Here is a 70,610-nt window from a genome sequence, read left to right on the forward strand (position 1 = left end):
GGAGTCCAGGCTCATCTCTTTCCCCTCCCCTTTCTGCACTCCCCTGTCAGCAGCATGATTGTCGGGAATGTTCATCCCTGTCTTCTCCACCTGCTGGAATCCTGTAACATCTCCTTTGTCTTCCCACCCTCTCCCTTTTCTTTACAAGATGCGCTCGCTTCCCTCATTGAAGATGCTTGTTCTGCTTCACCTACTAGCCTATAGATTTTTGAAGGCCAGAGGTCATACTGCCTTTGCCTTTGCATCTCCAGCACTTAGCATGTTCTCATGCACCGAATAACTGCCTAATAAGTCTGTGTGTAATGCATGTGCGAATCCACGATGATCAGTTCTGGGACTTAATGGACAATGTTGACACTTTCACTGATGTTAAGGTCCATAGAAGCAGAAAATGCTATTGACCGAAAAAAATCTGATTAATAATCCATTCTAAGTATAGCTAACAATATGAAGGTGGATAAGATGCCTTATGAAAATAGTTTCAAATCCTGATAGTGCTTGATGATTTAAGGACTTTCATATTTTCTAGGCCCTTCACAACCTGTTCAGACTAAAGATGGCAGAAGAGTCGAAGGAAAGCAGGCCAGAGCAAGCGCGACTGAGCGTGAACCTCTCTTCCACCCACAAGGGCCTTTTCACATACTTTTGTCAGGTGGTGACATGAAATCTCCCCTCTTTCCACAGCTACATCAAAGGACATCTGCCCCTCCGTTCTGAGTGTTTCCAACTGATCCAAGAGCGGCCACCGAGGAAAGGACAGGCTAGAGACGCAGCCCTCCAGAGTGCCTGACTCCACGCCACACCCCACCCAGGGCCACAAAAACCTGAGCCAGAATAAAGGATGTCAGTTTTCACTCTCCAGAGGTTTCTCAGGCTCTCCTTCCAGTGAAGGAAGAGAAAGAGGTTGCTCCCCAGAGAACTCCTGAAATCATCCCAATTTAACAGATTCATGGACATCCAGTTCATGGACTAGCTCATCTTGTTCGAGAGCTCTCCATACCCAGTTCCGCCACTGACTCACCCACGCCATCCACAGTAAGAGGCCCTGCTGTCATTCCGTCAACGTTTCTCCATGAGTCAGGCTATCTTGAAGTCCCAGCGCCATTCCTTAGTAACTACGTGATCGTCAGCAACTTAGCAACCTCATCAGATCCCGGCGTCCAGAGAATGAAGTGGTGGTAGTCCTGACTACTCACAGGGGCACCTGGGGACTAGCATGAGATAAGGCAGGCCAAGTGCACACAGGTGGGACACAAGGTCCATGGTGGGGTTGTTTGCTGCCTCTCTTCCCAGCTTGTTCTTAAACTTCCCCGAACTGAAGGAAGTGAGCGATAAAGGGCTTCAAAATATAAGTGGAAAATGGGTTGGAAGATAATGACATTTTCCCAAGAAATTTTCGAAGTCTCCTTGTATTGCTAGTTGAAGAATTAATTCCTGGGGAAGTTCTGAATGCATTTTCTCTAAAAAGCCACGTGATTGGGGGTGGGGAGGGGGGGAGTGTTGTGCAAATTCAGGGTGTTATCAGGACAATATTAATCCAAAGAGGGAGATCCATTTTTTCTCTTCCAGATTCCAGTAGCCCTAATTCTTCCTTGACTTAAAAAAAATCAGCATAACACTAATGTCACATGACTGCCTTCCCTCTCTGTAGCTCTGGGCATCCTTCATCTTGTATAAAGATACCACTCATGCTGAACTATTGCTCTATTCTGATCTGATCTCAGTTATCTAATAATCCCTGGAGCCTGTGAGCAAGATCTTGTTTGAAAATAGAATCTCAAGAATCAGGCCATTAGGATGGGGGGCACAGTGTCTACATATGGTCCAAATATTTCAACTTCATATCAAATTGCATGTAGCTCCCTCCCTGAGGAGCTTATCCATTGTTTGCTGCTCCACCTCCTTCTAATCCAACATGTTTTGCCTTCTTAGCTGGGTCTAGTTCAGTGGTTCTCAACCTTCCTAATGCCGCAACCCTTTAATACAGCTCCTCATGTTGTGGTGCTCTCCCCAACCATAAAATTATTTTCATGGCTACTTCATCACTATAATGTTGCTACTCTTATGAATTGGGTGACCCCTGTGAAAAGGTCGTTTGACCCCCAAAGGGGTCACGACCCACGGGTTGAGACCGCTGATCTAGTTGGACCGGGTTATTTTATCATCTATAAACTTTGCCTCTCCTCTCCATAGAGCCTGAGGTATGTTTTCCAACACAATCACCTCCAAAACTCTGAATTAGAGATTATCATGTACCTGCCCAAATGAATGAGAACAAAGCATTGCTTCCGATTTAAGCTTTGTATGACTTTTCCTTGATCGGGACCCCAGAGGAAAGAAGGAATGTGTGGTACTCCACATCTTAAAACAATGGACATTTAGAATGCACAGATCTGTAAAGGTCACTTCCGACTTCCAATGCACTATAATACCTCCTTTGCAAGGAACCTGAAAGAATCATCTTCCAGCATTTGCCCAAATGAAGCCAGCAAATTCGATGCTTCATTGGCTAACCCATTCCATAGTGGGCACCGCTGCTGCTTAGCCAGTGGGTAGAGTGGAAACCAAACGAGAGTCTGAATTATGATCGTCAGTTTTTAGATTTACATGACTTCCCAGCTCCCCTTGCAATGCAGACTCAAGTTCTCAATGATGCCTACATGATATGGCCCCTGCTGACTACACTCTCTTGGTTTCCATTTTCCACTGTAGCCACACCAGGCTTCTCTCAGTTCCCAATATGCTCTGCTGTTTTCTGCGCCTGGGCCTTAGCCCATGCTGTACCCTCTATCTGGGAACAAGATTTCCCCAGCCACCATCTTTCTTTATCCTGATCATTTTTATTGGCTTTTTGTGTCTCAGCTTAAACATCATTTCCTTAGACTATTTTATAGACTTTCTAGTATCCTATGTTTCTCCTTCACACCAGCTCTGTGATCTTGGGTGAGATGCTACCCTCTCTGAGCCTTTTTCCTCTGTTACACCAGAGAGGAAGAACCATACAATTGTGAAGTGTGAACTACACAGCACACACAAAGTGCTTTGCACCAAGCCTGGTACAAAGTAAGTGCCCAACAAATGCTATCGTTAGTATCTCATCGAATCCTCTTAACAATTGCTGTGTGGCAATAATTAACTCCAAGTCCTTACAAAACTAAGTATGAACTATACCACCTGAAGGCTTTGTCCAGGGTCTGACAAACAGATCAGGGCAAACTCCCAAGGGCTGGCTCTCAGAGGTCAGGCAAAGGCTATGATCTCCCATTCACCCTGCCCACTTCCCTACGAGGACTTGAACTTAATGAAGGGAAGCAGCACACTGGGTTGGGGGATTTGGGAAGGAGGGAAAGCCAAGTGGATGCCATGCCATGGGAAAGCTAGACGCTAAGAGAGCTACGTCCATCACTGTGGGTTATGCTCACACAAAGCCCAGGTCCAAGAGGTGGTCTGGGAAGATATTTCCTTGTAGCTGGGGAGGTGCCCCCTTGAATGGCTAAGCCCAGATAACTTGGGAAGTTGGATGGAGAAGTAATTTGGTTAGACAGACCTATATATGACTATAAAGCAACCATATATGCCTTGATCTTTTCTTTGAAATTCTCCCTAATATTCCAGACAAATGGACTGAGAGCAAAGATGGCATTCTTATCGTGCCAACGTCAATTCATCCTCTCAAAATCCCGAGTGTCAATCTGCAAACCAACACAGAAAGAATGGTCTGGGATTCAAGAATATCTCCTGATTCAAAATTGCCAATCAATGCCAGTCTCACTAGCCCCTAGAACATTGATCTTTATGCATTTCATTTGTAATGACTCCCCTGGATCATGCCATCTAAGCAACTGTCTCCCAAAGTGGACAGACAGACAAAACCTCCCCTAGAGGGAACACCGAAACGATCGAGGGGGTCTGCAAAAGCAGATGCCTACACTTTGTCTTGGATAATGGGCTGTCATACAAACGTTTCCCATTGCCAGAGGGCACTGCGTAATTTGTCGCTGTTGTTTCAGGAAAGGGCCAGGTCAAATAAGTTTGGGAAGCTGTGCCTAACAGGAATCTCTTTTGGCGTGTCCAAAGCTAAATTTCTGCTTTTTCCTCTAAAGTTGCTTTATCTCTCATGTCCCACCTCATCTGTCAGCAAATTCTTTTGTCTCTACGCCCTGAATCTACCCACAGTTCAGTAACAGGGAGTAGATGAGGAGCACTGCATTTTAGAAGCCCTTGACTACAGTAAAACAAAGTCCATTAAAACATCAAAACCAAAAAACAGCCTTTTGTGAATTAGATTAAGATATACAGACCAGATCATCAGTCTTAGATTCAATAATTCACACACATTTTGTTGCAACTTGTCTATTGCAATCCCCACATTGTGTTATCACGTATTCTGCTTTCTCCCTGGGTTTCCTATTTCTGTCCCTACTTTTTTTAAAACTTTTGAGCTTTGTCATTGGGTAAATGTTGCCCTTCAGATCTTCCATGGTTGCCTCTTTCACCGTATGGGTGAGTTCGATTCCAGACCTGATGGGTGACTAACGACCATAGTCTCAGGCATTCACCATCTCTCTCCAACCCCCATGTTTCCCGTAAAACCCAGAGGCAGTTCTCCTCGGCCCTACAGGGTGGCCCTGAGTCCGCACGGACTCGACGGCAGGGAGGTGAGCTCCAGGAGCTGGGCCTGCGGTCAGTCCACCATGATGGCAAGCATTGTCTCTGGGGTGACACCACTGGTTCTCAATGTGCCCTCAGTACAAGATACCCTCAGTATGTGTCTGACTTCAACACGCAATCCTCACGACGAGTAATCGGGAGACCTCTGCGTAGTCATCCTGTGATGACTTGCCCACCCCAGGGGGCTACGTTTCCATGTGGATGAAGGTGGCGCAGACTGAGAAAGAGGAAGAGGGAACCAAAGGAGACGGGTAGTCTCGAGACAAAGAGGTGGATAGTGAGAGGAAGCTAAACATCCAAGCCTGGACAGTGTCGGCCTGTGTATGGTGATGGTTGTCATGGGATTCAGCTGCAGGTAAAGGGGAAAAAAGAGGATTGCTTGAGGCTTAAGTCTGGGGACCCAAGGTGAAGTGGCTGAACACAAAACAAGCCACTCAAGGACCCTGAAAAGGAGCAACCAAGGAGGGAAAGCCGGTGAGGGTGCTGTTGAGGAAATCCAATAAGATAGGACTTCAAGTGCTCTTCAGAGACTAGTCAGCTGAACCAAATGTGGCCGGGGAGTTGATTACGACAGAAATGACCATTGGATCAGACACTGGGAGAATCACCTGCAGCCTTGACCTCCAATGTTGCCCTGGAGAGGAATGAATGAAGGCCTTGATACACAGTGACCAGTCCAGCCTGCCTGAACTCGCCATCGGTGGCACTCCAGAAAGATCACACCCTTTGGACTCAGCCTTGGACTTGCTTCTTGGCACCCTGGCACCGTGATGTGTGTGAGAGTCGAACCATGCACTACGTCTTCTACGTATTGTCTGTGTGGACTTGAGCATTCCTCCATCGTGTCTAACTTGGGTTACCTCTCATAAAAGTTTCATGGATATTGGTAGGTGTGTAAACGCACTAGGCACTGGACACAGTAGAATCCCAATGGCTTTATTATTTATTCACACACACATGCACACACACAAACTGATCTAATGAAGGAATAATGTGTAAGTAAAAGTTAAATCGCTAGTGGTCAGAGGATTATTTGTACTACCATCATCTCACAGGCTGTTTGTTTGGCAGCCTCCCCTCTCCTCTGGGTAACTACAAGCCCAGGAACTAAATCACCAGGCCTGCTACAAAGCTCCATCTCACCCCTCCCAGGAGGAGAAGTGGAGAGAATAGCACAGTCAGCTCCACAAAATTGGTTCACGTCAGGACCGTAGCCCTGTCGAGCTATGTCATCGAGTAAGTCAACCTGTCTTCAACCTTCATCTCCTCATCTGCAAGGTGCAGAGTAGTTTTGTGAACTAACAGGAATAAAATATGCCAATTGAAGTTCTAAAATTTTAATAGAACACCATTAAAATGTAGGCACACTATTATTTATGTACCAAGATGACTCCTTCGTCATTCAGTAAACTTACTGAGCATTATCACGATCAATTACTCAGCAGGATCGAGTCAAGTGGAGTGTGAAACAGAGGAAAGTTCTTGCCAAAATGGATGGCCACCGTGACTGCGACAGTGGGCTCATGAGAACATGAGACCATGAGAACATGAGACCATGAGAACATGAGAACGATGAGAACATGAGAACATGAGAACATGAGAACGATGGTGAGGACAGCACTGCACCGGTGGCAGGGATTTGTTCTGTTGCACATGGGCTCACTATAGAGGTCGGAAGGGACTCGATGACATCTGTCAACAGCAGCATCATGTGGCAAACCCATATGACCAGTAGTGAAGATGTAAAGACCAAACCAAAGATAGGTCCTAAGGCATTTAGACGCCAGTGGAGAAAAAGAAGCTGTAAGGTGCACAGTGTGTATTTGGCCTTGGCTCTGGATGCCAGGGATCCAGAAGGAACTCCCAGACTGGGACCGGCAGGAGAGAATGGCAGACGACTTCCTGGGTCTGCCTCAGTACCGATGCTACAGCCAGTGGAGCGTGCGCTGCTCTGGGGTGGTCCACACGCTCCAGTCTGAGGTCCCAGTCTGTTAGGAAGCTTTCCAGCCCCTTAAGGCAGAATTCCTCACCCTTAGCTCTGTGGGCATGTTGAGCAGAGAATGCTTTGTTCCTGGAAGCTGCTGTGTGCTTTCTAGAACATTTACCGGCATCCCAGTCACTGCTTACTGCATTCCAGGAGCATCCCTACCTACCCCAGTCTGACAACCCAACAGGTCTCCAGGCATCGCTAACCGCTCAGAGGAGGTGGGGGCAAACAGCCCTTCCCTCAGTTGAAACTTCTGCCTTAAGGTCATGGAAAGCCAGTGTGGGCAATTCCAGAAGGAATGGGATCCGTACAGTTAGTATTGAGCTCCTTAGACAAGGTGTTGAATGGACAGGGGTGCTGGGGGATGGATAAACCTCCTGGAGATCGTCTGACTTAGTCCTTTTGAGTCTCATCCAGAAAAGCCCTAGGCCAGTCGTTTAGTCCACAGGCGCCCAGTTGAGAGACAACGATAGTACCACAGCCATTCATTTGTGCTTGAGAAACGTTGTCTGGTCTTGGTCGAGCTGTTCAGACTGAGCCTCCGCTTCCTCAGCTCTTAAGGGGGGATACTAAACCCTCTCTCGCAGGGTGGTTGGAAGAGTTCAAAGGGATCATCTAGCAAACACGGGCAGCACCAAGGACCTAGGCACTCCCCCGATGGGTTCTCCCTACTGAAGTGGCCTAGGGTGCCTGGGTTATAAACTGGTGTTATTATGAGTATGTGTGGATTGTCAGGCGCCACCATGCCAAGAACTGATGCATCGCCTATCCAACTCCTGCCTCTCAGTGATCCGACCACCTGGCTGGATAGTGGAGGCCCAGGGCATCGCAGCCTGCAGAGGACACCCAGTGAGCCAGCGACTTCATCCCAGAACTGGAAAGGCTTAATCAGCACTCAGGGCCCCTCCCCTGCTCGCCGTCGTCCACTCCGTTGTACTTGTGAGGATCCTGGGTCTGGGAAAAGTATGTTTTGTATTCTGTGTTGTGTAGCTTTGTGTAGACATAGATCATCAGGTCGGGAAATGTCTTCTGAAAATACCGGGAAGGCTCTCCAATGATCGACTTCATACTAGAAGGAAACATACATGGTTTGGCATGATTGCCCCAAACTCTTCTCCAACCTCCACACCCCCTTCTTCATAGCAATGGCCTCTGAGCTTCGCTCAACATCTACAGCAGAAAGGAAAAGGACGTGGGCAGCTGACACAGCAAGAGCCGGGTCCTGACACTCAGGCAACAGTGCTGTGGGCCACTCAGTCTTCCTCACCCTCGGTCTATCACGCCTCCATGGCTCGAAGGCAGCCTGGAAAGGAAACGAGCTCTGGAAACAGGAGCTTTTGTTTTGTTTCCTTATACATTGGCTGCCAGCTCTCCCTTTTTTCCTTCCTTCCTTCCTTCCTTCCTTCCTTCCTTCCTTCCTTCCTTCCTTCCTTCCTTCCTTCCTTCCCTCCCTCCCTCCCTCCCTCCCTCCATCCACCTTCCCTTCTCTTTCACGACACATTTATTTTCTCCATTTAGGAAGTGAGAAATCTGAATTCCGGGCCCCAGCACCATGATAGGGGTGGGGACCATGTACCCAAACCCAACCCCACCTCACTGCCACGGAGTCAACTGCGATGCCCATCCACTCTGTGGGTTTCCCACACCGTCACTCCTTACAGGAGTAGCATTGCCGTCTGTCTCCCGAAGAGCTGCTGGTGGTTTTCAGCTGCTGACCTTGCAGTTGTCAGCCCGATGGGTAACCACTACACTGTCAAGGCTCCTTGTAGGCCACTTAAGACCCCGGAAATCATCACGCAGGCTCGTGTCACCTGCCTCAGCAAGGAGAAGCCGCTTCTGCCCTCCCTCACGTTAGGGGTGAGAATGAGGTTATCAGTGGCCCCTCTCAGAATAAAAGGGGAAGGTGCTCTTTCTCTGCTGCCTCTGGAGGAAGGTCCTTGGGTCTTGAGTTTTGGTGCCTCAGAAATCTTCAGGTGACTTGCGTATTCTTAACCTCTCTTAGAACTCAAAAGAGATTGATGCTGCACTGTCTTGTTAACATAACCAGAAAGCCCATTCCCTAATAGGATTAGGACCACTGGTCCAGGGATTAGGATTGATAACTCGTATTTTTAGGAAGCACCCTCAATCCACCACGAATTCCTTTGCTGTTTCAAAAGATTCCTCCATTGATCCTCAGAGAAGAGCATTCCTAGGTGTCTCCTAAGAGAGCTCCAGGCCCCGGGGAGGGGAGACGAATTTGCGCTGGCCTACTCCCCGACAGGCTGGTGGTTCCAATCAACCCGAGGCCCTTTGGGAGAAAGTCCTGGTGATCCGGTTCAATCAAGATGGTCCCCGGAACTCACGAGGGCAATCAGTCCTGCTCGCTCACAGGGGCTCCCCAGAGTGAGAATCCACTCCATAGGACAGGTCTGGTTTGGGTGGAATATGTTTGAGGTGCTATGGGTGGTACCACGAAGGGGTGAGGGTCTGCGTCCACTCTGAGCTGCCTTGGAAGAGAAGCCTGGCCATTTACTCGCACACACTCAGTAGCTAACACTTGGAGCAGCCAGACATTGACTTCACTAACCTGGGGGTTGAGGGGGCGGGGTCGGGGGGGTGTCTATCTTTAGACTTTGGTCCTCTTTACTCAGCTGCCCAGTTTGCTTGTGTTTTTTTCAAACACCTGCTATCCAAGTGGGCTCAGCGAAAGCTGGAAAGGAAGATTATGTAGCCTGTTCTTCATGTCCATCACTAATCGCCAGGCCCTGGTGATAGAGTCCTCTTCAAAACAAAAGGGGGTGATTACTTTTCTCTCATCAAAATTGATTTTTAAAAACCAAAACACTTTCCCTCAAACAGCAGGTATAAATTTGGAATTCTAGATCGAAACTGTTCTCATTCCGTACATGGTTTATAGGGGTGAAAACACTCACTCCCTGTCATCCGACCAGTGCTGGCTCATAGCAACTCCCTGGGGGTTCCGAGCCTAACTGTCGACGGGAGTGGAAAGCTGTCTTTCTCCCAGGGAGCTGCTGGTGGGGGTTGTAACCGGCCGCCCAGGAGGCTCGAAGCCCAGTGCACAGCCACGACACGGCCCGGGCGCCAGGGCACAAATCCGACTTACTCTCTATTCTTCTTCTCGTCGATGTGCTCCCCGAGATTCCGGATGAACCTCAGCAGGTCGCCCACGGTGTTCTGGTAGACGAGGACCTTTTTTCTCCATCTGCGTTTTACATTGTTCTTTTCTCTTCTTTCATAGAACTCATTCATTTTTCTCATAACATCTGGGTCAATCTAAAAAAATTACACAAAACACGGATGCAACAAAATAAACACTCATGGAATGCAAAAGTGAGCAGACAGAAATGCCGATTTGTATGTGTGACACGATCGCCATGAATTAACAGAGCAAACTGAATGGAACTAAATACTACTTCTCAAAATGCTGACTGTAGTTCTGCTAGGAGTTGGGATTTTAGGTAACTTAAAATCCGTGTCGCTGTTTTCTGAATGAATTGCTTTTAGAAGAGCATGGGGATTGCTCACCCTGCAATTCAATCCAGTTCTCACTAGGCTGATTCCAATTCTCGGCAACCCACTGTGCGCAGAGTGGAATTGTTCATAAGGTTTCTAAGGCTGGGATCATTAGATCTCCAGGCCTTTCTTCTGCAGCATCTCTAGGTGGATTCAAACCACCAGCCTTTCAGTTAGTAGTCAAGTGCCTAGCCAGTTGAACTACAGGCTATTTGTATTGTGCCCACCCTCTCAAATTCACACAGAACTCTATGCCACCCTTAAACAGAGCTGACCACACTGAAGCCAGGCCTGAGTGCCATTGCCAAAGGGAGTGCTTTGAGGGGGTTGCCAGTCTGTTCTGTTTTTAAGAAGTGCCTTGTCTCTCCTCACCTCTAGGGTCTCCCAGGGCCACTTCTTTCAAATTCATAACCAGTTACCATTGTGTCCATTCTGACTCATTGAGACCCAGGTGGGTCAGAGTAGAACGATGCTCCAGTTTCCGTAGCTGATTTTTCAGATCACAGGCCTTTCTTCTAAGGTGACTCCAGGTGGACTCGAACCCTTCACCTTCTGGTCAACAGCCAAATGTGTACGCTCTTTGCAGCACCCAGGGATACACTCCAGTGAATGCTTATCCCTCTGAGCTCCCATATTTACAAGGTGTTTGGAGTAAGAAAACAGGATGCAGGCTCCATGCAGCCACATTCACCCAAGGAATGGTAGTTGGTGGCCAGAGCAGATGGTTCTAGGAATGCCCAGGCATGCCCTGTGTGCACTGCAGGCCTGGGACAGTCGAAGGCAAGAACGCACAAGGAGAACTTGGCCTGGTGCTGCCTAAAGTTCATTATGTGACTGTACAAATGAGTAAGTCACTAAAATCACCAAACAACAACAACAATAAAGTCTAACAAAGAATTAAAAGATAAGTCTGGAAGTAGATCAAAATTCAATAAGAATCATTGGGGTTTAGGGAAAAGAACCACTGGCTTGGGACACAAAAGAATCAGGTTCCATTTCCAGCCACACTCAGGCTGTCCACCTGGGTTGAGTCAGGGCTCTTTTTGCCTAAATCTCCTCAGTATTTAAAGGAGTTGGCGGGCGTGAGGCTAGCTTGGCTTTGTGGCGCGCAGGGCAGTGACTTAAGCACAGGGTCTCTGTAGCCAGACTGCCTCACTTCCCATTCTGCTGCACCCCTGCTGGCTCGGTGCCCTTGGAAAACAGAGTTAACTGTGCCTCCGTTTGCCCATCTGAAAAATGGTGACAATTGCTTCCAAGGCTCGTTTAAGGATTCACTCAGGGGACATGGCAACATGAGTAAGGCCTTAGCACAATGACTGGCACTCAGTAAGCACCGCATACATGTGAGCTCTAGCTATCATGCTCTGGTTTCGGAAAGAAGTGGCCCTGGGAGACCTAGACATGAGGGGAACAAAAATCCAACAGAACAAGGAGGTCCAATACCAATGACCTGCCCTTCCCCTGAGGAAAATTTATTTAAGAGGACAGCACTGAAGCTACAGCTCAGGGAGAGGGACATGTCTGATCAGAGCACACAGGAGCAAATGAAGGGGGAGGAAGAGAGAGTGGAACACATCCTGGCCCACCAAGCCCTGAGGACGATATTCCCCACTCAGAGCAGCCAATGCACAGAGAGGACAATATGGCCAGCCCCACTATGAGACATGACATCCCTCATTGACCCATAGCCCTACAAGGGACAACACTGGAGACTCATTGTGGGAATTGTGCCTGATCAGACCCCGCCACACCAAGGCAAAACACTAAGGGTGTGCAACAGAACAGCAGGGGAACAGAGCAACAAAGTCCCCAGGAAATACCAAAAATAGACTCTGGGGCCAGGGCATGGCACCCCATCAGACTTGACTGGAAAACACTCTAGTCAAACTGTCCTTGAACTATCTACAGGTTTTTCTTTCTTTTTGTCGTTGGTTTTGTTGTTGTTTTCTTTTTTTGCTTTGTTTTACTCTGTCTTGTTTTTGTGCATGTTATTACCTCCGCAGGTCTGTCTAAATAAGATAGGGTGGATGAACAATCTGTAGGAGAAAAAAATGGGACCAACAGTTCCAGGGGACATGGGAGAGGGGAAAGAGGGGGGAAAAGAAGTGATGTTAACAAACCCAGGGACAAGGGAACAAGAAGTTATCCAAAGTCGGTGGTGAGGAGGGTGTAGGAGGCTTGGTAGGGCTTGATCAAGGACAATGTAACTGAGAGGAATTACTGAAACCCAAAAGAAGGCTGAGCATGATAGTGGGACAAGAGGAAAGTCAAAGGAAATAGAAGAAAGAACTAGGAGGCAAAGGGCATTTATAGAGGTCTAAATACAGACATGTACATATGTAAATATATTTATATATGAGGTTGGGGAAATATATCTATGTGCATACATTTATAGGTATAGTATTAAGGTAGCAGATGGACATTGGGCCTCGACTCAAGTACTCCCTCAATGCAAGAATACTTTTTTTCTATTAAACCAGCATTCCATGATGCTCACCTTCCCAACATGAAGGCTGAAGACAACGTGGGTGCATAAGCAAATGTGGTCAAGAAATCTGATGGTGCCCAGCTATATTAGCGTCTGGGGTCTTAAGGCTTGAAGGTAAACAAGCAGCCATCTAGCTCAGAAGCAACAAAGCCCACATGGAAGAAGTACACCAGCCTGTGTGATCATGAGGTATCAATAGGATCAGGTATCAGGCATCAAAGAACAAAAAATCAAATCATTGGGAATGTGGGGGAGTGCGGAGTAGGGACCCAAAACCCATCTGTAGGCAAAGGGACATCCCCTTACAGAAGGGTTGTGGGGAGGAGATGAGCCAGTCAGGGTGCAGTGTAGCAATGATGAAACATACAACTTTCCTCTAGTTCTTAAATGCTTCCTCCCCCCAACTATCATGATCCCAATTCTACCTTACAAATCTGGCTAGACCAGAGGATGTACACTGGTACAGATAGGAACTGGAAACACAGGGAATCCAGGACAGATGATCCCTTCAGGACCAGTGGTAAGAGTGGCGATACTGGGAGGGTGGAGGTAGGGTGGGATGGAAAGGGGGAACTGATTACAAGGATCCACATATAACTTCCTCCTGGGGGATGGACAGCAGAAAAGTGGACGAAGGGAGAATTTGGGCAGTGTAAGATATGATAACATAATAATAATTTATGAATTATCAAGGGTTCATGAGGGAGGGGGAATGGGGAAGGAGGAGAAAAAAATGAGCTGATACCAAGGACTGAAGTGGAAACTGAATGTTTTGAGAATGATGTGCAAATGTACAAATGTGCAACAAATGTTGCAATAAATGTGCTTGACGCAAGGAATGGATGGATGGATTTGGGTGAGTTGCAAGAGCCCCAATAAAATGATTAAAAAACACCCGACAACAACAATCATGAGAATGATGCCAGACCAGCAGTGTTTGTTTCTGTTTAACATTAAGGTTGTTAGAACTCAACAACCCCTAACAACAAATTACCAAAAAAAGAACAAAGGGGGCCTGGAGATGGGAAGGAGGGAAGGAATATCACTAAGTGCCCAGTCTAAGAAGTAGACAAGTTGGGGGGAAAATGAACATAAACACTTAGAGCCACTTGTTGGAAGATGTGATGAGCCTGTTTAAGAGGTTCTCATTTCTGGAATAACCCCCAGACCACAGGAAGTTTTCATACCTCAGCAGTCCAGTTAGCAAAACTTGTCGACTGTTCAGATGGCCCTGGCTCCAGTAGCCGGAGGATGTGGCTTTCCATATTTTGCACTTTGATGTCCGATATATTTCCCACATCACGGAGCGTCCTGTAGCGTCTAAGGATGACAGATTGATCATGGTCACCTCCTCTTCTCCAGAAAGAGAAACTGCCCTGCTTTTATTTTTAATAAAGTCAGTAATAAAACCACTCCTCTGGCCCCTGAAAATAAGGCAAAGGCTTGAGTAGATATTTCTCCAAAGAATATAAACAAATGGCCAATAATTTTAAAAACTCACTGCCCTCTAGTCGATTCCAACTCATAGCTACCTATAAGACAGGGCAGAACTGGCCCTTGGGTATCTGAGACTGAACTTTTTGTTTTTCTTCATTCTTAAGAACATGTATTCTGATTTCACTTGGTGTATTGCTTTCTTATTGCCGCCACAAACATGGTGGCCTAAAACAACACATACAATTCTGTCAGTTTGGGGGCAGGGAGTCGAAGCCAGGGCTGCAGTCCCTCTGGATGGTGTAGCGGAGAATCCTCTCTTGGCTTCTTCCAGCTTTCAGGGGCTGTCGGCACCCTTGGCCTTGGAGAGACTGTGACTTTTTACCGGAGAAGAAAGCCTCATCTTTCTCCCCAGTGGCCAGTAAGCACATGAAAAACGTGCTCAACGGCATTAGTCCTAAGTCAAGTGTGATTAAAACCATGATGAGATACCACTTCACACCCACAAGAATGGCTCTTAGGAGACAAATGGGAAGTCATTTGTTGAGGAGCAGATGGAGAAGTTGGAAGTGCCATCCATTCTGGCAGGCATTGTCAAACGGTACAGCCATTGTGGAAAAGACTGGTTCCTCAAAAGCTACCTCCAGAGCCCAGCAACTGCCCTCCTCGACCACAAGAATCAAAAGTGAGGTCTCAACCCAAGGTCAGAAGGCTGACACCATGTTCATCGATGCCCTGTTCCCAAGAGACCAACGGTGGAAACCGCCCAAGTGGCCATCAACGGACAGATGAATAAATAAAATGTGATCTATGCAATATCATTCAGTTTTAAAGATCAATGAAATTCTGATGCATACCATGGCCTGGGTAAACCTTGAAAACAGAGCTGGGCAGGAGAGTCAGGCACAAGAGGGTGCACATTTCAGGCTTCCCCCTTCCATCACAGGGCCAGGCTACACAAACACCTGGAGACAGCGCGTGCCGCCGAGGGTGGGGTTCCCCTGGGCTGGGAGGAAGGGGACATGAGGCGGGAGAGAGTATGGCTGCCGAGTTTCAGTCTGGGGTGAGGAGAACGTCTTGGAAACTGGGGTGACCACTGTACAACATGGGCAATAACTCATGCCGCTGAATCTTAAGTTTGAAAGTGTTCATGGAAAATTTTATCTTCTATATTTTTTTTACCGCAGTCATGAAAGACAAAACCTAGAAGCCCTGTGTTTTCAAAATCTCTGGATCGTTTCCCTGTTTTTTCAGAAGAGAACACCCAAAGGTAGTAATGTGAAGGCAGCGCTCCGGAGGCACACAGCTAGAAAGCTCCACTGTAGAGGAAAGCTGAGCTGTACCAAGTCCCCGCCACAACACCACCCCTGCCCCCACCGCCTTGTCCTTGAAGCCCACTTACCTCTTCCAACTCCAGAAGAAGGGGTGGTCCAGCAGGCCCCTCAGTTGCCCCTGCTGGTTTTCCCCAGGGCAAAGCAGGTGGCGAATGAGATCCCTACTCTCCTCATCCGGACAGCATTGAAGCACCTCTTCATCGCTTTGGGTCTCCAGCTCCTCAAAACGAACGCCTCCCTTCTTGACCACATACAGGACCAGCCGGCCCAGGGCCTGCATGGGAGACAGGTCACACCACGGGTGCTTGAGGGAGTCCTCTGGGCAAGGGAGCTAGGAGGGTGTGGTGCAGGCTACAAATCAAAGATGATGAGAAGAATCTCAAGGAGTCTGAAGACTAGGAGGAAGAGAAGACAGCAAGAGCCTTGGGGAGAACCCTCCCTTCTAGGTGGCATAGGATCCACACAATTTATGTCTGGGGAGCAAAAGTTAGTCCTGGGCTACAGTTACAGGAAAGAAGTGGGATGTGAGGCGGGCCTTGACGTATGGATGGAATTTAAATAAGCAGGGAAAGTGTGGAATGCAAGGCTGTACCAGGCAGCAGGTGACCAGGCTGTGCCAGGCAGCAGGTGACTAGGCTGTGCCAGGCAGCCAGTCCACATCACTGTCCGAGGGAAGATAAAGGGATGGCCCAGGAGTCAGGCCAGGGTGGGATGGAAAGGCAGAGACCAGCCTAGGAACTCCACACTAGTCAAGACCCAGCCAGCAAAGGAGCTGACATCTGCAGCCACTGAGCCACAAGGGCCAAGAATTAAAGGCGGTAGCGGAAGGAGTACAAAGCCAGGAAGGGAGACCACTTGGCAATGGGGAACTTTTAGCCAAGCTGGGCACTGACTCCCTCCCTCCCACATGTTTTCAATGGACCTTAGTGTTTGGCCCCGTCAGAGCTCAGCTACAAATCTGATGGGAGTAGCAAGAGCAATCCTCCCGTCTGCTGGATCCTGAGGCAAAACGTAACTCATCTTGGAGAAGGGTCTAGTGTGGCGTGCTCAGCTAGCTAGTGGAGGAAGCAGGAGATCCCAAGAAATACAGAAGGGGAAACGACAGCCAACTCCACACAGATTCAGGCACAGCCAACTCCTCTCCACAGTGAAAGTTTTACTTTCAGGAAAATATCCAGTGACGTGCTATCTTCTTCAAGGGACTGAGGGCAGTGACCAAGACTGGAGAAAGCTTTGAAACCCCAACCAAATCCCTAGTAAAAGCTTTCTGAGACTGTACTCTTTACAGGAGCAGACAGCCTCAGCTCTCTCCCACAGAGCTGCTGGTGGGTTTGAACTGATGACCTTGTGGTTAGCAGTCCAACCTCCCAAGCCATCGACAATCAATGTGACGGTTGTTGCTGTTCTTCTTTGACTCTCTGGGGACCCCGTGCACAACGGAGCAGGACCGCTGTGATCCATGGGATTTTTATGGGTTGGTTTTTCAAAAGATCATCAGGACGTTCTTCCTCCTCTATCTAAGTCTGAAAACCTTTCCAGCCTCATAGCAGCAGGGAATGCTTCCACCCACAGACACGTGGTGGCGGCACAGAAAGTACAACATTCGGAAGTTAAACTTGGTCCTCCCTTAAGGAGGGTAAGAATTCTCCCACTGAACTCTCACCGTCCTCATCACTTTTATAATTAGGAAGCTGTTTTAAACGTCCATCTCTATGCTTACAAATGAATGAAAAAAGCAACATAAGCCTGTATTGGTCCTGGGATAAATTTTGAAGTATCCCTGATTGGACACACTTGAACTGCCTGCTTTGGGACTAGATCTGGATCCCAAAACCTAAATTCATGGTTGAAACAAGAAAGAGATTTCCTGATGAACATAGGAATACTTTCTCGTAGGCTGTAGAAAATAAGGTAGCAAACAAATGAGGGAGGAAGCAGAAACATGAAAAAGTAAACCAGATTTTACGAATTACCTGTAAATCTTTTTCAATTTCCTGTGGATCTCCAGTCCGCTTGATGCTTTTGTCAAAGTCTGCCAACCGAACGTCATTCTTAGAATCTAAGGGACAGTTTACAGAGGTGTATGAAAAATCCTGATTCTCCATGCTATGGGTCAATTACTTTAAATAAATCTATAAAACAAGGTACCACCTGTCATCTCTAGAGCTTATCTCTCTATTACTCATTACTCCTCAAAACACTGCTAAATACACGAAGTCATCAGGGTTCTGCTAAGAGCCCTATTTCTTATTTCTTTCGTGCCAGAGGGTTGGGGATGAGTGAAAGGGATAGGAGAGATTAAATCAGATCACTCATGAAGTCCCTATGGTGCACAGCACAGATTTATAACGGAGCTGGAAAGAATAGGGGTATACAGATGCTATGGCAAATGTACAACAACCCAAGACCATCGTAGCAGAGCAGCCCATCCAATGGAGCTCACCCCCACAGACGACCATTGTACTTTAAAAAGACAATGGGATCCACTCTGCGATTGTCCTAAGTCGCTGCTTCCTTGTCCACTTCGCGCCTACTTTGAATCTTCCCTTCCTTGAAGGAAGCCAGTGCATCCTCAGAGAGAAGGCTGCGTAGATGAGAGGATGAGAGAGCTTCCGGGGCCAGGGGTCAGGAACAAGGACAAGGTAAAGGAAGGGCAAGTGGGTGCTTGGTCCTACAAGTGCTTCTGGCTTGAGCAACTCCGAGTTGCTTTGAGTTCTGCTTTCCTCGTTGTTGCTTTGAGACCCCTTTCTGATGTGGCTCAATGTGTTTTTCCTTAATTGACCTTCTTGGCTCCTGGCAAGTTCCTTCCATTGGTATCTGACTTCACTTCTTAAAAATTCTGTTTTTACAATTTTTTTATATCATTTTATTTCAACGTGCTCTCTCTTTTTCCTCTGGGATGCCTAATAGATGACTGTTGGAATGTCTGGATCTAGCTTCCATGAACCAACATTTTATTTTTTATACTTTCCATCTCCTTATGTTTTTTCTGCTGTCCTCAGAGGATGTTTCAAGATAATCTTCTAGCTCAGGAACTTAATTTTTAAGCAACTATTGAAGTTTGTTTTAAAATGTATTTAAACAAGCATATTTTTCCATACTAAGCTCACTATTCCTTACACGGTGCTCTTTGTTTGGGGTTTGTGGGTATAATAGCCTGTCTTTATTCTCTGGTGTTGTTAATTATATTTACTGTAAGTGTGTGCTGTGGTAGCTTGGTTAGCTCTGTTTCTTTGGGTGCAAAGTCCTTTGTTTTATGCATCTTTTTCACGCAGTCTTCACCCCACCCACGCACCCCCTGCCCCAATAACTGTAAGGCCATCTTTGCAGCTGAGAATCCCTGGTGCCCTTTGAGTCGCATTTGATAATCCAGCCCAACATAGAGAGGAGATGGAAGCAATTTCCAGAATTTCTGCCCTTTTTCAGGGCGGGTATTTGGGGAATAAGCAGTACTTGTCACTTAGCAAGGTGCCCTGCCAAGCAGCCTTCTGGTTTAGACATTTGACTTTATCTTTCTTGGGACCCCCCCTCCCCCAAACCACTCGATGTCCCAAGCAGTGGCCCTGCATGGAGCGACACCCCATCCTATGTTCCTGGCCCCTGGGAGAGAAGGGTTGCCCAGGGTGTGATCTGCCACCTTTCCACCGATGGAGCAATCCTTAGAAGATCTTGGGTGGTGCCAGAGAGAAAGCTCTTGGCTACTCACTGAAACGTTAGCAATCTGAAAGAAAGATCGAATTCTGACAGATCACGGCCATTGAAACCTTTATAGAGACTAGATCTATTCTTCACCACAGGAGGTCACCATGGGCCGGAACTGATGCTATGGTAACTAATTAAGAATAAAAGAGATGGCACTAGAAATTCGGAACAAGAGGGAATGCACACGTCAATTCTCTTTTTAGACGATGTTATAGGACACCTCACATCAGGGTCAGCAGTTCAGACCTGAGAAGAATCTGGTGTGTGGCTGAGTCTCGCTTGAGAGAGCGGCACACATCTTCATGTTTTGGTCAATCCCCCAGCAAAGCAGCTACAAACCAGGACAGAGCTTCGCAAAAGGATCTCCAAACTATCCACCAGATCCTAATTGTCTTCTAAAGGAGTGCTGGTGGCACACTGGTTAAGCACTCGACAGCTAACCCCAAATCAGCAGTTCAAACCCACCAGCAGTTCCACAAGAGGAAAGACATGGTATTCTGCTCCCATAGCGATTTCAGCCTAGGAGACCCTACGGGGCTACTCCACTCTGTTACACACGGTTGCTATGAGTGGGAGTCAAGTCGACAGCATACAAGAGCAGTTGAATTCTTATATCCACTTCTCTCTTCCAGGCCTTCAAAGACTGTTCTCTTTGCTCTCAGTAGCTGGATCCTCCTGTTCCCCTGTTCTCTTCCACCAAACCAAAACCTCAATGTATGACTAATGCCAGGTATCTGTTGCTGCTTAGACCTCAGACCTTGGCTGGGCACCTATGGTGTACCAGATGATCTGTCTGCATTTGGATCTCAAAATAACCTTTGAAAGCTTTTTATTGCTGCTATTGAGTCAATTCTGACTCATAACAACTCCATGTGACAGAGTAGACCTGCCCCAGAGGGTTAACTCAAACTCCAAACTCACTTCCATCAAGTCAGCACTGACTCAAAACCACCCCCTTTGTGTTTCTGAGATGGTAACTCAGTGGTTCTCCACCTTCCTCCTGCCATGACCCTTTCATACAGTTCCTCATGTTGTGGTGACACCCCGACCATAAAGTTATTTTCATTGCTACCTCATAGGTGTAATTTTGCTAGTGTTATGAATCACCATGTAAATATCTGATATGCAGGATGTGTTTCCATTGTTACAAATTGAACATGATTAACGCATGGTGATTAACCACAAACACAATATGTAATTATATATTGTGAAATATTTATTTCTAGTTTCAAATAAATGAAATTTGTCTTGAAGCATGGTGTAGCACAGGTAATAGTCTTAATATAACTACAATAAACTACATTGCTACATTTTGCCACAGTATGCATAAAATGCCAACATCAGTGTGAAGGTTGAGATAGCTTCTTTCTCACCAGATCAGCATATCTGCATGTGGGCAGACCCGCCTGGAGATGGATAAAGGAGTCGTGTCTCTCTTCCTGAGACCATCGGAAATATGTGTTTTCCGTTGGTCTTGGACAGTCCCTGTGAAAGGGTCATTTTGGTCGACCCCCAATGGGGTCGCAGCCCACAGGTTGAGAACCGCTGCTGTAACTACAGTAGAAAGCCCAGTCTTTCTTCTAAGAAACTACTAGTGGGTTGAACTACAGACCACGCCTGGGCTATAATCTTTCCAGGAACAGATCATCAGATCACCAGGTCGGCTACATTTCTTCTCAGGTTCATTTTGTTAGCTCTCTGTTGCCTGCTGCCCTTCTCTGACATGCCCCTAGACAATTGTCAATCCAGTTACTGCCTTTATGCAAATGGATTTTGGACTTCCAGTGTCATCCATAGGGGTCTACAAACCCAGTGTTCGCAATTTAATCTCTGATATCATTCCCTCCCTCAGATTTGGATTTTGTCAGTTACAATCCTTGGGTCACACAGGGTGATGTGCTTCTTCCATGTGGACTTAGTTGACACCTAACTTAGATGGCTGCTTGTTTGAAGACAAGCCTTTAAGAGCTCAGATGTTATTCTGATAGCCGCGCACCGTCTGGTTTCTTCAGCACACTTTGCAGTAGCACCCATATCTTCACTGATCTCTTCATGAAGGCAAGCATTGACTGGGGTCATGCCATAAGAACCAATTGTTCTTATATCGGAGCTAGACTTAAGTGCGAGCCCAAAATCCATTCACATATCTATGGTTTACATGTCTCTGGTTTATTTTAGATACCTCATTATCATTTTAAGATGGAGAACATTATAAATCATCCCCCAACACCCCCAATTCTGACTGCAGGTTTGCCACTGAGCTTCACATAGGAACCCACCTTTAGAAGTCTCTCTCTGGCTTGCAGACTACTCCAGGAATCCAAACTTCTGGAGCTGTCTGCATTCTCCAAACGGGAAACACCTTCCTATTTCTCTTTTGCCCAGGGCAATATAAGGTGAATCTGGCACTCCATCCACCTCCGTATGGACTATGGAAACCCAGTAGACAAGAGACAGCACCCTGGAAAACTTGCTGCTATAGTCTGGAAAAGGAATAAGCTACGTGTGGAAATTTCCTTTAGCCTTTTCCTAACTGCAGTGAAACATTTGTAAACCGAAAGCCCATAACCATCTAAGGAAGGATGGGGTACCGGGGACTCACCTAGTAAGATGTTTTGTGGGTGCAGATCCTGGTGGGCATACACCTGATGTAGTTCTTCAAGAGCTGTAAACACAGACAGCAGGGCATTCCTGGCAAACTCATCTTCCGGGTGGTCGTCATGTTCTGCAGCGGTTTCCTCGATGGCCAGAGCGAAGTGCTCCTGCAGGGTTCGCTCACAGAGGGCCAGGCACACGTACACACACCCCCCTTGGCGCTCGCTCCCATAGAATGTCACCAAGCGGCTGTTCCGCCGGTTGTCTTTCAGGCACAGGAGCTCCTGCTCAGCCTGTGGGCTCTCCTCTCGGAACCGCTTCACAGCGGCCTCCTGCTCCTGGTACAAACCCAGGTAGACGCCCCCTTCAGAGGTGTCAGCAATTTTATACTCGTCCACGATAAAGATCTTGAGTTTGCCGATCATCGGGCGGTGTATCCTGTGGAGTTTTTCCAGGGCGGCCCTCCAGCGTGGACTCTGAGGTTGCCAGTCCTCCTCCGGGACCGGGACATCCTCGGTGGCGCCCTGATGGCGCAGAAACTCTGCCAGAGAGCTGTGGTGATTGCGCAGGGCCTCCATCACCAGAGGCCCACAGTGCACGCTGGCCCCGCGCTCACACAGCAAGCGGGCCATGTCCCCCAGACGGAGGCGCACGGCCATCAGCAGAGCCGTCTGCCCTTCGCTGTCCGTCTCGTTCATTTCGATTCGCTCTTGATCCAGCAGCAGCCGCACCAAGCCCAAGTCCTTGGCTTCCACCGCCAGGATCAGGGGTGTTTTCCTTCCTTCGCCCCTCACCCTGACGTCCGCCCCGCGGTCCAGCAGCACGCGGGCGATGGCCTCACCGGTGGTGGCACTCAGCTTCCCGTCGCGAGAGCGCAGGAGCGCGTGGACCAAGGCGTTTCTGCCCATGTTGTCGCGGATGTTGACATCTGCGTCCATCTCGTCCAGGAGGATGGTCAAGGCATCCACCTGGCCTTTTTCCGCAGCATCCATGAGAGCCGTGGCCCCTCCTTTCCCCAGCTTCTTTTGTTCCTCCTTTGGGTTTCGACGCAAGTTCACGTCCGCTCCTTTCTCGTGCAGGAATCGTAACGCTTCGATTTTACCATAGGCAGCAGCTTCCATGAAAGCAGTGAAGCCGTTGAAATCACACTCATTGACGTCTGATCCTTTAACAGAGAGGAAACGCCTGAGCAGATTCACGTTGCCCGCAATCCCAGCGAGGATGAAGGGCGTGGCCCCGTTGTTCTTCCTGAGCAGAGGGTCGGCGCCATGGTGCAGCAGAAGGTCCACAAGGTCCTCCTTGCTGTTCTGCACTGCGTTGTGTAAGGGCGCCCAGCCCCATTCGTCCTGGAAGTTGACATCAGCCCCCCTTTCTAGCAATTGTCGGGCCTTCTCCACGTCTCCTGTTCGAGCAGCCACGATCAATTGGTGATTGTCCTTCACTGTGGTTTTCCCACTCTGGGATGACAGGAGGCTCCCTTGGGGGCCCTTATGGCTCTCCGTCTCCATGATGGTAAATACACTTTTTGCTTTTCTTTGAGAAACTGAACCTCTACCTGCTTTGCCCTTGATGAGAGAGGCATGTAGAAATTAGAAACCTCCGTGAGGATAAAGAAAACTTCAGGGAGGGATTAGCTCAGGGACGACTAGCAGGGTCAGCGGTGTCCAACCCTTCCAACATTTCACCTGGAAGCAGGAGAGACAATTCGCCATTTTAGAATGGAATCATATTGGAATCATAGAAATTAATCTTACTTTCAACGTTGTCAAAGTATGTCTACTAATGCACTATGCCAAAACCAAAAAGAAAAAGATTTTTAAATCCATTGCTGTCAAGTTAATTCTAGCTCATAGTGACAGTGCAGGACCCGTAGAACTGCCCCATAGAGTTTCCAAGTTTGACGGAAGCCAACTGGTGCCTCTTTTTCCAGTGGAGGGGCAGACGGGTTCACACCACTGACCTTGAGGTTAGCGGCACAATGCATACATTACCTTTCTTTTGTTTTAATAGCAATTGTTGTTCCACCACTTGTCTGTCAACTTGTCATGCGGTGGTGGCTTATGTGGTGCTGGATGTTTTGCCACTGACATGTCCCGTGCCAGCAGGGTCACTCACTGTGAACAGGCTTCAGCGGAGCTTCTGGAGGAAGAACAGACTACAGAGAAGGAATAGGATGGTCACTTCTAAGAGATTCGCTATGGGAAACTTAATGGACAGAAACAAAACACTGGCAGGTAGGTGAAGTGCCAAAAACGCCAAACACCCTTGGAAAAGTACAACCAGAAATCACGGGTGAGATTTTTGTCTCAAGTACTTTGGACATATTGTCAAGAGAGACCAATTCTTGGGGAAAGACGGCATGCTTGGTAAAGCCATAGGGCATTATAAAATGGGAAGACCATCATGATGCATTGACACAGTGGCTGCATAGATGGCCTTAAACATAAGAACAATTGTGAGGATGACACAGGACTGAGCCGTGTTTTATTCACTATGAGTCAGAACACGAAGAGCATGGATTTTCAGTGCCATCTAGTCACTTCTGACTCCCTATCCACAACAGAGCATCCCCTGGTCCTGCCCCGTCCTCACAGTCACCGTGGTGTTGGGGCCATGGTTGAAGGCAGGGTGTCAATGAATTCCTTGACAGCCTCTCTCTTTTTTCACAGATCCTCTACTTGACCAAGCATGATATATCCTTTTCCAGGGACTGGTTTCTCCTGATAACATGGATAAAGTACTTGAGACCAAGTTTTACCATCTTCGCTTCTAAGAAGTTTTTAGTTGGACTTTTTCCAAGGCAGGTTCGTTTCTGCTGGCAATTCACCATGCTTCCAATATCCTTCACCAACGTCATAATTCAAAGGCATCAATTTTTCTGCTGTGTTTCTTATTTATTTTCCAACTTTCACATGCACATGAGACCACTGGAACGACCATAGCTTGGATCAGGCACGCTGTGGTCCTCAAAGCGATCTCCTTGCTTTCCATACGTGTGCAGCAGATTTATCCGACACAACATCCTAGTTGATCTCTCTGGCCTGCTGCTTCCATCAGCATTGATTGTGGAGCCAAGCAAGATGGCATCCTTGGCAACTTCAGCCTTTTCTCCATTTATCATGATATTGCCTATCAGACCAGGTGTGAGGATTTTTATTTTCTTTACACCGAGTTGTAATCCATACCATATGTCCTTACCATATTCAGGCCACATAACTGATTCCAAGACCACGCTGCAGGTGAATGGGAAGGCTAGTTGAATGGGAGGGTGGACTGGGAACCAGCCTTGAGGACGGACTCAATGCCAGCCCCAGTCATTCCTTACTCTGTCTATGGCTTAACGAGCTGGGTTCCATGTATGTCAGAGTGGAGCTGTATTCCTTGAGGGTTTCAGTGGGTGAATTTACAGCAGCAAGTTGCCAGACCTTTCTTCCTAGACATCTCTAGGTGGACCCAAACGGCCAGCTTTGGCTAGCAGCTGAGCGCAAAAACTGCTTTGCCACCAAAGGTGTTCTCTTACTAGAAGTAGACAGCTTCTTTAAAAAGATGGGGAAAACACACCCTCACTTAGTAGGTGAAAGATATTTCCTGGTTTGTGTCAATTTGCATTTCTTCTAGGACCAGGAAATTGGCTCACTTCCAATGCCTTCTGCTAACTCTGGCTTAGGTAACACTCCGGCTTCATCCTGTTACTTCCTGATTGTTGCTCTTGGATCGTCACTTTAGAGGTTGATTTTCTGCACCTTTAAATTTGGTCAGAATAAATCAAGTCACATGAGTAAAGTCCCCAATAGTTCCATGTGTGGCAAGTATTTGACCTCAATAAATAATAGAGTTTATTACATTCCTTTATAAAAATCTAAAACGTTTTTTAACCAATTCTGTTCTCACCCATGTGCATATAAACAAACAACAACAACAAGCCTCATTGCCGGCAAGTCAATGCTGACTCACAGGGATCCTTGTGGGTTTCTGAGACTACCTGTTTAAGGAAAGCCCAGTCTTTCTCCCACGGAGCTGCTGGTGGGTTCAAACTGCCAGCCACACAGACCGCAGCCCAATATGTAACCATTACACACCACCAGGGCTCCTTCACAAACAGAGAACCGAGGGCTCAACTTAGTCCAACTACCCGCATTCCAATCTGAGTGCTAGAGATCTTGTAGTCTAAATAATTGCATCTGCTACAAAACCCACAAATTGTGTCCCAGCAAATCTTACCCATCTGACAGTCTCCAAGCTTCAGAGGTCTCATAAATGGCACAAAATCAGCACTCTCTCTGGGCAGACTGTGCGCGGCCGGCTGTGGTAAGGAGGAGGAAAGCCCGCCTCAAATGTCAGAGGAGAAAAATGCCTTAGCAACAGTCAAGGTTTGCTTTCAGTTTCATTTTTCCCAGGAGCCGAGCAACCTCGGGCTCTGAGGACTGCAATAGGAAACGTATGGATTGAGTAGGACTTCTAAGAGAGGATTCTGGACCAGAGTGCCCAATGCCTAGGCCACTGTGCTCTCCTGGGCCCTGCCTCCCCTCCCCACCCCTCCACCTTCTATCCCCAGTCCCTCTGCTCTCAAAGCCCAAGAAATCCATGGAAGAACAACCTCTCCAGCCCTCCCCCTGCTCGCCTTACCTTCCAATCCGCAGGCTTCCCCAACTCTATGCCCGGATCAGCAACAAAACTGACACCACTCAGAGCCCAGAACCACTTCCCCGCAGAGGCACTGCCGCTGCAGGATAGCAGGGTGTGAGTGGCTATAGAAGGAACAGATCAGAGAGAGGGTGGAGCCTGCAGCCTGCAGCTCACCACAGGCAACACTCCCCGGCTGCCAGTGCTTCGTGCACTCCATTGCGATGAGTTTGTTTTGTTTTTTTAATGATTTTATTGGGAGCTCTCACAGCTCTTATCACAATCCATACAGCCATCCACTGTGTCCAGCACTTTTGCATATATGTTGTCATCATCATTTTCAAAATATTTTCTTTCTACTTGAGCCTTTGGTGTCAGCTCCTCATTTTTTCCCTCCTTCCCCCACCCTCCCTCCCTCCCTCGTGAAGCCTTGATACATTATAAATTATTATTATCTTCATATCTTTCATCGTCCACTGTTTCCCTTCACCCATTTTTCTGTTGTTCATCCTGGGGGGGCGGGGTTGTATTTAGATCATTGTGATCAGTTCCCCATTACTCCCCACACCTTCCCCTTCTCCTCCTGGTATCACTGCTCCCATTACTGTTCCTGAGGGGGTTGCCTGTCCTGGATTCCCTGTTTTCCAGTCCAGTCTGATGGAGTGCCACACCCTGGCCCAAAGTCTATCTTTAGTATTCTCTGGGGAATTCATTGCTTTGCTCCCCTTACTCCTCGTTTGCATGCACTTAACATTTTGCCTCCTTGTAGTGGGGTCATAGCAGGCACAATTACCACACTGTGTCTCCAGTATTATCCCCCGTAGGCTCTATGGGTCAGTCAGGGATGTTGTGTCTCCTGGTGGAGCTAGCCCTATGGTCCTCTCTTTGCATTGGCTGCTCTGAGCAGGAATATCGTCCTCCGGGCTTGGTGGGCCAGGATGTGTTCCCCTCACTCTCCTTCCCCCTTCATTTGCTCCCGTGTGCTCTGATCAGACGTGCCCCTCTTCCTGAGCTGTAGCTTCAGTGCTGTCCTCTGAAATGAATTCTTCTTGGGGAAAGGGGGTATCCACATAGTTGGGATTGGGGCCAGCCCTGCAGGCCTCTCTATTGACTCCCTGCTCATGCCAGTATGTTGCATTCACGTCTTGGTGCACCAGATTGAAATTTGGTTCCTGTCTCCCTCTCCTGTGGAGATATAAACAACACCCTCCCCCCCCTTGGGTGGATTAGTGCGCTGTTCCCCTGCTATCCATGTCTTTTTTTTTCCTTTCCCCTCCTTTTTAGTTGGCTATCATATGTATCCTTGAATTTGGTCTGGCCCCTCACATACTACCTAGACCTCACCCCAGGAATGTATGTGTACAGGAGTTTTTCCCTGTGCCTCTTTTGAATTTTTAAGCCTACCTCAACTGATTCAAGTTGTATTTGTCCTTTTGTGCTTGGGTTAGTTCGTTTAGCATAAATTCCCCCAGTTCTTCCCATGTGGTGATGTGCTTCATGCATTCATCACTCGTTTTAGGGATGCATAGTACTCCATTGTATGTAGTACCAGTTTTTTAATCCGTTCATCTGTTGATGGAAATTTGGGTTATTTCCAACTCCTTGAAATTGAGAACTGTGTCACGATGAACATTGGAGCACAGATGTCTGGCCATGGTTTGTTTCTTGCCTCTTCTGGGTATATGCCCAGTAGGAGGATTGCTGAGTCGTATGGTAACTCAATTTCCATCTGTTTTAGAAATCGCCAAATCAGTTTCCCTAGTGTCAGTACATACCTACAGGTCCACCAGCAGTGGATGAAAATTCCGTTCTCACCACAGCCCTTCCAACACTTCTTACTTTCTGATTTTTTGAATTAGGCTATCTTTGAAGGTATTAGGTGAATCTCATAGTTGTTTTAATTTGCATTTCTCTCATGGCTAATGATCAGGAACATGTTCTCATATGTTTATTGGCCATTCAGATTTCTGCCCCTGTGAAACTTCTGTTCAGGTCCTTTGCCCACCTCCTCAGTGGGCAATTTGTTTTGGTTTTGTTTTTTCTCTTTGGAAGCTATCAGAATATTGTAGAGTTTAGTAATAAGACCTTTGTCTGATGTGTCATTGTTAAAGATGTTTTCCCAGTCTGTGGGCTCTCTTATTACTCTCTTGGTAAATTCTTTTGATGTACACAGATGTTTTATCTTCAGTACATCCCGCTTGTCAATTTGTGCCTCCTCTGTGTTTGTGTCCTTCCATATTTCTGATACTCTATGTATTCCCCGACCTGCTAAAGATGTTTTCTCAGTCCGTGGGCTCTCTTATTACTCTCTTGGTAAATGCTTTTGATGTACACAGATGTTTTATCTTCAGTATATCCCACTTGTCAATTTGTGCCTCCTCTGTGTTTGTGTCCTTCCATATTTCTGATAGCCTATGTATTTCCTGACCAAAGTTCTCAAGTTGGTCCCAGTGCCCTTGTTGAAGGCCCTAATAGTTTGGGGTTTTACCTTAAGGTCTGTGATCTACCTTGAGTTTATTCTTGTGCACGGAGTGAAGCAAAGGTCTTGTTTCATTTTTCTGCAGTTAGATATCCATTTGTTTCCAGCATCACTTGTTGAAGAGGGCATCTGCTTCCCATTTGATATTTTTGAGGCCCTTTTCAAAGATCAGTTGTCTGTATGCTGATGATTTTATTTGGGGGTTTTCAGTTCTTTTCCATTGGTCTGAGTATCTGTCATTTTAGTAATACCACGTGGTTTTGACCACCTGGCAGTATAATATGCACTAAAGTCAGGTACAGACAGCCTTCCCACCCTGTCCTTTGTCTGAAGGAGTTTTCTGCTAATTTTGAGCATTTTCCCCTCTCCATATGAAGTTAATAATCAGTTTTTCCAATTCTTTGAAGGGATAGTATTTGTATCGAGATTGCATTAAATAATCGCTTCTCGGCCTTTTGGCTAAGATCAAGTGTAGTATCTGTTATTATCAGTTTAATATCTGATACGTCCTCTATCCGAGGACAATATATTAAATGGATTTTTGGAGCAGGGAGTTGGAATAGGAGCTTGCTTCGTCCACTCCGCGCATTGACCTGGTATTGCAGTACTTCCAGGAACGGTGCACCAAAAAAAAAAAAAAAGAGAGAGAGAGAGATTGCATTAAATTTATGCAGTGCCTTGGGCAAAACTGACATCTTTGCTATATTGAGTCTTCCAATCCACAAGCATGGGATATTCTTCCATTTGTTGAGGTCACTCTTGGTTTCTTGCAATAGTGTTCTGTAGTTTGTCTTGTACAAATCTTTTGTGGTTTTTTTTTAGTCAGGTATATCCCTAGATATTTCAATTTGTTCCTGGTTATTGTGAAGGGTGCTACCTTTTTTATCCCCTCTTCTGTGTTTTTGTCTGATGTGTATGGCAGTCAGATAAACTTCTGCTTGTTGATCTTGTATCCTGCTATTCTGCCATATTCCTCTGTTGCTTCCACTACTCCCCTTGTGGAGCTTTTAAGATTTTCCATATATAAAATCATATCTGTAAATAACAATAGTTTCACCTCTTCCTTCCCCAGGCAAATACCTTTGATGTCTTTTCTTTGCCTTATGCTGTTAGCTAGGACCTCCAGTACAATGTTAAATAAGAGTGGAGACAGGAAGCTTCCTTGTCTGGTCCCCTTCTTCAGTGGAATTGTTTTCATCTTTTTGCCACTGACTACCATGTTAGTTGTTGGTTGTTCATAATAGGTTGTATTATATTGAGGAATTTTCCTTTAATTCCTATCTTATTGAGTGTCTTCAACAGGAATTAGATATTGTCTAATGCTTTCTCCACATCTATCAATATTATAATATGGGTCTTAAAAATTTTCATGTCAACATGGCGAATAATACTAATTTAGGTCTATCATATGTTGAACCATCCATGCATCCCTGGTATGAATCCCACTTGGTCATGGTGAATTATTTGTCTCATATACTTTTGTATTCTATTGGCAAGTAGTTGGTTAAGGATTTTTGCATCAATGTTCATTAGGAATTTTAGTCTGTAGTTCTTGATTCTTGTAGTATCCTTGCCTGGTTTCGGTATCAGAGTTATACTAGCTTCATAGAAAGAGTTTGGGCATTTGCTGTCTTTTCCTATGTTCTGGAAGAGTTTGTGTAAGATTGGTGTTAGTTCTTCCCTGAATGCTTGGTAGAATTCTCCTGTGAAGCCATCTGGTTCAGGGGATTTTTTTTTGTGGTAATCCCTTTGATAATCTTGTCTACTTTTTCTATTACCACTGGTCTGTTGAGATTCTTGATGTCCATCTAAGATATTCTAGGGAGGGTTTGTTTTTTTGTTTGTTTGTTTGTTTGTTTTTGGGGGGGAGGGTTTGTTTTTACAAGTATTTGTCCATATCTTCCAGGTTGTTGAATTCATTGGAATATAGGCCATCGTAGTACTGTGTAATTATCCTTTTGATTTCATTAGTGTTTGTTGTAATGTCCCCTATTTCATCTCTCATCCTTGCTATTGAAATTTGTTCCCTCCTTTCTTTGGTTATGTTTGCCAGAGGTCTGTGGATTCTGTTTATCCTTTCAATGAACCAACTTTTAACAGCATTAATTTTTCACTCTCATGAATCTCAGCCCTGATTTTTATTATTTGTTTTCTTTGGCTATTAGTAGGACTGTCCTGCAGACTCTGCTCTAATAGCTGTAAGTTTTGTGTCAGCATATCAAGAATAAGTCTCTCTTCCTTTTTCCTGTGTGCATGTATTGCTATCAAACTTCCTCTAATAACTGGCTTTATTGTGTCCCAGAGATTTTGGTACACTGTATTCTCATTCTTTTGGGTTTCTAGAAACTTCCTGGTTTCATCTCTGATCTGGGACACTCCTTTTGTAATATAAAGTTATTCGTTCTAGAATTGTTTGTCCTATGTTCTTAATCGTCCTTTTGTTGATTTCCAGCCTTAGGGCATAGTGGTCTGAAAGAGAAGTCTGTATGATCTCTATGTGCTTGAATTTACCCAGATTCAACTTGTGTTCCAGAATGTGGTCTATCTTTGAGTTTGTGCCACGTGGTATTGAAAAGAACATGAATATTTTGCATGTGGGTTGAGGGCTCTGAAATTATCTTTCAGGTCAAGTTGTCTAATCCTAATGTTTAGATCTGTAGCCTCCATGTTAAACTTCTTTCCCTGAGATTTATCTTTCTCAGAGAGTGGTATTTTAAAGTCACTTATTATAGCTGTTGAGCCTGTAATTTCTTTCTTCATCTTTTGGAGTGTTTGATTGGTGGATTCTGTGGGTCTCTCATTGGGCGCCTATATATTTATTACTCTCACTAGTTCTTGGTCTACTATTCCCTTGAGTGTTATATAGTGCCCCCTCCTTACTCTTGCTATTGCTTGCGATTTGAGGTCAATTTTGTCAGAGATTAGGATTGAAACTCCTGATTTTTTTTTAATTGCCATTTGCTTGGTATATTTTTCTGCAGCCTTTTATTCTCAGTCTATATCTGTCTATAGTCTTGAGATGTTTCTCCTATAAGCAGCAGATTGACAGGTTGTTTTCTAAGGCAATCTGCTAGCCTCTGTCATTTTATGCCTGAGTTCTGTCCATTGATTTCAGGATTATTACATCCATCCGAGAACTCTGTGATGTCATCATGTACCATTTGTGTTGGATGTTTTCTCCCTCCCTTTCTTGTCCATGTGTTTTGTGTGTGTGTGTGTGTGTGTTTCATTCTTGACTTATTTCCACCCTTAAGCCAATGCTCTCTTGGGGGCTGTTTTCTCTTTGTTGCCCTCTGTGTGGGGTTGTTCTGTCTCTTATTTGTGCTCAGTGAGTACTTTTCTTCTGCCCACACGGGATCGGTAAGGATCTTTTGTAGGGCTGGGTTCCTTTTAACATAATCTTTGAGTTTTTACTTGTATGGAAAGACTCTTACTTCTCCATCTATCTTGATAGATAATTTGGTGCGTAGAGTATTCTTAGGTTTGTGTCATTATCCTTCAATTTTTGGAATATGTTACTCCACTCTCCTCTTCTTCATAGTATCTGCTGATAGGTCTGAGCATATTCTTATTTGGGTAACTTTATACATTACTACTTGTTTTTCCCTAGCTGCTCTCATGATTTTCTCCTATTCCTCAAAGTTGCATAGTTTAAATATTATGTCTTGGTGATTTCTTCTTGAAATACAAACTAGCTGGTGTTCTTTCAGCCTCTTGAATGATTTCCTGGCTTTCATTTATCAAGCTTGAGAAGTTTTCCTCCAAGAATTCCCTCACCATTTATGCCATTGACTTCTTTGTTGTGTCTTCCTCTGATAATTCAATTATTCTGATGTCGTTCCTCTTCAAAGCATCAGCCAAAGCTCTCAGGTTTTCTTCAGCTTCTCTGATGATCTTATTTGACTTTTTTTTTCATGTGTGTTAAAGTCTCCTTGGCTGACCTCTAGGTCAATGGTGCTGTTCTCTGCCTCCTCCAGGCAGTTGCTAAAATCTGTGAATTTGCTACTGGTTTTTGTCATTTTGTCCCTTAACTCTTGTATTTCTTTTTGGTGTATAGTCTTTACATCTTCTATCATTTTCATCGTTTTTCTGTATTGCTTCCTTCATATCCTGCATACTCCAAGCACCATTCTGAAAATTCCTTTCTGTGGCAGATCAATGTCTGCAACTTCTATGCACATCGTTAAGGTCAGGACTTCTTCCAACATTGCCTTTTGTTTCTCCTGTTTTTTTCATTGAGATCATTGGGGATGATTGCTGTTTGCATTGTGTTGTTTTAGAGGGTCCTGGCACCATTTCCCAGAAAGTCAAAAAGCACTGAGGTCTCTCTGGGAGACTCGTAGGAATGCTTCTTTGAAGTGCCTTCAGCTAATTGCACTATGGGATTGGGCTACCTCTTTATCCTTGTGGCTTCACTCTTTCCCTAGTCAACCAGAATTCTGTTATTTGGAGGGCAAGTTGGATGGTCCTCTTAGGAGATGCTAGTTGGGTAGTTGTGGACCCATGAGGATGGCGCTGAACTAGATGATCTCACAGGAAGTCATAGTGGTGTGGCCCATAGTGACTTGGGACACTGCTAAGGACATGAGGGGATGCCTGCTGCATGGGGAGTGACACAGAAGTCAGGTAGGTGTGCCCACTTTGATGTAGAGCACTGCAGATGGTGTGCAGAATTGCCCTAGAAGCTAGATAATAGTGTAGGCTGCTCAGAGGTTCCTGCAGCAGCGTGAAGTGCTGGAGGTTGTTGGCGGAGGTTCCTTAGGCTGTGTGAGACACTATGGCAGATGGGGAGAAGTTCCCTCAGCATGTGCACCCACAGGGCAGGCCCTCCCCCAGTCATGTGGAGAATTGCGGGAGATGGGAAGAGGTTCCTTCAGCCAAATGAAGCACCCCAAAGGGTGAGTGTGATTTCCCCCAAGCTGCTTAAAGGGCCTTGGAGAGACTGTGTTATTTCCCCTGCAGAGGAAGGTGGCTGGGCAGGATTTCCCAGCCGTATGTTGTGTGCTGCAGAGGGTGGAGCTCCCCCAGCTGGGTGGAGGGTGGATGTAATTACCCTAGGCTACGGGGAGTAGCCTGGAGGTAGGCAGTGGCATGTGAGAGAAAAGAGAAGAGAGAAAAGGTGAACCCACTGAGACTGTGGGGGGAAAGAGAGAAACAAAAGTAAAGATATAGCTGAGCCCCAATTGGCTGACTGTGGGGCTGGAGATTAAAACTCTGCCCAGAGGTGGCAGCAAGGTGTGTCTGTGTTGAATAAAGGCTTTGGGCTGGCCAAAGGAGCCCAGCTCTGGCAGAGACTGTGGTGGGCTAGGCTTAAGCCTTCGCTGCCTTCACAGTGATAAGCCAGATCCCACAGCTCCTCAAAATCTAGTGGATCTGTGCTACTTATCTTTATGGTGCGCCTCCTGTGACCTGGCAGCATGGAATTTCCCTCTCGCATTGGTCTACTGCGCTGAATTTTGCAGTGTCCCTCTGGTATGTGTTACTTGGTTGCCATCTTGCTGGAAGTCTACTGCCATTCAATATTTTACCCATAGAATCTTTCAATATCACAACACAAGGCTTGAACTTTCTCTTGAGTGATTTCAGTTTAAGATGTACTGAGCATATTCTTCCCCTTTGGTTTTCTCACTTTAAGTCTTTGTACATTTCATTATAATAACGAACTGTACCTTCTTGAGCTGACCTTTGAAATTTTCTGTTCAACTCATTGGCTTCATTGTTTCTCCATTTGACTAATTACTTTACAGTCGAGAGCAAGTTTCAGGGTTTCTTCTGACACCCATTTTGATGTTTTCTTTCTTCCCTGTCTTTTTAATAACTTTTTACTTTCTTCATGAATGTTGTCCCTGGTGTCTTCCCACAGCTCATCAGGTCTTCTGTCATTCGTGTTCAATGAAGCAAATCTTTTTTGAGATGTTCACAGTATTCAGGTGGAGGTATCCTCAAGGTCATGTTTTGGTTCTCATGGACTTACTTTAATTTTTTTTAGCTTTGACTTGAAATTGCGTGTGAGCAATTGAGAGTCTGTTCCACAGTCAACTCCTGGCCTTGCTTTAGCTTCTGATCTTGAGCTTCTCGATCATCTCTTCCCACAGATACAGTCAGTCGGATTGCTGTATATTTCATAAGTCCATGTGTATTGTTGGCTTTTGTGTTGTTGAAAAAGGTATTTGCTAGGAACAAGTGATTGAGTTTGCAAAATTATATCATTCAATCTCCAGCTTTATTTCTATCACCAAACCATATTTCAAACCATATTTTCAAACTATTGTTCCTTCCTTTTTGTCTCCAACTTTTGCATTCCAATTGCCAATAATTATCAATTATCTTTTTAAAAAACTTTTAAAAAATGCATCTTGATTGCATATTTGATCACTTTCAGACTGACTGAAGAATTGACAGAATTCTTCAATTTCTTCATCACTAGCTTTTGCAGTTGGTGCATAAATTTTAACAATGGTTTTACTGATTGGATATCCTTGAAGGCAGATAGATATAATCCAGTCACAGGCTCGACTGTATTTCAAGATAAACCTTAAAATCTCCTTTTTGATGATGAATGCAACAAAGTTGCTCTTGACTTTGTCATTTGCAGTTCAGTAAACCTTATGATTTTCTGATTCAAAATGGCCAATACCAGCCTGTTTCAGCTCACTCATGCTTATGATAACTATCATTATACATTCCACTTCATTTTTGTTGGCCTCTAATTTTCCTAGATTCATGTGACATACATTTCAAGTTTTGATTATTAGATTTTTGCAGCTGTTTCTTCACATCTTGAGTTGTGCCCTATCAGGAAGTGAAGATCCTTAAGTCTCCACTCCCACGGGCTTTACTCCATTGAAGTCACCATGATTGATTCTGTTTTGAGAAAGCAGATCTTCCTAGGTTGCAGTTCAAGTACATTCTCACCCCAGGGGACCGTACTCCGGCATTCTCTCTGACAACATTCTGACTTCATATACTAGCCTTCAGTTCCTGACGTGTCAAAGCTCTGAATAATGCTTTCAGAGGCGACCTTCCTCTAAAGTGGACAGCTGATTCGTTCTTCATTATCTGTTCTTAGTCTGGAAGCTCTGTTGAAACCAATTCACTTTGGGTGACCCTGCTGGCATTTGAAATGCCACTGAAATAGCTCCCAATATCACAGCAACACACCAGCCACCACAGTAGGATGACAAACTGAGAAACAAGTGGTGACCCATAGGTATAGTTATTGTATTATAGCAATTTGGCAGTGGGGGTGAGGGAGGAACACAATTCAGGTTGGAGTAACCAGCTTGATTCACCCCTCCTTTACCCTGTCCACAATTTGCCAAATCCTCTTCTTCCTAGGGTAAAACCCAGCCAAACTTACTGACATCTCATAGTGACCTATAAGACAGGATAGAACTACCCCTTTGTGCTTCTGAGACTGCAAATCTCTATGGGAGTAGAAAGTCTCATCTTTCTCCCTTGGAGTGGTGGTTTTGAACTACTGACCTTGCGGTTAGCAACTGGACATGTAACCACTGTACCATCAGGACTTCTTCTTAGGGTGAGGAAGCACAAATCTACAACTAGAAACCACAGATAAACCTCCTGGACCTGGAGCACATTATGCTGGGTGAAGTTAGTCAAACACAAAGGACGAATGCTGTATGAGACCTCAAATAGAAGAAGAAAAGCCAAGACAAAGACTTGTATAGCAAAGAGAAGAGGTTGTAAAGATTATCAAGGTGGGGGTAAGGGGAATGCAAACCGGGGAAGACAAAGCATTGGACAAGGGCAGTGGTTCTCAACCTGTGGGTCACGATCCCTTTCGGGATCAAACAAACCTTTCACAGGGGTTGCCCAATTCATAACAGTAGCAAAATTACAGTTATGAAATAGCAATTAAAATAATTTTATGGTTGGGGTCACCATAACATGAGGAACTGTATTAAAGGGTCGATGCATTAAGACTGTTGAGAACTACTGGACTACAGGGTTGACAGGTGTTGACTTGGGTAAAAGGGATGGAAGTCCACAAGAGGGAGAGGAGAAATTAGGGGAAGCAAGTTTGGATAATCCTAGGAACAGGGGTTGATGAGTGGTTTGAATAGTTGAATAGAGAGGTGATGACCTGAAACATAACGCATTCATACACACCTCTTCTAATTCACAATTTTAAAAAAATCACTTGAAAAACTCAGCAGGTCCTAAGCACTTATTGTGTGCCAGACACTCTGCTCATTGCTTCATATGTGGGATGTCCCCTGTTAACCCCACACGGGATTACTGGTAATGGAATTGAAGAGCTAAGTAAGGCCAAAGCCCAAGCTCTTGCTGCACATCGGGTCCCACATAGTTCAACTCACTACCTGAGGCCATATGGGTCTGCAGATGAGCATTGCACGTGGTGTTAGGCACCTGGGTCCCAGAGACAGTACTGTGGCTCTTCAGCTCTGTGGATGGGGTCAGTTTTGCCATAAGTCCAGATCAACTCAATGGCAACTGGGTTAGGCAGGGTTGACTAGAGAAACAAATCCAGAGATATTCATAAATGTGTAGGAAAGAGATTTATGTCAAAGACCAATTGTATATTGAGAAAACATCCTAGCCCAGTCCAGATCAAGTCCATCAGTCTGATATTAGCCCATATGTCTGAAACTAGTCCATAAATTCCTCTTCAAACTCACACAGCAATGATATCAAATGCAGGAAGATCATAGGCCAGTGGGTGAAAAGTCTTGTGGATCCAGTGGGGGTGGAAGCATCTCCACGTGGCTTCTCCAGCTCCTGAGTGTGTCTCTTTGGTAGGAAGGTGAAGGAAGAGAGAGAGAGAGAGAGAGAGAGAGAGAGAGAGAGAGAGAGCAAGCTACCTCTTCTGATAGCAGAATCAAGAAAGTAAATTCTAAGAATCCTCATGAGAAGGCCACACCTACAAGGAGGCATCATCAGGCTGTGTCCTGTTTGATAGGCTAGACTCTGCCCCTGGACCTATTTATCAAGTTGACACAAGATTATGTAACTATCAAAGCAGCTAAGCACAAGAGTTTCCAAAACAGATACTGGTTTTATGTACCAAGTCATAAACCTGACTAGAAAACTATCCAGCTGATATGAATGGACCATTTGAGGAAACCAAGTATCACAATCATCACCCCGACTCCCAAACGCCCCCCACCTCCCAAGACACTTTAACACAGCCCTGAGCTGGATCCCAAGGCAGGTGTGCCGGGGAGGCTGGCTTGCTGTTGGATGGCATGTTTGTTACAACTCTCAATCGCCTCTTCCCTGAAAGGATCTGAGGCAACTTATAATAGGAGGTACACATACAGTGAAAACCCAAACTACTAACAGAAGAGATAAAACAAGTAACGGAGGAAGACACCCCTTGCATTTAAGGAGTAAAAGGGTCTGGATTTACTGGCAGCCAAGGAAAAGAAGGCAAAAACTGTCCCCCACAGAGGAAATCCAGGATTTATTGGCTCATAGCTTGGCCCTTGGTGGCCAGCCCAGTGAGCACGCACAAGGAGCGCAGGGCGGGCCTGGCACCAGCCATACCTCTTGGGGAGGGAGAAGTGCTCCGGACATAGAGGAGGGCCCGTCTGCTGGGCAGCATGACTCAGGAACCATGGCGACCTCCAGATCTTGAACCAGGAGGAAGATGGAGGAAGTAGGGTTTGACAACTGACTACCCACAAGTCCATCTACAAAGACATCTGGTCTGGGTCTGAAGAAAGGATCCCAAGAGCAGATAAAAACAGGCCAAAGAGGACTGGGGGTTCTAGGCCAGCAGCATGGAGAAAGAACATGGGGAAAGGCCAGTCCTCCCACAACTAATCGCGGGTTCGATAGGCGCAATTGTATGGTTAATATACACAAAGATTATAATAAAGTCATAGAGGGCATGAGAGATAAAAGAGAGATTGAACTCATGGAGTCAGACACATTTCATAGTAGCATGCTCACCTCAGCCTCACTTGGTGGTCCACGTGGAGAGAGAGAGACTGGAGAGCTAGAGAAAGGGGGAGGAGGAGGCAGACAAGGGGAAAGGGAACAGGGGAATCCAAGACCATACTGCTGTGCTCACACCCCTCATCACGTCTCAGCTAATATTTTGAAATTGAAAATTGCAAAAGCAGGAAGCCCCACAACTCAGGCAATTAAAAAGCAAGGTGTTGAAGGAATAAACAAAGGGGCAGCAGTAAATATAACCAATTGTCAAATGTTTAGAGATTCAAGTCCACCCAAAAGCAGCTGGGATCCACAATCAACCACGGACCATCCTCTAGGACAGGCTTCTACTCTGACACATGACTCACTTCCATCGAGGGGATTCTGACTCAGAGCGACACCATAGGGCAGGGCAGAGTTCCCCACTGGGTTTCCAAGGCTGTATGTCTTAACAGGAGCAGGTAGCCTCTTCTGGAGTGTCTGGTTGGATTTGAAGTGGTGACTTTATGGCTGACTACCCAGCTCCTAACCCACAACACTACCAAGGATCCTTACTCTGACACATAAGGGCTCATCAGTGACAAGGCCCTGGCCAGCAAATATCAAGGCATTTGGTCTCCAGAGTTGAAGAGCAAGGACTCTGGAGCCAGGCTGCCTAGGTTCACGTCTAGTCCACTATCAAGTCCACTACGATAGGAAAATGACTAGAAGGAAGTACAGGTACATCTGGTTCGATTGCACTTTGCTTTATTGCACTTCACCGATATGTTGTGTTTCGTGTTTTCCAAATGAAAGGTTTATGGCAACCCTGTGTCAAACAACTGCCTTGCACTTTTTCCAACAGCATATGTCTTTGTGCCCCATTCTGGTCATCCTCACACTATTTCAAACTTTTTATAACGCAATGGTACACTTAAAATGCTAACATACAATGTAAACATTAGCTTTCCGAGGCCCGGGAAACCAAACAATGCATTTGATCCACTTAGTGAAATATTCACTCGATGGGACCCAAACCCACAGTATCTCTGAGGTATGCCGATAGGTGCATTTTCTCATCTCTTCTGGAATCCGTACTTTTGCACAGTGAAGACTTATAATTCCTCTCCGTAAGAGACAGGGTCTCTCAAAGGAAAACGTCGTGTACAGGACAAATAGTCCACACAAGCCATAGTCTCCTCCACCCTGAGATCTACCAGCTATCATTCCTAACCATTCTAGTCAGAACTAGGGTAGACCCTGACAGAGTGGGTGCAAATGTGAAACAGAACCTCAAGGTCATAAAAGCAAAGCAAAACAAAAAGACTTACTGGACTACTTGAGAGTGGAGGAACTCCCCAGCTTTTACTTTGAAATAACCTTCAAACTTTAAAGTGAAACTAAGCCCTAAGGTCACCTTGTAGCCAAGTAATAGACTGCCTCCCAAATAACAGCTACCGCCTGTGAGGGCAGTGCTCCTTTTACAAAGCACCATGTAAATGAGACAATGGTCAGTGATGAACTGTTTACTTGAAAACAAAGAGGAGAATGTCAGGGGCAGGAAAACGAAATCACAGGAAACAGTCCAACCAAAATGGCAACAAGCTTCCTGCTTCCTTGTGGATGAGGGGAGTGCAGAGTGGGCGCCCAAAGCCCATCTGTAGGCAACCGGACAGCCCCTTAGGGAAGGGTCATGGGGAGGAGACCAGCCAGTCAGGGTGCAGGGTAGCAACAATGAAACACACAACTTTCCTCTAGCTCTTAAATGCTTCTTTCCCCTCACAATCATGATCCCAATTCTACCTTACAAATCCTGCTAGACCAGAGGATGCACACGGGTACAAATAAGAACTGGGAACACAGGGAATCCAGGATGGATGCTCCCTTCAGAACCAGTGGTGTGAGTGGCGATACTGGGTGGGTGGAGGGAAGGTGGGCTAGAAAGAGGGAACCGATTACAAAGATCTACATATAACCTCCTCCCTGGGGGGTAGACAACAGAAAAGTGGGGGGAGGGAGGCGTTGGACAGTGTAAGATATGACAAAATAATAATTTCTAAATTATCACAGGTTCATGAGGGAGGGGAGAATGGGGAGGGAAGTGAAAAATAGAGGAGCTGACACTAAGGGCTCAAGTGGAAAGTGAATGTTTTGAGAATGATGATGGAAACAAATGTGCAAATGTGCTTGACACAATGGATGGATGGATGGATTGTGATAAGAGTTGTATGAGCCCCCAATAAAATGATTTTTAAAAGAAAAGAAGCGAAAAAATTTTAGAGAAAAGATAAAGAAAAAAATAAACTGCCATGTAAACCTTCACACACAATTATCATGTAGTATTAAAAAAAAAGAGGTACCATCTATTTCTCTTCCTCTTAAATCTGAACCAGCCTTACCACTTGCTTTGTCCAATGGAATGTGACAGAAGCAACAGTATGTCAACTACAAGCCAAGGTGGGTTTTGGCTCTCCCTTAGAATCACATACCACCATGAGAATAAGCCTGAGCAGCTTACTCTCCCTTTGTCCCAGCCAACAGCCATTCAATCCCAGATAGTTTGACCAAGGCCATCTTAGACAAAGAAGCTCTGGTGGGGTAGTGGTTACCGGTTGAGCTACCAACTGCAGGGTTGGCAGTTCGAAACCACCAGCTACTCCTCAGGAGAAAGATAAGGCTTTCTACTCTAGTAAAGAGTTAAAAGTTGTGGAAGGAAGGTAACAGACAACGTTAAGATACAAAGTAGTAATAACAATATATAATTGAACAAGGATTCATGAGGGTGGGAGGATGGGGGAGGGAGGAGAAAAAAGAAGAGGTTTTTTTTGTTTTTTTTTAACAATTTATTGGGGCTCATACAATTCTTATCACAGTTCATACATATACATACATCAATTGTATAAAGCACATCTGTACAATCTTTGCCCTAATCATTTTTTCTCCTCTTTTCTTTTTTTACATTTTATTAGGGACAGGAAGAGTTTATACCAAGGGTTCAAGTAGAAAATGTTTTGGAAATGATGATGGCAACACATGTACAAATATGCTTGATACAATTGATGTATGGAATGTTATGAGCTGGAGGCCCCAATGAAATGTTTTAAGGGGAAAACAGAGTTAAAAGGCCCCAAAGCCCACAAAGGCAGTCTTATCCTGTCCTATAGGGTTGCTATGAGTCTGCATCAACTCAATGTCACAGAATGATTTTTATCCTACACAAGCCAACTGTCACTGATCTACCAGATGCCAACAGCAAAAACAGCAAGTCCAGCTGAGATCAGCTGAGCCTGGTCCAGATAAGCAGACCTGAGTATCATTTTAAGTCACGCAGTTTGGGGGTGGTTTGTCATACAGCAAGGGCTTAATCCTCTACAGTTACTAGCTGTCCTTGGGCAATTTATTTACCTTTTTTTAAGGCTGAGTTTCAACATCAGTAGAATTGATACATTTCAATTGTGGTGCTGACAAAGAATACCGGAAACAGCACAGAGTGCCAAAAGGACAAGCCAGTGCATCTTGGGGAAAGTGCGGTCGGAGTGTGAGGCGAGGGGGCCAGGCTGCATCTCATGCTCTGGAGATGTTGTTGGGCGAGACCGGTGCCTGGAAAAAGACACCACACTTGGTAAAGGGGAGAGGCAGCGGCCACAAGGACGGCCCTCCAGAGTGGGGATTGATACAGTGGCTGCAGTCACGGGCTCAGCACAGGGACAGTTGTGTGGATGGCGCAGGACCGGGCAGGCTTCCCTTCTGTGTCACATGCTTCTCTGAGCCGAGTGGACTCGATGGCACCTAGCAGCAGAGTCACCATCTCTGCAGCCCGCGGGGCAGTTCTACCCTGTCCTGCAGCGTGGCCAGGGGTCAGAGTGGACTCGATGGCGTGAAGTGTGTGTGTGTGTGTGTGTGTGTGTGTGTGTGTGTGTGTGTGTGTGTGTGTTTGGGGTCCCGTGTGGTACAACACTCTGCCGCTCACCGAAAGATGGGAGGTTTGAATCCATCCCAAAGCGCTCCGGAAGAAAGGCCTGGTGATCGACTTCCACAAATCCGGCCCCTGAAAACCCTAAAAAACACAGTGGGACCCTGACACAGGGTGGGCAAGAGGCGGAATCCATTGGACAGTGACTGGCCTTTACAGGGATTGCACCTCTTGCCCAGAGGAGCTTTCTTCACTTACTAAAGCTCAAATCTGTACTCTCTTCCAGAAAGAAACCGGAATCACTTGACCTGTTTCAAAGATTCCGTGATGCTGAATTACTTTAAGAACAACACTTCAAAGGCCCTGAAGATTTGTTTTTCTTTTTTGCGGTGACAGCTTCCATTTTTAAAGTCAGTGTTAGTTTAGGGGCTGTCTTAGTGACTGTGTTAAGAATTCTCATTTCTACATGACTTTCATGTCTTTCCCAGCATATTTATTCAAATGCCTTCATAAACAAAGCTTTCGTGAAGCCAATGAAACCAAACAAAATAAAGTGCAGGTCAAGCAACGTCAAGGAAAAAGCCGTGCTGCCTGATATGGCCACAGGGAGGCAGCAGAGGCTGATGAATGAGCCAAGGGCCCTCCACCTGGACAGTTAGGAAAACCCCACTAGATGATTTGGGTGGGAGCGAGTCCCATTGCCCCTGGATCACGTAAGGACTCCAGTTCTTCATTTCCTCCTTTAAACTTCCGTACACTGAGGCTCGGAGTATCAGATGAACACAGGTCACCCCGTCTTTCTTCCATGGCACCTTGCGATGGGTTAGTGGCCAAGTGACTGACCCTCTGTGCCTCTCAGGGACTCCTCCACCACCACCACCTCTGCATTCCAGGCCGGGGAACAGTGGGGGCCACACAGGCACAAGCAACCTGAGGGTGAAGACGAGCTAGGCAGGAGGTAAGTCTGGAGAGGGAGCCGAGTCGGATCAGGGAGCGCCCTGTGTGGCCTGGTGAAGCCTGGACTTGCTCTTACAGCCCAGGGGGTTGGCTGTAGCATGTTGTGCTCAGAGCAGGGCTTCATGGATAAGGAACGGTGGCAGCTGGAGAGAGCTGGACTGGGGAGAGGCTGGGTCAGGTAGACCAGCTGGCGGCAGTTATTAATTTCCCAGATTGAAGGAGATGAGAGACTGCTTGCTGTCAGAGTCTGGGGACAAGAAGCTGGGCTCAACCCATTGCTGAGAGTGGGTGTGTTAGAAGTTAGATCGATGGGAATGGAGGTAGAGAAAACTGGTGACTGAGAGGCAGGGCCTGAGTATCAGCATTAATGAGGCAAAAACCAGAAACAGACAAAATAAACCAACTCCGCTGCTGTCAAGTCAATTGCAACACATCATGGCCCTCCAGGGCAGAGTAGAACTGCTCTCAGGGCTTCTGAACCTAAATCTGTCCCCTCTTCCTCCTGCACAGTGGTCGCTGGGTTTGAGCTGCTGACCTTGCAGTTAGCAACCCATTGTGTAACCACTGCACCACCAGAGAGACAGAGGTAACAGATAACCAAGCAAAGGTCGACTGTGGCCTTGTTCTGAATGTGGCCCGTCTGAAGAGCCTGCAAGGCCTCTCGGGTAGTTGAAATCATTATCTAAGCTTCCTCCTGCTCTCTTGCAAGAAGGCCATTGTGAACTCAAAGGTATTTGTTACGTACATGTGTTGTCTGTTATGTCTCAGCGTAGAAGATCACAGATGATCTCCGGGGTCTGCAGACTGGGAAAGGGAGGCAGAAAGCCAGGCCCTGATGTGGGGGTGAAGGGGCAGCACTGTTAACTGACAGGTTCCCATTTGAGTCCACCCAGAGACAGCTCAGAATAAAAACCTGGAGATGTACTTCTGAAAGAAAAAATTACCCAGCCGTTCAGAACCCTACAGAGAACATTCTACACTGAACACTTGGGTTCATGAGACCAGGCAGGATGCAGGAGAGACCCCATATCAGAGTCTGAGGGGCAGGGGGCAGGGGGATGCCAAGAAGACGCTGGAGTGGGTTTGGCTTGCCTCGCTGAGTTAAGGAGCAGAGTATGTGGGCACAGCAGGGAGGAGGCCCAGTGTGCAGAGGTGGGGAAGCTAGAAACAGTAGGCGGTGGGGTTAGGGAATTTGGAGCTGCTGAAGGCTTGGGCGTTTTGTTTGCTTAATTATTTATTTTATTGGTGGTGGTTGTTGAAAAGGCACATAGAACAAACACCAACTCAACAGTCTCGCCTGTGTTATTCGGCGACATTCATTATATTCTGCAAGCGGTGCAAGCCTCGCTCACCCTCCCTTTCTGCACTGTTCCTCCCCTCTGACATAAGCCCTCTGCCCCCGGGGGTCTCCTCTAGCCTTTCTAGTTGCTGCTGTCCACTTGATCCTCACAGAGCGAGTGCTTTGAAGCACATAAGGCGCCAGGCAGACAAATGGAATAAACGGAAGGGCGCGTGAAGGTTCAGGGCTTTAGGAATGTAGCTACACTGTGGTTGGATTGTTGTTGTTGTTTTCTCCAGCATTGTCTGGCAAGACCTCAGCTTACATGTTGTCAGGATGGACCAACCCCTGGGGTGATCCCTGACCCGTGCTTGGTATCGTGGAGGGTCAGTAAAAACAGGGACGCCCCTCAACAGGATGGGTTGGCACAGTGGCTCTGATGTCGGGCTCGAGCACAGAAACACCATGAGCTCGGCGCAGGGCTGAGCAGGGCCTCCTCGTGTGGTGCCCGGGGCCAATGTGAGCTGGAACCAACTCGATGGCACCTAATGCAACAGCATTGCTGGTTAAAGACTACAGTGGGCGTTTCCAGTTGAACGGTTACAGGTTGTCTCCGCCCAATAGTGTAGGGAGTTCCTCTCAAACTTCAGAAAGTTTGGACTTTATGAGAATTTGAAATTCTGTTCCACAGATCCACCCCTTTTGAATAGGATTTTTCTAAAGACTCTCAGTTGAAAACCTTCCGTCATGTCATCATCCAATTCTTCCGGTCTATGACTGAGACAGCAATTGTTCTCGAAGGCAATATGCCATTCCCTCCTCTTACCCTTACTCTCGTTCTTCTGTTGGAAGCCTTGCTTTTTAAGGAGCAAGAAAGATTGTCACAGGAGTGTGTGTATGCTCAGTATGTGTGTGCTTTGCCTTCCAAGTGGATGCTCAGTGCTCAGAGGGCGGGGAGAGAGCCACTGTAGTGTGACTGAAGGTTTTAGAGACTCCTGCTAGCTGTGCGGTCTTCAGGAAAGGACTTCACCTCTCTGAGAATCAACACTGGATGGAGCTGCTTTGAGCCTGACACTTGGGTTTAGTGAAGAGTTGCTCTTTAGCTGTCACCTGCACCCACCACCTTCAGGCCACCCAACTGAGTCCAAGACCAGCCTGTGTGTGAAAGGGAAGCTACCCAAATGGGAGGGTTAACTGGGAATGGCCTTGGAGATGTTTTCCCAGGCTTGTGGGGCCTGTGGACCCTAATCCCGGTGATCCTCCTTCCCAGAGCGACCTATGACCCATCTGGAAGGGGGACTCGAGTTGCAGGAGGAGGCACAGGCCAGCCCGGGCAGCTGGTGCCGGAGTGAGCTGGCCTCTGCTCCAGTCTGAGGGACACCATGGTCAGGAGCCCAGCCTGCAAGAGGGGCAGCATGGGATAGACTAAGGGGAGGAGGGACAGCCCTGGCCCCGCAGCCATTAAGCACCGGAAGGGAATTGAAGTCAGTCGTTCGTGCTCCCGAGCCACCCTTCAGGAGAATGTGTGACCGCCTGATTGTATAAAGATTTACAGCCTTGGAAGCTCGGCTGTGCCGGATCTATTCCACACTGCAGGATCCCCGGGACTTGGAATCAACTCCGTGACCACGGACTGGTTTGGTTTCGTGCCGAGTCCAGGTTAGGTGACAGAGCATGAGGGCTTGGCCATGACAGCTGCCGTGTCTGGGTCCATCCTGCTGGTGGGGCTGTCTGTCATCTGCTAGCGGAAGTCACCAGCCACGGTGACCATCACCAGCACCTGTCCCCTTCTCTCCTGTTCTGCCAGGTAAGCCCTAAACCTTCACTCGCCCTTCCGTTCATAAAGCCGTTCATAAAGCTGAGGCCACTGCGCCACCCATCTGCCCCCCGTGGAACTCCCAGACCCTCCACCGCACTCCCTCCCCAGCCTGCCCCACCCTGTCCGACACAGCCTCAGACACAGGTCTCATTGTTGGAGTTTATTGTACAAGAAGATAACATGCTGAGTCGGAAAACGAGGATGGCGTGCATCATTCGTAATCAGGAAACCAGCTCCATTTGTCAGCAATAAATAAACATAGAAACACTGAGGCACTCCTCCCAACCGGCTCCCTCTCCGGGGTGTCCAGTGTGTGCCAAGGTCACGCCCAGGGGAGAGAGGGAGACAGTCGGACTGCAACTCCTACTGAGGTTCACACAAACTGGATTTACAGTAATAAATAACAGTGGTTTCAACATGGGAACAATAAACATGCAACAATTGTGACACTTAAATATTTCCTCCGGGAGGAGCTCACAGTACAGCAAGAACAGTAAGGGAGACCCCCAGACCGAAGAGTCCATTCTCCTCAGCCTGGTTCTTGTGCAGGAAGCCCACCATGGAATGCTTATTCGGTGGCCTGGGGTGACAAGCAGGTTCTGACCCCTCCCCACCCACCCACTCCCCAAGCAGCTTCGCCCCAGCCTGCACAGCAGCTTCTGAGTTCTGTCCAAGGCCCACATCACCCCCACATGGCCCAGCTTCAGTGTCCATACCCGCGACATACACCCCAGGCTGCCCCTGCCCTGGTCTTCGGAAACTAGCAACTTAATCTCTAGACAGACAGGAGGCTCGCTCCTTGTGACCCTCTCCGCCCTCATTCCACACCACAGGGACAGTTATGGGTCAGAGACAGGAAGATGGCCTGAGAGACCCAAGATTGGCCCTTGGGTCCTTGGCACCCCTCCAGCACCCCCCAAACCCAGGTGTGTTCCAAAGTTGAGGCCCTTGCAGCCCGCCAAGCACAAGAGATAGACTGGCCACTTCCCTGGAGGCCTCACGGGCCCCACTTCCAAGGCACCGAGCTAAGAGGGCACCTCCCAGCAAGAAGTGGGGTCAAAGGCCTTCTGCAGGGGGCCACCAAGAGCACCAATGTTCATGTCACATGGGCTAGGTGGCCCTTCTCGAGGTTTGCGACAGCCTTGGAAAGAGGCTCAGAGACCCCTTGCTGAGGTTTTAAAACACTACTCCTGGTCAGGAGTCACCTGTGGCTGCTGGTCTCGACAACACTGAGGGCCTGGACACACGTGGAAGGCCCACGGGCAGGTGAGCAGGGCAGGGCAGATGCCCATGCACCCTCACTCCCCACCCCTACCCTCTGCTCAGAGCAGAACTAGGGAGACAGGCTATAGCAGAGGCCGCTGACCACAGACAAAACTGCTGACCAGGGTGCCTGCGCTCCCACAGGTGCGAGCTTCCCCTTACCCAGACCACCGTCTCCTTGCCAAGCAAGAACAGGGATATGCAGTGACGCCTCCTGCTCTTCTTCAGTCCCAGGCCCTGGAGTGGAGCACCCTCTCAGACACCCACTGAGTCCCACCATATTTGGAGACGAAGCTGGGGCATCCAGCACTGTTGGCTGGGGTGGCTTTGCGCTACTTCAGTCTTCTCGTGCTGATTGGCAGAACCGGCTTCCCACCCGGGGTCCGAAGCCTCAGGGTCAGTCAGGCCTTCGGGCTGGCTCCCTCACTGCCACAGAGGCTCAGGTGCATAAAGGCTCAGCCAGGCTGCTGCTGGACGGGGCGGCCGAGGAGGCCGTGGCTTGGGCGGCCAACTCCTGGTAAGCGGAGGACTTCAGGAAGCGGGGGTAGGAGTCCTTCTCCATCAAGACCCGCGTCTTCCCCTGAGCCACATCGAAGCACGTGGCCGTGGCAGCCTGCAGGTTCATCTTCGTGAGCTCCCTGGTCTCGTGGTCTATGTTCACCTGTGGGAAGGAGAGCAAGCACGCAGGTGAATGGGGAGGCCAAGGGTGAAACTGGTGCCCGCTACCTATTTGTGGACTGGTGTAGACTAGGGAGCCCTGATGCCATCATGGTTACGTGTTGGGCCGCTAACCAACCAACTGCAAGGTCAGCAGTTCAAAACCACCAGGTGCTCCAAGGGAGAAAGACAGGGCTTTCTACTCTGGTAAAGAGTTACAGTCTTGGAAGCTACCCTGTCTTGCAGAGTGGCTCTGAGTGGAAACAACCCAATGGCAGTGAGTATGGTTGTCAGTGTAGCATAAATAAACCATGACCAATCCCATCCGTCTATGCAAACTGAAGGGCAGTCCCATGTGTGTCCCAGTGGAACTGTGCACCACCGGGTCTTCAACGACTGAGTTGTTTTTTCCACAAGTGGATTGCCAGGCCTTTCTTCCAAGGTGCTTCTGGATGGACTGGAATCTCTAACTTTCAGTCCATCCATCTGCACCCCGCCCAGGGACTCCTAGAATAAACTAGTGCTCAGAAACTAGAACTGTGATACAAGAGTAGGGCATTTTTATGATCTGGCCACACAGTGGCAGGACACTCTTTCTCAGAGGTGCCCCTGCCTTGCACAGAAAGCCTGAAGGGAAGGCTGACCAACAAGCAAACGTCCAGTAGCCGTTTGACCTGCTGCCAGACCTGAGGTGGGTTGGCCAGGGGCCTGGGCCAGGTGACGTAAGACTCCTGTGATCACCCAGTCCCAGGTCATGTGTGTTGAGTCTGAAAAGGGTTGGGTTTACGTAAGGTTCTGCACAGAAGGCCCCAACCCTGCCAGCTCACCTGACCCCCTCTGAGCCTGTGAAGGCCACCACCCAAGGGAAAGAAGGAACCTGGCTCTCCAAAGTTCCAACCACAGCAGTCCACTCAGTCCTGCGCCACATAAGGCCACTCTGCTGCCTACACCCCAGCCCTCCCTGCTGGCTACACCAAAGCCTCCCGGATTTGGAGGGCCAGTGGGACATGTCGGGGTTCTGACCTCTTTGGGAGCTTCGCTGCCAATGAATTCCTCAAAGATCCTGTGAGCCCTGGTGGCCAGCTTGGCGGCTGAGTGGATCTTCTTGAACTCCTCACAGGCCAGCCAGAACTCCAGATTCTCTTCGCTGAACTCCGTCTTCAGGAAGGCGTGGAAGGCGGCCACCCCATCTGCGGTTATGGGGAGAGAGAGGGAGGCAGGTCAGACACAGGCAACAGCGCGGATAAAAAAAGAAAAGACAGCAACTGTCGTGATTGGCTCTATTTTTAGCCCATCATTTTCTTCAACAAGGACCTGCCTTTGTGTTCTGAATAAAGGCAGGCTCCCTGGGCCCTTCATTCGTATGACTACAACCATGGCTCTGCCCACGCGGGCAGCAGCCCTCCGCTGGCCCCAGAACACAGGCGCGCACACGTGACACCCACAGCCAGACACCACGGCATCCTACTCACCCTTACTACTCAGCAGCAACTCGAACGAATCTCTCCACCTCAGCACGTCTTCTGAGAGGTTCCGGCTGGGGAGGGAAAAAAAATCCAGATTTTAAAATAGGGAAAATCAACGGACGACTCAATGGATCCTGGCTAGAACTTTGAAGGGAGCTTACATAATTCACACATGGTTTGCTCTGAGTGATTGTGGGAGCTGACTCCTCAAACACCTGGCTGAGCTCATGGTGGCAAGGGAGGAGGCTGGGGGGGGGCACTTTCTGCAGGACAATTCAGTAGCCAGAAACTGCAGTGGGGGGCCCTTGGCTCCCAGTCTAAGGCTCTCACTTCTCTGTCCAAAATTGTTTCTCTTTCCCCTCTTGGATCTTTGCCTTAGAGACCTTGTCAAGGAAATGCAGGTCTCTCGCACAGAGTCTCTACCGAGGGGCTAATGCCGCACCTGGCACAGGTGCTGCTGCTCAGCATGAGCAGACTCTGGGCAGGGCGGGAGGGTGGTGCTGATGGCAGGAGAGAGGTTCACAGAAGCCTTGAGCAGTTTGGACCCCATCCTGGCACTTGTTGCAGATGCCCAACTCCAGATGGGACAGTCGGGTAAGTCAACAAGTAGGTCCCATGTGCACTCCTCTAGACCCTGGCACAGCCCACCCACTCAGCCACCAGCCAAGCAGGCATGGCCCGAGAGCAGCAAATCCCACTTCTAACGCCGGGGCCGAGCTCCCCGAGGCCCTCCCCAACAGGCCTGTCTAGTTCTCTGCCTCCGATCATGGCTTCCCATGACTCTTCTCCCACCGTGATCTCCCCACCCCACCCCCATTCTCCCAGGGCCCTTGGCTTACCTCTCTTTGCTGTGTTTGGCACTCCAATCCAACTTGCTGAGGTTCCCGGCGTGGGAGCCCAGCTCAGCTTTGTGAAGGAAGAGCCCCAGTCGTGTCTTCAACTCTTTGGCTCTGGAAGACAGAAGACACACCGGTCAGGATTCTCTCTGTGCTCGGCCAGTGGGCAGACACTTCCAGGAGAGTCTGAGCTGGAGCTGCCCTAACTCCAGCTTTGGGGAAGCCAAGGAACCCGGGGCAGTGCCAGGCCTAAACTTGGCTCCCTCACCTGCGTCACCAACCCAGAAAGAGGGGCAGCCACCTCTGAGGGGGCCTCCAGGGACCTCATCCTTCTCCTGGCTGTCCAGCATTGCAAACAGTGTCTTTCCCCCACTGGAGTCCTTCTGCTTGCTTTCCGATGCTTGGTTAGAAGCGAGCAGCCCAGCCCCTCTGGGCTTGTCAGTGCTTCTGGGACTGTGGGGAGACGGATTCTCATTCTTCATCTTTGACTTTCCTCCCCAGCAGCACCACCCTGGAAGTGGCCCAGAGCCTCTCTGGGACTGGAGAAGGCTCTCCTGGGCTGTTGAGAGGGGAGCCTGAGCCCCTGGGTTCCACGGTATGCTATTTGGCAGTTCTACCCGCCCAGCGGCTCCTGTGGAGAATGAAGTGGCAGTCTGCTTCCCACGATTACAACCCTGGAAACTTTGGGGGACTGATCATTCTACTTCTATAGGGTCTCGGCAATGGGCCTGGGGGCTTCGCGGGGGCAGAGGCTGTGCATTAGAGTGAACTCCAATTCCTAAGAAGCTGGGCAAACTCCATTCTGCCTGCCAACATGGACCCCCCACCCCACCCCAGCCAGGTCTTCGGCAGGTCACCGTGAAGGGCTGCTGCTTGTGTCAACACGCGCTGGCTTTGCGTGTCCCTTTGCCTCTTCGGGAAGCACCGGGGCATCATCAAGTGAGCCTCTTCCTCTAGCGCCCCACTCGCAGATCCCTGAGGGGCTGGAAGGGCTTCGGACTTTTCCCTCTGGCCGAAGCCTAGCTCCACGAGGCAAGCGCCACTTACCTCTCCAGGCAGGTGGTGGGAAAGGCGGACAGGGTTCGGCACATGGCTGCGGGCGTCAGGCAGCACGTCTCGGGGAGAATGGCAGGCACTGCGAGGAGCGCGGACGAACGGTGATGCGGAGGAGTTGAGGCTTACTGGTCTCACTAAGCGAGTCAGTGCGACCTCGGTTTTTATTCCCTCCGACGGGGCGGGGGTGGGGGCGCGGGCGGGGCCCCCGCGCCGGCGGCCAATGGGAGCGCGGGCTGGGCGCTGCGCGGGCGGGGAGCGGGCCGGGTGACTGCCCGCGCCGCCTCGCGACTGAGCTCCCAGCCGCCGGGGCCGCGGCTGGACCACGAGGCTGGGCGCGCTGGGCGCGCTGGAGGAGGGAGGGGCGGGCCATGCATACCCGGGAGATGAGCGCCCCGCACCCGTGAGCAGGAAAACGTCCGCCCGCACGCGCGCGCACACACACACCCGCCGGCGGCCAGCGAAAGCAGGAAACCCCGGCGGCGATGTCCCGTGGGTTTGCTGGTGGCTGGCGGGCCCGGGGAGACACCGGAGGTGTGGGTTACCGGGAAGTCCGGGGCCCAGCGTCTAACAGGCGCGAGATCGCCTGAGATTACGCGGAAAAGTACCGCTTACCACCGCTGCTCCCGCAGGAGCGAACCCCCAAGATCCTCATCAGGATCCCCACTTTACAGCTGAAACGGAGCCTTCTGGAAACTTCCTCAAGTTCACAGATCTGGAAATAGCAGGCATGGGTGGGCTGCGGTGAAGTGGGGCGTGGTCCTTTATGGGACACTTACCAAGTCCTAAGCACATTGACCAAGCCTCCCGAGGGTCCAGGGTCTGGGGGTTAACTAACTTCTTCCAAATATGTAAGCATTGGCCCCAGAATTAAAATAACAATTAATCCTGGGTGGGCAGGGGTAGGGGTGGGGAGCAGTTAGAATCGCATGCCTCTGCAACTGTAAATGACCCTGGATCCAAGGAGTTGCTAGCTCTGGGTCGCCCCCCCCCACACCCACACACACACCACAGCCCCCATCACCGCCACCCCCACATCAGGGTAACCTCACCTTCCCTATAAAAACTTTAGGACCTCCTCGTGGTCCCACTGCCCCCAGGGGGCCTACTGTTAAGAATATCCATGATAAAATTTGTGAATACTCTTAGCAAGTAAACTAAAATGGAAAGCAAATTTGACCAATGCTTACCATGCATGGGTGACCCGGAAGAGGAGTTGCTTGGGGCCGCTGTGTTGATGTTAGTGGTGGCAGGATAATTTGGAAAAGGCGATCGTGGCCGTGAACAGGAAGAGTATAATCGATGGCACTGAATGATACCTGCAGACGTTGTGGAATTGGAGAACAGTTTGGTGTGTATATATTTTTTGCCACGATTTAAAATAATATTTACATGAATAACAATGAGTACACAGAAGAAGACAATGTTCTAGAATTGACTGTGGTGACGACTTCTTCATATGATTGGATTATTGAATTGTATGACATGTGAATAAGTGCCAATAAACTTTTTTTTTAATCTACATGAACAGTTAAACGCATGTGACCTAGAGCTAAATCTTGGGTTTTTCACAGCACAACTTCACTGATGAGAGGCGGGAGCACCTTTCTTGATGTCGGCCTGTGTTGGGCTTCCTCATCCTCCCAGACAGGAACTGTGAACCCAGAGTTGTAGTGAAGATTGGACCAGTTCTCTTCCGGTTCCCTGGGAAACACGCCGGGATGCAGAACCCTGCACCCAGGAGGTTCTCTGGAACGTGGGCGGCACCACCTGTGAGAAGGTCAGGGCAGCCAAGTTGAACTCCGTGCCTTATCAACAAACAGCAGCTGATCCTCTGGAGTGGGGAGAGCTCCCCAAGGCTGCCTCCCTTGGAGACTAGGAGGCAGGCCCTGTGCCCCTACACCCACCAGTCACTGCCAGCGGGTTGCCCCACGACTGCTCCCTGCTGCCATAGGCAACTTTGGAAGAAGGATTGTAGTACAACCCTGCCCTGCGGCAGACCGCACTCCTCGAGGCGGGGAGAGGGGTCTGGGGGGTGGGTGTCCCGCAGCACCCAGCACACACCAGGTGCTTGGAACAGTGCTCCACGTGCCATCAGCGCTTCATGCGTGTTAGCTTCCATTTTTACTAGGAAGCCTGGGCCAGCAAGGCACTGAGAAGGAGGACTGAGGTGTTTCTTTCATGAGGGGCTGTCCTCAGCCAGGCTTGTGCTGTTCTCCTGATGTAAAGACAGAGCATGGGGCAGAATGGGCCCCCCCACCTGCGAAAGCTCAATGAGAAAGCTGGGAAGGGAGGGGCGTCTTTTGTACAGCAGAGTCCCTTGTTCAGTCAGCTTCTGCAGAAGGTGACCCACTTAGGCAAAAGCATCAGACACTGTGAAAAGCCAGAGCCCGAATCCTCCCCAAACCTCTGGATGGGTTGGGGGAGCCCAGATCCCAGCCCAGCAGGGGCTCCTCATGAGAGCAGGGCCATCTCAGACCCCAGCACCCCTGCCTCCCCCTGCCCTATCACCCCAGGCTCCTGGGAACAGGCCTTTCTCCAGAGTCCAAGGTTAGACCGACTTGGGGCAGGAAGAAGGGCATGGGAGGTGGTGTGTGATTGGGCAGTGCTTCACAACAGTCCCCCACTCTTCCATCACCCTACAAAGCCACCCTTTCCACCCCAGCAGTAGGACCTTCTCTCCCGGATGTTGTCACCTGGCCAGGCGTCTCCCCAGCTCTATTTGCACCGCAAGGTGTGATTTAAAATACAGGGTGCCATGTGGGGATGGGCTGTTGCTAGCTTGTCTTCATATAATGAATTTGAGTTCTGATCATCTCAGAACAGCCATCCGGATTAGGCGGGGAACCGCCTCAGGCTTCCTGAAACCTCCCCCTCTTTCTGCATCCTTGGGAATAGCCCAGGTCAGTCTTTTGTTGTCATTGGGCAAGGCACCAGGTCCTGAGGGTGCACTAAAACAGCTGAGGCCTGCGCCTGGGATTCCAGAGCTCACACGTCTGCTTCACAAAGAAAGCAAAGGAGACAAAGCGATTGATAAGCGGTGGGCAGACAAGCCAGTCTGAGAACACAAAAGCTCCTCCTCACATGAAGAGCCCTCCTCCAGTTCAACCTGCCTCCTGGTTGCCATGGTTACCCCTTCCATTTCCAGGCAGAAACTTTTGAAGTTCGAATTGCATCTCAAATCCCCTTCCCAGCAGGTCCCCTGGGCGCTGTAATTTCAGTAATACGGGATGACCGCACCCGGTGCTGGAATCCCAGCTGGTTAGCTAACTCTCCTGAGACGTGCACTGGCTTGGATAGCATCTAGCCTCCGTGGTGGTTCATTCTTGCTCTGTTTTTGTCCCAGGCTTCCAGGTATGTCCCAGGAAGTGGGGACATACCTCAGGCACCTGCGTCATCTGAGGTCATCTGATTTAGGGAAAGTTGGAGTCATGATTAAACATCACATCCATATCTGACCCCCCGCACCGCACCACCCCACCCACCCAGCCTGAAGTCCAGTCGAGATCTTTGTCTGCGGAAAGTGGTTCCAGGAAGTGAGCCATTTCTCGATAACTGGATTCTTTGCAGATGCCTCCCGCGGTGGGCTAGATCCTCCAGCCAAGCCAATCTCACTGCCATGGTGTCATTTCTGACTCTGCGACCCTCGGGGTGGGCCAGACCTGCCCCGGTAACTTTCTGAGACTGGAACTCTTTATGGGAGTAGAAACCCTCTTTTTTCCCCCTGAGGAGCGGCTGGTGGTTTTGAAATTGCTGACCCTGTGGTTCGCAGTCCAACGGGTTGAGCCCACACACCACCCCCACCAAGGCTTCTCAGCTCTTCCAAACTCCATCATGAATTCACCACTCCCTAGGGGCAAAGCACCTACTGTATTCCCCGAGGGCCAATGACGGTTTTGTGGCCTCCTCCTGCCTCCCAGGGCCTTGTCATCTGCCTGAGGAAATAGATTTGACATGGGGAGAGAGGACAAGAAAGGACGTGATCACCTGGAGCTTCCACAGATGTCTAGGGAAGGGGGAGATCAGAGAGGGTGGTCAGTGTTTTGAAAGAGCAAAGAAACAAGCAAGGGGCGGTGCTATGTGGATGGACCTGGGGGTGGGGGAGCATGCCGGCAGTGGAGGGACCAGTGGGAAACCTTTTGTGTGGTCAGGTGCACTGGTGTTCACGTAGGGCAGACAGACTCAGGAGTTCCTTGAATGCTGGCAGAGAGATGGAGACTCCCTGGATGCCACTATTCCTGGTATGCCAGTGACCAGTTGTCATGAGGTCACTTCTGACTCACGGTGACCGCTGTGTGTCAGAGTGGAACTTGGCTCCACAGATTTTCCCAATGGCTGGTTTGGGGGGAGTGGTTCTCCAGGCCTTTCTCCTGAGGTGCCTCTGCTGGGACTCCAGTCACTCACCCGTCAGTTCGCAGGGGAGCCCATTAACTGCGGACATCACCCCAGGCCTGCCTTCCGCACCTGATTTAAAAGCATGGAAGCATCAGGGACGACCTTGCCCCTCAGGCAGAGAGACTAGCACCAGAAGTAGGCATTGCCTGTCAGGGGCTCAGCAGAAGTGCTGGGCTCCCTCCATCCAGTGGAAGAGACAGTCAGCGGAGCAGGAAGCTGGCTGCTTCTCCTTGCTTCCTCTGCGGGCTCTGGGTGCAGCCAACCTGCAGCAGTGTTATTCCTCTCTACCTTCCCCTCCCTCTTAGAGAAAATGTACGGGGGAGTTCTGAGGGGACGGTACCTGTTACCCCACTTAGCCAATCGGCACCTGCCTCCAGGGTGGGGCAGCGTCAGCCGCTGGTAGATAAGGCTTACCGCCTGCTCCCCATAGCATATTGGGCTCAACCCGCCTGATCCCGTGGTCCTTCGCCTTGAGCCCTAAACCTAGCCAAGGCCAGCAGTTGGCAGGTTACCACCAGCGCCACACTGCCCTGCCCCTGCAAATCCTTGAGCTTGATGTCCACTTGACCCTAAAGAGCCCCACCACCCTGTGCCACTCATCAAAAACATCTGTTTTTCAGTAAACAAATTGTATGGAAATGTAATCTCCCTGTAACAGTCTTAAGTGTATAACTCAACATGCAACAAGTGTATCCATCTGTGTGCCCACCTGCTGGCACCTTACAAGAGACGGGCCAGAGCCCCGCCCCCAACTCAACAGTGTCTGGCCGGTTTGTCCCATCAGAGGCAAGCACGATTTGGAGTTCTGGGACCCAAATCAGTGTCTTAACTCTTCCCAACTTTTAAACTTTTTGCTCAGGCAGCTCCTCTTCTCCCACACCTTCCTGATTTCCCCTGCCCCATCCCCCAGCCGAGGTGACCAGGAATGCCTTTAACCCTTCTGTGCCTTGATCCTGCCTCCATAGTCCTGCATCCAGAATTAGTAAACTTTCTGCTGCTTCTCTGAGCTGCTGGAGGGAAAGAATCATTATCTTGGCCACGGTTTGCCTGCATCCCCTGGCCCCTGTGCATGTTCCGTGGATACTATACTTCATGAAAGGTGGTTGAGTGGGTGCCAAATGGTTCCACACGAATCAGGATGGAGCGCTTCCTGCGTGCCAGCCTCTGGTCTGTGTGCTCTCACCCTAAGGACCATTTCCAATTCTCACAATGAACCAAAACAAGTAAAATTAAGCTCTCTACCCTCGAGTCGGTTCCAACTCATAGCAACCCTATAGGACCGCGTAGAACTGCCCCTGTGGGTTTCTGAGACTGGAGGAACTCTTTGGGGGAGCAGAAAGCCCTGTCTTTCTCCCCCCAAATGACTAGTGGTTTCAAACTGCTGACCTTGCATTTAGTAGTGTCCTCATTTTACACTTGCACAAACTGCATTAAGACATGGGCTAAGTAACTTGCCTATGGTCACACACCTGGGATTTGATTTTACAGAGTCTAATTCCAGAGCCTGTGCTCCTAAGCCTACATCAAATCCATCTGCCAAGTGGAATTTTCTAGATCTCAGAATTGGTTCAGTACTGGAAAAATAAAACACACCTGGGGCAGGAGGCAGGGCCCTCCAACCCATCCTCTGTAAATCTCTGTTCCTGTAGTCTCTCTCCAGCCATCTTCTCAGCTCAGTCCATTTCTTTTTTTTTTTCATGTTTATGAATTTGTTTCTTTTTAATCATTTTATTAGGGGCTCATACAACTCTTATCACAATCCATGCATACATCGATTGTGTAAAGCACATTTGTACATTCATTGCCCTCATCATTCTCAAAACGTTTGCTCTCCACCTAAGCCCCTGGTATCAGCTCCTCATTTCCCCCCTCCCTCCCTCTTGAACCCTTGATAATTTATAAATTATATTGTCATATCTTGCTCTGTCCGATGTCTCCCTTCATTCACTTTCCTGTTATCTGTCCCCCAGAGAGGATGTTATATGTAGATCCTTGTAATTGATTCCACCTTTCCAACCCACCCTCCTTCCACCCTCCCAGTATTGCTACTCACACCACTGGTCCTGAAGGGATCATGAACCCTGGATTCCCTGTGTTTCCAGTTCCTATCTGTACCAGTGTACATCCTCTGGTTTAGCCGTATTTGTAAGGTAGAATTGGGATCATGATAGTGGGGGCGGGGGGAAGGAAGCATTTAGGAACTAGAGGAAAGTTGTATGTTTCATCGTTGCTACATCGCACCCTGACTGACTCTTCTCCTCTCCGAGATCCTCTGTAAGGGGATGTCCAGAAGGCCTGAAAATGGGCTTTGGGTCTCCACTCCACACTCCCCTACTCATTCACAATGATATGATTTTTTTGTTCTTCAATGCCTGGTACCTGATCCCTTCGACACCTCGTGATCACACAGGCTGGTGTGCTTCTTCCATATGGGCTTTGTTGCTTCTGAGCTAGATGGCTGCTTGTTTACCTTCAAGACTTTAAGACCCTAGATGCTATATCTTTTGATAGCCGGGCACCATAAGCTTACTTCACTACATTTGTTTATTTACCTGCTATGTCTTCGGCGATTGTGTCAGGAAGGTGAGCATCATAGAATGCCAGTTTAATAGAGGAAAGTATTCTTGCATTGAGGGAGTACTTGAGTGGAGGCCCAATGTCCTTCTGCTACCTTAATACTGAACCTATAAATATATGCTCATCGATCTATTTCCCCATCCTCATATATAAATATATTTGCATATATACATGCTTTTATTTAGACCTCTATAAATGCCCTTTGCCTCCTAGCTCTCCTCTATTTCCTTTGACTTTCCTGTTGTCCCACTATCATGTTAAGTCTTCATTTGGGTTTCAGTAATTCCTCTTGGTTATATTACCCTTGATCACACCCTACCAGGCCTCCTACACCCTCCTCACCACTGATTTGGATCACTTGTTGTTCCCTTGTCCCTGGGTTTGTTAACACCATTACCTTTCCCCCCCACCTCCCCCTCTCCCATGTCACCCCGGAACTGCTGATCCTGTTGTTTTCTCCTCCAGATTGTTCAACTAGCTTAACTTATTTAGACAGACCTGCGGAGATAATAATATACACAAAAACAAGACAGAGCAAAACCAAGCAACAATATACAACAAAACAATGACAAAACACAACAAGAAAGAAAAGCTTATAGTTAGTTCAAGGACTGTATGTTGGCCTTTAGGAGTCTTTTCCAGTCAATTCTGTTGGGGCACCAAGCCCTGGCCCTGGTCCCAAAGTCCACCTTCGGCATTCCCTGGGGACCTCGCCACTCTGTTCCCTTGCTGTTCTGTTGCACCCCCTTAGTGTTTTGCTTCGGTGTGTCAGGATAAGATCGGGCGCAATTCCCACACTGTCTCTGGTGTTGTCCCCTGTAAGGCTATGGGTCACAGCTTACTCCATTCCTGTCTCTCCATTCCTATTTCCTACTTTCGGTATCTGCTGTTGTTCTGCGTCGTCATCAGCTCTGGGTTTTCCTACTGCTCCTTGTCCCAGTCCCTTGTGCATGCACTTCCCAGGAGTGACATCAGTGAGCCATTAGCACGCATCAGTCATCTACACAGGAAAATCCAGAGTCCAGCTCTGTTTTCCCTGGCCATCCCCTTTGCTCATGGATGGCCCTGGTTCTCATCTGGAAGGGAGCCCAGAGGCCAGTCCTCAGGAATCGCCAGCTCTCTTCGCCTTTGGAATGTGTTAGGCCCTTGGGAACTTCATCCCTCCAGTCCCCCTGGGACCCTGCCTGCTGGTATAGAGCCTGCTCCTCTGTGTCTATGCTTTCTTGGTTCCCGGACGCTGGCTGGACCCTTTACAGGCCCTGTGCTTAGGGATTGTAGGCTGGTTGTTGAGGGCTATGTGACCCCACCCCTAACGGACTGCTCACTGCCTCCAGAAAACAAAATACAGACTCATAACCGGTAAGTCGACTCCATCCCATGGCAACCCTGAGTCAGGGAGGAGAAACTGCCTCTTGAGTGCCAAGGCTGTCACCAGCCTTTATGGGACCAGATCACCAGGCTTCCTCTCGAGGGGCATCTCTGCATGGGTTCGCAGAGCTGACCTTTCACCAAGAAGCCACACACTTACCACTGCACCGCCTTTCACTGATCCGGACTCCTGCATGCTCCATCCTCATCAGTGCCCAGCTACCTCCCTACCGCATTCCTGTGCCTGTCTACCACCTCTCCCCAGGCCCACCCCAAGGGGCCCAGCAGCCACTGTCACCTACAGATGCTACAGCCCAGTTCCAGCACCCCGGCCTCACCTAGATGCTTGCCTGGACATCCCACCTAAATCAGTGGTGCTTCATGTCATCCTGAGATGTTTGATTCCAAAACAAGAGGATTGTCCCAAAGGCTTGGGTTTCTAAATGCCTTCCTCTTTCTTTCTCCTCCTACCCCCTAGCACCTCTCCGCCTTTGTCATGAGTATCAAGTCTCTAAGAGAGTCTCACTTTCATCCTTTATGACTTGGGAACAGCATGCCTCAAAATCTGGATTTCCTCATTGAATAATTTTCCCAACGCCCCATGAAGCTGCTTAGAGTGAATGAGGAACAGGCACCTGGGAGAACCTGGGATTCACAAACGATGGAAAAGTGGTGCTGAAATTTCCAGTTTCTTCCTCCTTCCCAGATTGCGGCTGGTGCACTTGTATGTCAGAACCACAAAGTCAAGCAGGTTGTGCATGGCAGTGGCCCTCAGACACCTGCCAGAGATCTGGCAGGTAATAAGGTTCTACTCTCTGAAAAGGCCCTAGGTCTCCCAACACAGGAGCAAGCAAACAGATCCTACCCCAAACCATCCAGGAATCAAAGAGCGACTCCCCAGGAAGCCAGGTGAAGCCTGGGTGTCATCACTGACTTCTTGGAGCAGTTTATCTGGGCTAGACATTTATGGGGCTCATGGTCCTCCTTTCATTTAACCCTCAGTCTACACTATGAAGAAGGTAATCAACCCGCGCCGATGTGTAAAATCAAGGGCAAAGAGAAAGCACTGGGCTTCTGAGAAGATGTTGCAGACGGTCGTGTCACATGGAGAGAAAGGTTATGGGAAAGCATGGCTCCTATGTGTGTGGGGGGGAGAGGGAGGGCAACGGAAAGGCTCTCACAGAAGGGAGCGTCTCTTCATAGCAGCTACTTAAACCTCTTACTGGTCCACCCACCTTCACCTCTTGGGAGCCCTGGGCAAACAGATGCTCCACAAATCCAAAGACACTCCAACTTACTGTACTTCCAGGTGCTCAAAGGCTCCCGCTGAAATCGAGTGCCACCCCCTGGTGCTTAGCACAACATGACTCCCTGCCATCGAGCCCATTTTGACTCCTAGCAACCCTCTGGGACAGGCTGGAACTGACCCTGTGAGTGTTCCAAGACCGATGCTTTACTGGAGTAGAAGGCCTTGTCTTTCTCCTTCAGAGCTGGCCGGTGGTTTCAAACTGCTGACCTTGTGGTTAGCAGCCCATCTCACTCATTGCCACTGCACCACCGGGGCTTCTTAGCACAATGTAGATGCTCATTACATACTGAATGAATGAACCCCGTGTTGTTGTTGGCAGGTGCCATGGAGTGTGCGCCGACCCGCAGCTACCCTACGCACCGCAGGACAAAGCACTACATGGTGCTGCGCCATCCTCACAATTGTCCCAGTGCCTGAGCCCATTGATCAGTCACTGTCCGTCCATCCCCTTGAGGCTCTTCCTCTTGCTCGATGCCCTCCCACTTTACCAAACATGCTGTCCTTCTCCAGGGACTGGTCTCTCCTGACAAGACGTCCAGAGTATGTAGGATGAAGTCTTGCCATGCTTGCCTCTAAGGAGCCCTCTGGCCATACTTCTTCCAGTACAGATGGGTTTGTCCATTTAGCCGTCCACGGTACTGTCAGTATTCTTCTCCAGCAGCACAATTCAAATGCCTCAATCCCTTTGTGGTCTTCCTTATTCAATGTCCAACGTTCGCCTGCAATAAAACCTTAGCACAGCTTTGAAATCCCATGCTACATCTCGTGAGCCTCTTTGGAGAGTTATTGTGAAAGGGGATCCGTGACATTGAAGATATTCTCAGCTACACTTAACCCAGAGCACCTTCTGAAAACAAGACATAGAGCAGGGTTCTCAACCTTCCTCGTGCTGTGACCCTTTCTAAAGCTCCTCATGTTGTGGTGACTCTCCCCAACCATAAAATAATTTTCCTTGCTACTTCATAACTGTAATTTTGCTACCGCTATGAATTGGGTGACCCCTGTGAAAGGATCATTTGACCCCCCTCATGGGTCACGACCCACAGGTTGAGAACCACTGGCATAGAGTTACAAGGTTGTGCAGTGCAATTCATTGTGGTACACCATGATTGCAGGAGGCTTGAGGATGCAGAGTACATTGGAGCCAAGCCAGAGACGGGTCTAGCACACATCAGTGGTTCCCAAACCCTGCTAGTGTTGGAAGCAGGGTACCAAGCACATAGACCAGGTGCCAATTCTCCTTGACCATGCAACACTGGGTTCTTTGGCATCTGTATCTTGCAAAACACCCCAGTACATCTAATCTCCCTCTCTTCCAGAGAGACATGAGCCGGGAGAAGCTGTAGGTTTACGTTGAAGCTGAGCTGTGTGTGTCACAGGCAGAAAACATTTCAGCAGGCTTTCACTAACAGCTGGCACTGCCCTAGGCCTTATTTATGGGAGGGGGGAACTATTATTTTGGGGCCCACCATGATCCAACACTGAGGTTTGCCTAATGACAGCACCTGCCCCAGTGGGCACACAGAGCATAGGGAAGCTGTGGGAAGCAGGACAGTATTCTGCCATGCCCCCAGACCCTGGCCTTCCTCTGGGGGCTCTCCCACTTGGAACACCCTTCTGGTCAGGGGCTTCTAGGCTGCCAAAGACCTCAGATGAGACACACGGACCCCAGGCATGGCTGCCCCTGACACATGAGCATTGCACGAGGTCAGACGGCCAAGCGGGACACTGTCCCCTCCCCTGGGCATTAGGACTCTGTTCTCTCACCCTCTGAACCATTCACCAGCGGCCACAGTCAGGTGTGGGGAGGTGGGGAGAGCTGACGCAGGGACACAGAGCGACAGTGGCTTTCTAGGACAACACGGTCGGCTGGACAAAGCACACACACACAGCCGCTGTGAGTGCAGCGACAAGTTGTAGGGCAACGTGCCGCACTCAATGTGCGGGCCGCGCCTGCGCAGAGCAAGAAACGTGGGCTGCTGGGGTGGGGGGGGGGGAGCGGGAGGCAGAGCTGGAGGAGGCGGGGGGGGGCAAGCCTCAGGGGGCAACTAGAACAGCTGGCCGTTCACAAGTTTCCTGGCCCCCAGCGCCTGCCACGGCAGCTGTCCTAGAAACAGGCCCAGGTGCAGAGAAGCGAGAGCTCAGCGGGGGGCGCGTGGATGTTTGGCTGAGAAAGAAAGGCGCCCTCTCTAATGGGCCCCACACATCTGAGTGCAGGGCTACACGCGGTGCTGTGTGTGACTGGGCCACCCCACCCTCTCTCCTCCCGCCCTCTGGCTGGAAGGCTGAAAGATGGCCATGGGGACACTGCCTGGGTTCAAGTGCCCAGGTTTCCCTAACCGACCACCATCCCCAATCCCAGCTTCAGGAATGGGAAAAATAACAGGGTGTCTGACCTGTCTGTTCGGGATGGACCCCTGGTAGACTGAATCCTAATTTACAGTGTCACAAGAACACCACGGCCTCCTATGCTTCTGTCAACAGGAATCACTTGGGGCAAGTGATCTGGGAATCCATTAAAATCGTCAGGGGATCTAGAAGAACCACCTTGGAATCGTGTTAAACTGTAGGTTCGGATGTGATCTCTCTGGTGTGGAAGTGCAACTTCTCAGCAGATGGGCGGCCTGCAACGAAGATTTGAAGCCGGGAATGATGATCACTTATTTTCAGGGACACTCAATGGCGCACAGAAGGTTGTGCTTCGGACCGCTAACAACAAGATCAGAAGTTTGAAACCACCAGCCGCTCCTCACAAGAAAGAGTTACAGTCTCGGAAAACCACGGGGAGTCGCTGGGGGCTGGCTGGCTGGCTGTGAGTTGAGAGTTAATTTCTAGAAGCATTTTCTTTTCTGTGCTATGTTGATTATAGGTCTCATCTCACTTAATCCCTCCCACTAAGTTATGAAGAAGTTCCTCTTACTGTCTTGGTTTTACAGATGGGGAAACGGAGGCACGGGTGGTTAATGGAGGTTAAACCCGGCTAAGAAGGGACAGAGAGCTAGCACACAATTGGACGTCAGCAGCTCTTACTACCTCCTGCCTCTCAGTCTTACAGAAAGCTCTTTCCTGGGTGCAGACACCCTCCCCTCCCCAGCTCTAAGAGGACTCCCCGAGGTTAATATTTAGCTTCTCCTATAATTCTGTCTAAGCCTGGCCCTTTTCTTCGCTTCTTAGGAGAGGCAGAGCAACCAGAGGAAAAAGGTTTCCTGCTTCCAAGGTGAAGGGTAAAGAGAACAAACCCAATCACTCTTGGTAGTTTTAACCCTGAGGTAACTATCTTCATCTAGAACATTCCTCTACACTATAAATGAAGCTTGACGTTTAATTAGCTTCTCCCTCCTGGCCTGGTGTTTGGGATTTTACATTGAGCAGATCTTTCCTTGCTCGCCTCAGCCTTACCACGTGGGCTGGACCACACGCTGGCTCTCCTCCCACCGCCATGGCTGCCACCCTTAGTCTCTGCCCACTACACCCCCTGCTGCCTGGAGTGTGTCCTAAAGCCTCTTCTCGGCCTTCTTCTGGGTCTGCGATATCTGCCAAAGCACGGACGTCTGTCGTGACTGTCTCAACCCCAATCTCTGTGTGGAGGAGCCAGAACCCTCTCTCTCAGACACTTCCTAGCATTCCGGACCACTCTTTCCAACATGAAGGATCTCGGGTGACCGAGTGGTTCTGTGTTGGGCTGCTACCTGCAAGACCAGCAGTTCTAAACCACCAGCGTCTCCGAGGAGAGAGATGAGGCTTTCTATTTCCGTAAAGAGTTACAGTCTCTGAAACCCACAGGGAAGCCCTACCCTGTCCTACCCATAAGGTCTCTCTGCTCGGAAACAATGCCATGGAAGTGAGAGTGCACTGTTTCGTCCTTCTTGCCCACCAGGCGGCATTCATTGTCTTCTCCCCACGCCCCCGCCTAACTCCATTCATGGGATCACCACGTGCTTACAAGGGCCTTCCGAAAGTCCTTGGGAAACCCCGTGATCATTTCATTCCATTTTCCCATGAACTTTCTGATGCTCTCTCCCGTTCAGTGGCTTCTGAAAAAAATCTCAGTCATCACCTGCCTTCTATTTCCATCCCGTATCCAAGCCCTGTCTGTTCTGACATCTGGGGTTTCCCCTCTCCAGCCATACAATCCTTGCCCTCACCTGTACCCCATCTCCTCCCTCCTGCTCCTCACGGACCCTAGTGCCAGAGGAAGCTGCATCGGGTCATGCTGCCCCCTGGTTTCAATGCTGCTAGCATGTCCCACCTTCACCAGTCCCACTGAATACCTCAGTCGGGTATTCTGAGTTTGCCATCCTCTGGTCCCTGTAAATGACTCCCGTCTCCTTCCCCATACGCTTTCCATCCCTTCAGCTCTGAGCACACGCCACAACCTTTCCCCCACATGCTCCTCCATGCCACTTCCCATTTGTTTTTGTTTTTTCAGTAGACTTTGTTTGTTTTTAAGAACACAACTTAGATTTACAGAAAGATAGAGCCAAGATTACAGAATGTTCCCAAAGATTCCCCTTCACCCCTGAACACAGTTCTCCCTAGCACGCACATCTTTGATTCGTGTAGTGGATTTGTTACCACTCATGGACTAGTATTGTTGCATTCTTATTATTAACCGAAGTCCCTAGATCAGTGGTCCTCAAACTTCGGCCCATGGGCCACCTGCAGCCCACCAAGGAGATTTATCCAGGCCACCAGGTGTTTTTGCCCTGTTTTGTTTTTTACTTCAAAATAAGATATGTGCTCTGTGTATAGGAATTTGTTCATAGTTTTTTTTTAAACTATAGTCCAGCCCTCCAACAGGTCTGAGGGACAGTGACCTGGACCCCTGTTTAAAAGCTTGAGGAGCCCTGCCCTAGATTATACGAGGCCCACTCTCTCTATTGTATAGTCCGGTAGGTTTGTTCTAATGCCTGCAGTCACCATGACAGTATCAGATAGAATGGTTCCACTGCCCTAAAAATGCCCTCCTGCCCTCCCTACCCCCTGCCTAACCACTTTGCCTAGAGCCCTGGTGGTGTTGTGCTGAAAATGTGGGCTGCTAAGGGCAAAGTCAGCAGTTGGGAACCACCAGCCGCTCCTCAGGAGAAAGACAGCTTTCTACTCCAATAAAGTTCTAGTCTCAGGAACCCACCGGGGTACTTCTACCCTGTCCTACAGGGTTGTTCGGAGTTGGCATGGACTCAATGGCAATGAGTTTTTGGTTCTTTGGTTTTATGGTTCTGCCAGGGGTCCCTAGTGATATAGTGGATCAGGCGAACTGAAAGGGGATTAGCTGGAACCTCTCAGCTGTTCCGGGGAAGAGAGATGAGGCTGTTTGATTCCATAAAGACTGACAGCTGTGGGGACTCTGTAAAGCAGCTATACTCTATCCTATAGCATCACCATGAATTGGAATCAACTCAACAGCTGTGGTTTATAGTTTTGCCTTTTCCGGAACACCATGTAATTAGAATCATACCATATGTGGTTTTCTTAGACTGGGCTTGTTCATTTAAAGTTCTGAATGTATGACTTCCGTTTGTGGCTTGAAGGCTCATTTGTACGAATGTAGCTGAGTTTGCTTGCCCGGTCTCCTCTTGAAGGCCATCTTGGTGGCTTCCACTTGGGGGCAATGATTAAAGCCACCTAAATAATTGCACATGAGTTTGAATATGGATACACATGTTCAAATCTGGGCCTGGATTACCAGGTGAGATTACCTGCATTACACTTTGATAAGAAAATGCCAGACTGGGGTCGGAGCATTTGGGGTCCCCACTAGCAGTGAGCATGAGTTCCTGTGAGAGCACACTCAGACCAGCACGTGGTGGTGTCAGCGTTTGGGATTTTAACCATTTCCATTGATACATAGCGCTACCTCATTGCTGTTTGAATGTGCAATTGCCTGCTGACGTAGCGTGTGGCGCATCTTGTCACCTGTTTGTTTGCCAACAGCCTATCTTCTTTAGAGACACATTTGTTCAGAGCTGTTTTCCTATTTTGTAATTCGGGTATTCTTCTGACTCAGTTTGAAGAGTTCTTTGTAGCTTTGGGTACCAGACAATCAGCAGACATGCATTTTGCAATTCCCTTTTCAGTGTCTGACTTGTTTTTTTGCTTTCTTAAACCCATGCACATATTGTTGCCAGTCAGTGAAGATGACCTCGCTCTCCTGTCTGGTAAACTCCTGCGGATCCAAGACACAGCTCAAGATTCCATCTTTTGAATGTCCTTGACCTGAGAAGGTGCACCCTGAGATGTTTAGAAGCGGTTGTCATGACAACCCTCGCTTCCTGTCAAGTGATTTCACCATGTCTATGTGTGTGCATCAGATACCCAGACCTGCCTGCCTGTATGCTGAGAGACCATGCACCAATATGACAACGTGAAAAATGGTTGAATCTTTGAGGGGTGTGCTGTAACTACCATTTTTCTGGGTGCTTGGAAGTGCTCAAAATAAAAAGTTAGGACCTGATGCAAGGGGTTTAAGTGGAGAGCAAATGCCTTGAGAATGATTGGGGCAGGGAATGTACGGATGTGCTTTATACAATTGATGTATGTATATGTATGGATGGTGATAAGAGTTGTATGAGTCCCTAATAAAATGTAAAAAAAGAAAAGAGGAGAAAAAAATGATTAGGGCAAAGACTGTACAGATGTGCTTTATACAATTGATGTATGTATATGTATGAACTGTGATAAGAATTGTATGAGCCCCTAATAAATTGTTAAAATTAAAAAAAATAATAATAAAATAAAAAGTTAGGGGGAAATGTAGCTCCTCCGTGATGGCGCCCTCATTGCCCCCTGACAAGGTGAACTACACTTCTCTGTGTGTTCCCATAGCAGTGTGTATTTGCCAGCGAGCGACACAGAACTTTACCACCGCTCAGTGTAATTGAGCGTTTAGCAACTTGCTCTTCCATGAGTCTGTGGCGGTGGGAATGAGTGTTCCCTCCTGTGTGACCGTACCCGGGGATCAGTAAGCCGCCAGGTCGGGGGCTCGCTGGAAATGCCACACTTTCTGAACCAGCGCAGGAAAAGCCCCGTGCTGAGGGAGGAAATCCTAAATGGCGGTTTGTTGACTGCTGTCTAGCCTCTGTGATTGGCTCTGTGATTAAGTAGCTCTGTGACCTTGTGCCATCGCTAACCTCTCTGCCTCAAGTCCTTCCCTCGCCAACTGGGGCCGATGGTGTCTCTCTGACCCAAAACTTGGGGTGGGTGGGGAGGGTGGGAGGCGAGGCGGGGTTAGTTTGTAAAAGTTCTCTGGGATGAGTACGGTGTTATACAAATATGTGGTCCTGTCCTCATTTTTGTTATTAAAATGAGCAAGCCTTGGCCCTAAGTAATAAAGAATTCTGAGTCACTGGGGAGAGGGGAGAAGATGTGCTTCAATAATACATGGGAATTTCCACCCAGCTGGACTGAATACAAGCCTGTGACCCCACCCCCTCATCTGCCACCCCCGCTTTCCCTTTCCTCTGACCAAGTGACCACTGCTGGGAAGCAGGACCTGAGGCTTGGGATCTTAAAATAGAGCCAGGAGTGTCTGCGGCTACAAGCCAGTGCCTGGACGCACACACACCAGCCCCATCAGTTCGTGTGGCCAGGCTCTCTGCTCCGGAAGCCTGGAGACCATGGAAAAAGTTACACATCCCTTCAGAGAAAATCAGTTCTCCAGGAATGTGGTGTTTGGCTGGCTGTCCAGCCCTGGCCCCTTGGTGTAAGATGTTATACCTTGATGGTCCTATGTCCTCTGAGGCCCGGGGCTTCTGCAAGCAGCAGCTTTTCCTGGAAGCAGTGTCCATGCCCAGTCCAACAGCACCCCTGCCCCCTCCACATTCCAGCCCCAGACAGGGAGAAGCCGAGTGTGGGGCTCCAACGCTCAGTGACTTCCAGAGTAGCTGAACTTCTAGGCTCCCAGGTGGAGTTTGGGGATGTTTATATATTATAGTTCTTGGTGGGGCGCATGCTTTTGAGTGGAGGGCCACCAGGAAGGGTGACTCCTGAGTTCTATGTCCCCACAGACTCAGAATTCCCACGTGTTAAATGTTCAGCCTGATCCTAGGGGAAGGCTCAGTCATGGGGTTGAGCCAATGCGATGAAGATTTTCAAACTCGGAAGAACAGCTGTTCTTCTCATCCGTATTTCTCCCAAGTTTGCTCAGAAACACGTGCTGGGCACTCACCACAGGCACTAACTTGTTTCCTTCTCACCACAGCTGCCTATGGGAACTGGTACTGTCGCCACTGGTGGGGAGGCTGGGACGGTCCCCTGACGTACAGAAGGCAGGCTGTCCGGCTCCAGCATCCCAGGGCCTAACCACAAACGGATGCCAGGTGAAGCCCTTTAGTCTGCCACATTCCATAGGTAAAGGATTATAAGCAAGCACCACACCAAATCTAGGGTTGTCTAGTCAATTGCAACTCAGAGAAACCCTATAGCACAGAATAAAGCTGTGGGTGGGTTTGAACCATTGGCCTTTCAGTTGGCAGCCCAGTGCTTAAACCACTGCACCACCAGAACTCACCTTTTGGCTACTAGTCCAGTGCGAACCGTTCCTCTCTGTGTTGTCAGATGTAGAATCTGAGAGCTAGAGTGGTTCACAATCTTTCCCAGGATCCCCGACTACAAAGTAGGAGGGTCCAACCCTGAGCACAATCCCAGGAACACATGCTGCTTCCCAAGCACAAGGATGAAAAGGGCGGCCGATTATCAGCATAGAAGTCATCTTGACCATGATACCTCAGGAGAGGGGGCCATAAACTACATCTGGATTTGGGAACATGGGTTCTGTAGCCCCTTACCCTGCCATCACCTTCTAAGCCTTCGAACCTAAGACATGTCTTGGGGCCCTGACAACTCCAGGGGTCCCTCCCAGGTAGATGAGATCAAGAGCGGAGCCCTTTGAGGATCTCCATTTCCTTGCTGTCAACGCAAACACAAACTCCTGTCATCTTGTAGCTGGTCTCTGCTCTTTCTCAGGACTCGGTCACTCACTGCCATC

The 70,610-nt window shown here is 48.6% G+C and overlaps 2 protein-coding genes and 1 non-coding gene across 4 annotated transcripts; 1 reads left to right on the top strand and 2 right to left on the bottom strand.

Annotated features, from left to right (window-relative positions):
* Nucleotides 1-5,586: 5,586 nt before the first annotated feature.
* On the bottom strand, nucleotides 5,587-26,482 carry RNASEL (ribonuclease L). 2 transcript variants are annotated; one of them, XM_075528151.1, is made up of 8 exons: nucleotides 26,354-26,482; nucleotides 23,719-23,882; nucleotides 21,735-23,412; nucleotides 17,404-17,489; nucleotides 15,499-15,704; nucleotides 13,850-13,982; nucleotides 9,765-9,934; nucleotides 5,587-7,727 (listed from the first exon to the last, which is right to left on the bottom strand). In XM_075528151.1, exons 3-8 carry the CDS (start codon nucleotides 23,233-23,235, stop codon nucleotides 7,547-7,549), a joined length of 2,277 nt encoding a protein of 758 aa, XP_075384266.1. In that variant the 5' UTR covers nucleotides 23,236-23,412; nucleotides 23,719-23,882; nucleotides 26,354-26,482; the 3' UTR covers nucleotides 5,587-7,546. The 2 variants fall into 2 exon arrangements, with proteins under 2 accessions (XP_075384266.1, XP_075384259.1); XM_075528144.1 differs by lacking the exon at nucleotides 26,354-26,482 and adding an exon at nucleotides 25,949-26,261.
* A 2,786-nt stretch (nucleotides 26,483-29,268) lies between these two features.
* LOC142438046 (U2 spliceosomal RNA) lies at nucleotides 29,269-29,459 on the top strand. Its single transcript, XR_012782513.1, has one exon. It is a non-coding gene; the product is annotated as a U2 spliceosomal RNA (small nuclear RNA).
* A 17,393-nt stretch (nucleotides 29,460-46,852) lies between these two features.
* On the bottom strand, nucleotides 46,853-52,100 carry RGS16 (regulator of G protein signaling 16). The gene is made up of 5 exons (XM_075528158.1): nucleotides 51,970-52,100; nucleotides 50,926-51,036; nucleotides 50,093-50,157; nucleotides 49,644-49,810; nucleotides 46,853-48,624 (listed from the first exon to the last, which is right to left on the bottom strand). The coding sequence occupies exons 1-5, from the start codon at nucleotides 52,011-52,013 to the stop codon at nucleotides 48,403-48,405; spliced, it is 609 nt and encodes a 202-aa protein (XP_075384273.1). The 5' UTR covers nucleotides 52,014-52,100; the 3' UTR covers nucleotides 46,853-48,402.
* Between the last annotated feature and the right edge of the window lie 18,510 nt (nucleotides 52,101-70,610).

Source organism: Tenrec ecaudatus, chromosome 1, assembly GCF_050624435.1.
Source record: "Tenrec ecaudatus isolate mTenEca1 chromosome 1, mTenEca1.hap1, whole genome shotgun sequence".
Lineage (NCBI taxonomy): Eukaryota > Metazoa > Chordata > Mammalia > Afrosoricida > Tenrecidae > Tenrec > Tenrec ecaudatus.

Coding starts and splice junctions, on each gene's coding strand:
- RNASEL (XM_075528151.1), bottom strand. CDS start 23,235: ATGGAGACGGAGAGCCATAAGGGCCCCCAAGGGAGCCTCCTGTCATCC. Junction 15,705..17,403: donor AAATTGAAAAAGATTTACAG/GTAATTCGTAAA, acceptor TCTCCCATGCAG/GCCCTGGGCCGGCTGGTCCT. Junction 13,983..15,498: donor TTCTTCTGGAGTTGGAAGAG/GTAAGTGGGCTT, acceptor TGTCATCCTTAG/ACGCTACAGGACGCTCCGTG.
- RGS16 (XM_075528158.1), bottom strand. CDS start 52,013: ATGTGCCGAACCCTGTCCGCCTTTCCCACCACCTGCCTGGAGAG. Junction 49,811..50,092: donor GTTGCTGCTGAGTAGTAAGG/GTGAGTAGGATG, acceptor CCATAACCGCAG/ATGGGGTGGCCGCCTTCCAC. Junction 48,625..49,643: donor GCAGCGAAGCTCCCAAAGAG/GTCAGAACCCCG, acceptor TCCTTCCCACAG/GTGAACATAGACCACGAGAC.